The 71,597-nt window shown below is 46.8% G+C and overlaps 5 non-coding genes and 3 pseudogenes across 5 annotated transcripts; all 8 read left to right on the top strand.

Moving 5' to 3' along the window:
• The first annotated feature begins 3,015 nt into the window (after nucleotides 1-3,015).
• On the top strand, nucleotides 3,016-3,203 carry LOC136574029 (U2 spliceosomal RNA). The gene has a single exon (XR_010786202.1). It is a non-coding gene; the product is annotated as a U2 spliceosomal RNA (small nuclear RNA).
• An 8,254-nt stretch (nucleotides 3,204-11,457) lies between these two features.
• Nucleotides 11,458-11,655, top strand: LOC136574129 (U2 spliceosomal RNA). Its single transcript, XR_010786248.1, has one exon. It is a non-coding gene; the product is annotated as a U2 spliceosomal RNA (small nuclear RNA).
• A 7,644-nt stretch (nucleotides 11,656-19,299) lies between these two features.
• Nucleotides 19,300-19,508, top strand: LOC136574002 (U2 spliceosomal RNA; annotated as a pseudogene).
• An 8,005-nt stretch (nucleotides 19,509-27,513) lies between these two features.
• On the top strand, nucleotides 27,514-27,688 carry LOC136574084 (U2 spliceosomal RNA; annotated as a pseudogene).
• An 8,009-nt stretch (nucleotides 27,689-35,697) lies between these two features.
• Nucleotides 35,698-35,884, top strand: LOC136574044 (U2 spliceosomal RNA). The gene has a single exon (XR_010786208.1). It is a non-coding gene; the product is annotated as a U2 spliceosomal RNA (small nuclear RNA).
• Nucleotides 35,885-43,581: 7,697 nt separating this feature from the next.
• LOC136573979 (U2 spliceosomal RNA) lies at nucleotides 43,582-43,767 on the top strand. The gene has a single exon (XR_010786172.1). It is a non-coding gene; the product is annotated as a U2 spliceosomal RNA (small nuclear RNA).
• Nucleotides 43,768-51,639: 7,872 nt separating this feature from the next.
• Nucleotides 51,640-51,810, top strand: LOC136574122 (U2 spliceosomal RNA; annotated as a pseudogene).
• A 14,420-nt stretch (nucleotides 51,811-66,230) lies between these two features.
• On the top strand, nucleotides 66,231-66,421 carry LOC136573985 (U2 spliceosomal RNA). Its single transcript, XR_010786176.1, has one exon. It is a non-coding gene; the product is annotated as a U2 spliceosomal RNA (small nuclear RNA).
• Nucleotides 66,422-71,597: the final 5,176 nt, after the last annotated feature.

Below are 71,597 nucleotides of genomic sequence, written 5' to 3'. Positions count from 1 at the left end.
GAAATGCAATCCCAACGCATCAGAGGAAGCCGGCGTTACCTGGAGCAATAAGATCTGCAGCTCCAGGATAGATTTTATGTTCTGTTCTTATCAAGTACTGCCTTTTAGATGTGATTCTTTTACCAATGTTTTTTCTGACCATAAGCTTTTATATTTTAAAGTTGATACCGTTTTAAAGAGGAAATCCGGTAAAAATGCCTGGAAGTTTAACGTGTCCCTTTTAGAAGATCCGCAGGTTTTATCCGATTTTATCACTTTTTATAAAGATTGCAGGCGAGTGAAGGATCCCAACACTCCCACCAGCCAGTGGTGGGAGAAGATGAAGCTAAAAATCAAAACATTCTTCATCAAAGTTGGGATCACCAAAGCCAAAGAAAAACGCACATTTTATTCTAACCTGAATACTCGCCTGCAGACCCTGTATAAGTTCCGTGAACATGATATAGAGGTGGACCACGAGATCATCGAGGTGAAGAAAGAGATCGCCCGGTGCCTGGAGCAGAGGGGAAAAGAAATTATATTCCGCTCCAAAGTGCAACATCTGGAGGAAAATGAAACCTGCTCCAGGTACTTCTTCAAGAAGATAAGAGACAAGCGGACAGTCCTCGATGATCTCGGTGGCACCAAGGACATACAGGGTATTTTAAAGAAAGTGTGTGAGTTTTATGCGGATCTTTTTAATACTAAACCTGTTGACATTGATTTTATGAATGACTCGTTGAAGGAGATCACTGACGTTTTAGATCCTGGTTCTCGTGAGATTTTATCAAGGGACATCACAGAACAGGAGATTTTAGAGACTATTAAGAGTTTTAAACCAGGTAAGGTGCCTGGGCCCGATGGTATACCCATAGAGTTTTATGTCACCTTTTTTGGTATTTTAAAGGATGACCTCTTCTCCCTTTTAACGGAAGTTTTTATATCTAAAGCCCTCCCGGGGTCCTGGAGGAAGGGTGACGTGTCTCTTTTATACAAGAAAGGAGACAAAACCGACATCAAGAACTGGAGACCGATCACCCTTCTGAACAGCGACTACAAGATAATGGCAAAAATATGTGCAAATCGTTTAAAGACCGTAGCAAGCAAAATTGTACACCCCAACCAGGTCTGTGGGGTGCCCGGGAGGGCAATATGGGAGAATCTTAACCTCATAAAAGACTGCATAAGTGACACCAAGTCAAGGAAAGGTCAAATGGCTATTTTAACAATAGACTTCGAGAAAGCCTTTGACCGGGTGTCACATTTTTATCTTTTTAAGGTTTTAGAGAGAATGGGTATACCGGAAGGTTTCTTATTGTCTCTTAAAGCGTTTTACAATAATTGCACAAGCAGAATTTTAGTCAATGGTTTTAGGACACAGGAAGTGCTTTTAAATTCCGGGGTGAAGCAGGGGTGTCCCTTGTCCCCACTACTTTTTATCTGCGCCCTAGAGCCTCTTTTATGTACAATCCGACGGGACAAGCTGATCCGAGGGATCCCCCTGCCCGGCGGGGGGGGGGGATCGAGGCCAAAGTAGTGGGGTACATGGACGATGTGGCAATACTTGGAAGGGACACCCTGTCAATCCAGAGAGCATCAAGGCAAATTGAGTTTTATTGCTGCGCCTCGGGTTTTAAGGTAAATTTTAACAAGAGTAGTATTTTAAACATCGGGGACCTGCCATTGTCAGATGTCCCCATCCCTGTGTCCGACTCAGTGCAAATTTTAGGTGTCTCCTTCAACGAGGACAACAGAGGTCTTAATAGTTGGGACTTGGTGGCACAGAAAGTCAATAAGAAAATTTGTATGTGGAGCATGCGGCAGCTGACCATGGAGGGGAGGGTTTTAGTCACAAAAGCCGTGATTTTACCCATTCTACTGTATTTAAGCTTAGTGTTTCCCCCTCCTGGCAGAGTTTTTAATAAAATTGTAAAGGCATGCTTCACATTCTTATGGAGCTCCAAGATGGAAAAACTCAGCAGGGAAATCGTAATGAAGCCGAAGGAGATGGGAGGAAAAGATTTCCCTGATTTTAAAGCCTTTTTATATACGAAGTATTTTAGTTTGTGTATTGGTGCTCTTTTTAAAAATCACTATTGGTCTTATTTTTTACGATACAACACTGGCTATTTTATGAGGAGGAATGGATGGTTCCACACGGTTTTAAATTCCCCTTATTCTTTTAACTTGCCCCATGAGTATAAGATTTTAGAAAAAATAGTGATTTTATATAATTTTACTGGCAAAAGTGCGCAAATTTTAGTGAATAGTAAAGTCATTTTAAAAACCATAAAAGAAAGTGGTTTTTATGTACAAGTCAGTAATTTTAACGAAAAAAAGAGTAAAGAGACCTGGATGATGGTTAATCATTATCTTTTTAATTCACAGAAAGATCTGGCCTGGAGCTGCGTCCATGACTGTCTTCCATGCCGGGCATTCCAGCATCGTAGAGGTTTGACCAACACTGCCGCATGCCCAAGACCCGGATGCCCAGGAGAAGAGACAACACTACATCTTATATGGACTTGTTTTATCGCCAAGAAAGTATGGACTAAAATATTGCCGCTCATGATAAAGATTACCGGACTTAAGAGACTTACATTGGATGTCGTTTTATATGGATGCCTGGAATGCCCCACACAGACTCAAAGAATTATGGCATGGAAGATGGTCAATTCGGTCAAAGCAGCTCTATGGAAAACCAGAAATATTCTAGTTTTTAAACATGAAGTTTTATCTGTGAAGGACATTTTATCAATTACTCTTAATGAGATGCACCAGTACTTTTTAGTAGACAAGAAAAATTTTCCTGTTTTAGCGAGAAAATGGCTTTTAGCAGAATGGAGCTCCATAATCTGATGCCACCAGGTGCCCTTTTATGTGATTTTTATTTTGTTCTGTATTTTTTAATGTATATTATGTAGACGAATGTTTTAAATGGTATGTTTTAATGTGTTATTTAATATGTTTTAATGTACTATTGATAAGCATTTTTAAAGCGTCTATGTAAATATATGTTGTGCAAATAAAAACACCCCCCCTTGTGGAGGGTTTGTCAACTTAAAAAAAAATCTGTTCTTATCAGTTTAATATCTGATACGTCCCCTATCTGGGGACCATATATTAAATGGATTTTTAGAACAGGGAGCTGGAAAAAGAGCTTGCTCTGTCCATTCCACGCATTGACCTGGTATTGCAGTACCTCCAGGACCGATGCACCCCCTTTCCTACAGCAGTTTCCAAAAGCAGAAAAACAAAACCGACGAGCAAGAGGTGCAGCGCAGCTGTGGCGGCGGCTGCTGCTACCACCCAAGCACTTTGATTGACACTCAGCCCGTCTGCTCGCAACATTGTATCCACTGAGCAGCTGCGTCTGCCAGAGTGTGCACAGCACAGGTACAACTGGAAGCAAAACAACACACACACACACACACCAGTTCATATGGCAGCCGCACTCTATAGTTCGTACCTACCGCTGCGCTAATAGCCAAGTTGGAAACATCGGGCAGGCACAGCGTATCCTGGCAGCCTGCCTCTGTATGCTCCACGTATTCGGGTCATGGGTGTATGTGCAGGGGGCCCGGAGCCCCAGGGGGCCCATAAAGTCTCTCTTCCCCACATTGTAAACCAATGCTATCAATGAAGCTTTATAGTTTGGGGGCCCAGTTCCAGACTTTGTACTGGGGCCCCGCAGCTTCAAGTTACACCTCCGGATCAGGATAATGCTAGGCCATTCCAACCAGCCTGTGTGTGTGACCTGCAGTCGCTGGTAGTCGAAAAGCGGCCGGCCCCGGATGCGCGCTTCAGAGTGGACAGACAGCAGCGGACCCCCAATCACACAGGCCCAAGGCTTGCTATGTAGCACGGAATACCTCATTGGACTGCAGCACTCCACGCGGGCTGAGATACACGCTCCACGTGGGATGGGCAGTATTCGTCCATGAAGATCCAGGCCAACGTTTAGAGATGGAGCAACACTCGGGGAGCAAAGAACTCCAACGAACGGACGTCTACTTTACAAGGATGTATTGCTTTATTCAATGCATGGACACAGAAACAGTTCAACCGCTCGATTACAGACCGCAGTCAATACAGTAAAGAAAGAAATGTGTCTGTTTAATGTAAACTTGCATGGAGCTCGTTTGTCAGCCACTGACTGAATGCTGCTGCTGCTGCATGTCTAAAACGTGGTCTGACGTTACACGCACCACCAGGGATAAGGCCTTGCCTATAAGCATTCCCCAGCTGGCAAAAACGGAACCTCCCTGCCTATTCCTCACCATGGAAGAACGGAACCTACCTTTTTTTTTAAAAAAGAAAGCCACAGCAGCAGCCAACTAGATTTTGGTAGGCCGCTGTCTCCCCCTTGTGTGCTGCATAAAAAATGCACTCCACTAAAATTAACAATGATCCACGAAATAGAGCGTATGGAGAGAATGAGGCTTCCAGATGAGCCGTCAGGCTATGATAAATTGTATCACACCTGGGCGATATGGATAGATGCCCGGAGCTCACCCCTATTTACCAAGTGGTTACAGACAGGGACATGTGAGTAACACGTTTAAACCACAATCGTAAAGAGAAACAACAATTCCGGAGCCCGCCCCCCCCCCTTTTTGTTTTATTTTCTCTTTCTCCCGTGTCATAGATACCTACCCTCCCTTACCACCCCCCCCCCCTTACCCTCCCCTCATTCCCCTGTTTGTAGACCTTATAAAATATCACAGACAAACATGATATAGTTCAACTCGAAATTGATTTATTAAGTTTCATTGTCAAAGTTAATTTTACATTGCTTTGAGATAAGGCAAAAGTTTCCCCCCCTCCATGAAACCAATAAAACCTATATTGAATAAAATAAAAATGATGCAGTTACCGGTAGTTCTGCAGCTTCTTGGTGGAAATAAAGACCATCTCCCGTCTCCCAGCTGCAGCAGAGACTGACTGAAATGGCTGCCAAGCCCGGTATTAATGCTTCTAAATTGATGACATCACAAAGGAGTGACATCGTCAGCCTTCCAAACACCTGGCTCAATTGCATACAGTATGTATGTATGCATGTATGTGAGTCTATCTATCTATCTATCTATCTTTATTAATTATGTAGAATATAGATATGGATTATTTCTAAATTACAGATTTTGTAGATATAGATTTAAGATTGTATGTGTGTGTGTATATGTGTGTACGTGTGTGTGTGTGTGTGTGTGTGTGTGTGTGTGTATGTATATATAATGTATATATGTAAAAAAAATATAAAATCTGTAGTTATGTATGTATGTATGTATGTATGGCGGGCGGGCAAAAAAGGCCTGCTGTATGTTTTTAAGTTCTTCGGATGACCATGCCGCTCTAATATTCTCCTTACTAGGGTCTACTAATGCTGGCCCAGGGGAAGGCAATAAAGCCCTATGGGGCCGAAGCCAATTTCCCTTATTTTAGGTAAAAAGTTTCCATCCGTCCCCACTCGAAATGCGGCCGGCCGAAGAGATCCCTCCAACCGACCGACCGACCGACGCACCTTCAGAGACAAACTAGTGCTTGCTTCTAGTGTCATCGCCGGCTTAACCATCCTTTGTAGGGAGCTGACGAGTCCTGCAGCAGCAGCAGGCTCTGCAAGCCTAGGATGCGTGAGCACGGTGCAAGAGGAAGGACTGAGGGTGTGAGGCTGGGCGCGGTTGAGAAGGCGTGGGGCGGGGCTATGGAAAGTTTTACAAGCTCTCCCAGCTGCCTGGGTGCATTGTGGGTGCGCCCAGAGTGCTGGCTGAGCGTGTTGCCTCAAGCCTTGGAAGTGGAGTTGGGCGGACCGGGCTACAGGTGAAACCCGTTACGGGTTATCGCTTCTCGGCCTTTTGGCTCAGATCAAGTGTAAGGCTCGGTCTGTGTCGGAGGAGCGATCTGGGTGCGCCCAGTTTTTTGCTTGGAGCAGCATCCTACTTTCTGTGGTTTTGGACCGACAGCCTACCTTCGAAAATGTTTGGCATGAAAAATTCTATACGCTTTGAAGTTGCGCCAGGAGATTCCAACAAAAACAATGTCGTGTTCATCGTCAGAGACATCCTCCTGGAGAAAATGAAGGTTCCTAAACCAGCCATCTACAGCGTGCAGGACTTCCCACGGCAGGGTATGTACGACGTAACTTTTACGGAGGAATATATCTGCCTCAATGTATACGAATGGCTTAGAAAGAACAAAGACCTTGATTTGTTGGATGGAGTTAAGATTTCCCCACTGTTTGGCATCCATGAAAAACCAGTTCTGGTGCATGTCTATAACCCTTTTACCGAGGTTGAACTAATTAAGGTTTTCCTGAGGAGATACTGCGACCAGGTGAGAGGAGGAGACAAACAGACCAACATCCTAGGCATATTCAACTGTAAGTACAAGTTCTATTGCCGATTTAGACAGAGTGCCGACAGCATTGGAGGTGTGAAGCACCCACCGGCCAACTTTACAGTTGCAGGAAACCGAGGCTATTTAACTTACCCGGGGCAACCCACTTTTTGCCGAAATTGCTTTGAGTTCGGGCATGTAAAAACCGAATGTATGAAAGGGCAAGTATGTAGAAATTGTCAGGAAGCTGGTCACCACGCCGGAAACTGCCCGCAACCAAAGCGGTGTGACCTGTGTGGCTCCAGCGACCACATGTACAAAGACTGCACAGCGGGCATAAGGCCCAGAACAGGAGGAGAGAGGCAAGAGGCGCCAGAACAGGAGAGAGCTGGCAAATCCCCTGGCATACAGAGGAAGGTAGAAAACCTTAAAGGTGCACAGGCTGGGGTTGCAGAGGCCACTGAAGTGGCTGGAGTTGTAGAGACCCCAAAAGTGTCTGAGACTGTTAAAGGGTCCGAGGCCTCAAAAATCGAGGCTGCAAAATTGTCTTGGGCTGCAGTGGCTGCAAAAGTGCCTACTAAAACGTCGGAGGAGGCTGGAGCGTCCGGGACTGCTAAAGCACTGGTGGTTGCCAAGGTGTCTAAAACAGCCAAAGTGACTAGAACAGCTAAAACACCTGTAGTTGCTAAATTACCCGAGATTGTGCAAAAGCCAGAGGCTGCTGCAACATCTGAGGCTGCTGAGGTATCTGAGGCCCAGGTGTCTAAGATAATTAGACACCTGGAGGAAGTAATCGAAGGGGTGGAGAGCCCGGTACATCCCTCAGACCCGGAGAACATTGCAAGTTTCTCCTCGCCAGAGACTTCCCTGTGTAAGAGGGAGGGTGGTGGGGACTTCGAAAGCTCAAGCGACGAGGAGTTCGCAAAAGTGGTGGGGGACTCTGCAAAAAAACGGAAGTGTGAGAGGAGTAAGGAGAAGCCAATGGAAACCAGCGACCCGTTGGAAAAAGTGGCGCAAGACCTTATCCTTACTACTGATAGTGGTGAGGACTTATAAGTGAACTGTTGCATAGGGTACTCACCCTGATGTATTTAGGTAGTAGGTATATGGCATGAAATGTAATATGGGATTCATTATATGTTCACAAAATGTCCGGGTGTTTACCAGTAGGGCCAGGAGAACGGCCATACTGAGTTTTCTCAAACAAGAAAACGCGGATGTGTTTTGTCTACAAGAATGTGGCATCACTGGTGACATAAAACCTGATGAATGGCCTTGTGGGGCATGTATATGGTCTGGCAGTAAAACCAACAGAAATGATGGGGTAGGCATATTGCTAAAGTCGGGGGAGGTGCAGCTAGACAGCTATACAGTAATTGAGGTGGGGAGGTGTCTGTCAGCGGTACTGATATATAAAAACACTAAGTTTTTGTTAGTTAATATTTATGCTCCCAGCAGCAAAAATGAAAGAAAACTTTTATTTGAAAAAATTAAATTGTTTATCCAGGGCAGAATGCCAGTAATCGTAGTGGGTGATGTGAACTGCGACCTGGACAAGAAGGCTTTTGATTTGTCTGGGAAGTTTTTGTCCGAGATTATTTCTGATTTTAGGTTGCAAGATATGCAGATTTTATGTAAAGTTAATCCTAAATTATTTACGTACCATGCTGATAGAGGGGGCCTTCATTCCCGACTGGATTATTGTTTTGTTTCAGAAAATATTATACCGTTAAGTTACCAACAAAAACCAGTTATTTTTTCGGATCATGAGTGTTTACTGTGTGGTGTGGATGTGAATGTGAGAGGGGTACATGGGAGGGGGCTGTGGAAACTCAATATAAGTCATCTGGAGAGTGAGGATGTGAGAAAGGAGTATGAGTGTCTGTATAACAGGTGGTGTGAGAGGAAAGACAAGTTTGCTAATATTCTGCAGTGGTGGGATTGGGTAAAAAAGAAGACTAAGGCATATTTCAAGTCTTTGGGATATAAACTGGCAGCAAGAAGGCGGGAGGAGTACACAAAGCTAAACACACGTCTAAGTTTTTTGGAGAGAATGAGAGAGAATGGTGTGGATGTGCAGGATGAGTTGGTGAGTGTGAGGAGAGAAATCAATAGGTACATGACAGAAAAAGGCAGAAGTATCATATACAGGGCCAAACTGGAGAAGATGGAGTATGGAGAGAAATGCTCTAGGTTTTTCTTTAAAAAAGTCTTTGCAAAGAAACCAACAATAGAGGTGGTGATGAAAGAGGATGGATGTGAGGTGAGTGGGGATGGTGTGAGTGAGGAAGTGGCTGCGTTCTATGAGGATCTGTATGCGGTGAAAGAGAGGGATGAGAGCTTGGAGAGTGAGGTGTTGAGTGTGCTAGAGAGTAAGCTTGGAGAGGGAGAGAGAGCGTCTGTGATGAGAGACATATCTATGGATGAGGTGGAGAGAGTGGTACAAGGAATGGCTGTGAATAAGACGCCTGGTGAGGATGGGTTGCCTGTGGAATTCTATCGTCTGTTGTGGAAGGTGGTGGGAGTGGATGTGTGTGCGGTGTGTAAGTATATGTGGGAGAATGTGGAAGTGGCAGAGAGCATGCGTGGGGGTGTGATTGTGTTAATACCAAAAAAAGGAAGCTTGAAAAGTTTGAAAAATTGGAGGCCTATCACGTTACTTAACTGTGATTACAAGATTTATGCGAAGATAGTGGCCAACAGAATGAGAGACGTGGTTGAATGTGTGGTGAGTGAAGAGCAGTTCTGTGCGGTGCCTGGTAGAAGAGTGCAAGAGAGTCTGGTGTTGTTGAGAGATGTGTTGTGGGATTGTAAGAGTAGAGAGAAGAGTGTGTATGTTGTATCGATAGATTTTGAAAAGGCGTATGATAGATTGTCTCATAGTTTTTTGTTTAGAGTGTTGTTGCGAATGGGTTTCCCGAGTGATTTTGTGTGGAGAGTTCAGAGTTTGTATAATGGAATGTATAGCAGAGTGTTGGTAAATGGGTGTGTGGGGAGAAAGGTGAGTGGATGTTCAGGGGTGCGGCAGGGCTGTCCGCTGTCCGCAGTCGCTTTTATCTGTGCGATTGAGCCATTGTTGTGCCTGTTGAGAAAGGACAAAGTTGTGAGAGGGATCCATATTCCAGGAAGTGGTGGGAAAGAGTTAAAGGTGTGTGCGTATATGGATGATGTGTGTGCAGTGTGCGAGTCAGAGAGTGCTGTGCGTAGAGTCAAGTTGTTAGCGTCTATCTTTTGTGGTGCGTCTGCTTTTAGAGTGAATTGGTCAAAGAGTGAATGTAAGGTGTTTGGGGAGGTAGGCGGAGTGAGAGATTTAGGTTTGAATGTAGTATCTGGACCAATTAAAATTCTGGGGGTCATGTTTAATGACTCTGTGGATGGTAAAGAGAGTTGGGAGGCAGCAAAGGAAAGAGTGGAGAAACGGTTGACCTTCTGGAGGATGAGAGATCTTAGTCTCCTGGGAAAAATAATAGTAATCAAGAGTATTGTTCTGCCAATCTTCTTGTATGTGGCAATGATCTTCCCGCCTGACTATATGAGGCTCAGGAGTTTAAAGGAGATGTCCCGAGGCAGCAAGTGGGTCTATACACTTCTGTATGGCCATAATAATGCACTTTGTAATGTACATTGTGCATTAATTATGAGCCATACAGAAGTTATAAAAAGTTTTATACTTACCTGCTCCGTTGCTGGCGTCCTCGTCTCCATGGAGCCGACTAATTTTTGGCCTCCGATGGCCAAATTAGCCGCGCTTGCGCAGTCCGGGTCTTCAGCTTTCTTCTATGGAGCCGCTCGTGCCAGAGAGGGGCTCCGTGTAGCTCCGCCCCGTCACGTGCCGATTCCAGCCAATCAGGAGGCTGGAATCGGCAGTGGACCGCACAGAAGAGCTGCGGTCCACGAAGGTAGAAGATCCCGGCGGCCATCTTCAGCGGTAAGTATTGAAGTCACCGGACCGCCGGGATTCAGGTAAGCGCTGTGCGGGTGGTTTTTTTAACCCCTGCATCGGGGTTGTCTCGCGCCGAACGGGGGGGGGGGGGGTTAAAAAAAAAAAAAACCGTTTCGGCGCGGGACATCTCCTTTAAATAGGATCCTATTTGTTTTTTCTGGGGATCTAAGATGGAGCGCTTGAAAAGAGAGACTGTGGTGAAGAATTGGAGGAATGGTGGTATGAGTTTCCCGAACCTGGAAGTTTACTTTGGAGTGAATGGATTAGTTTTTTTGTTGGCTGTGATTGAGAGAGAGAGAAAGGTGTCGTGTATGATGAGATATTTGGCTGGGCGATTGTTTGTAAGGTTGAAGTGGTGTAAGAATGATTTGAGTAAGCCTGTTGCGTTCGTGGTTCCAAAGTGGTATGAGTGGATTGTAAAGTTTGTAGAGAAGTATGAGTTGAGTGAAGTGGAAGTGAGTATGCTCCGAAATAAACGTCTGCTTGTGAGAATGATTGAGAGTAGGGAAAGGGTGAGTGAGATAAATCTGGTTGGTGGAAGGAATGTGCAGAGAGTATGGGCGAAAGTGAGAATGGATGGAATGACTGGCAGACAGAAAGAAATTGTATGGCAGAGCTTGCATGGCGTACTACCTGTGAGAGAATTTCAGAGGAGCAGAGGTCTGATAACAAGAGAGACCTGTCCTAGAGTCCAGTGTGGAGGCAGCGAGAGCATAGTCCACTTATTCTGGAATTGTGCATATGCCCAGAAAGTGATGAAAAAATTAGGACCGCTCTGTAAAGAGTTAACAGGTATTCAGTTTCTATCCTTTGAGGTACTGATGTTTGGTTTAGGTGCGAGTGATGGAGTGAAAGAAAGATTGTTGTGGTTGTTTTTGTCATGTGTGAAAGAAGTGCTGTGGGATGTGAGGAATGTGTATGTGTACAAAAGAGAAGAGCTGAGTGTGAATGCGAGTGTAAGAATGGTACTGGGAAAGTTATTTATATGCTACCTATGGGATAAGAGGAGGAGGGGGGTGGATGCGGAGGGCGTATGGAAGGTGAAGAAGTGGATCCAACTTGTTGGATTGTAAATAGAATGCTTTTCTTTGTAATTTTGTTTTTGTTATTGTGAAAATTAAGAACAGTAATAAAGCCTGATAATGAAAGGGATGAACGTTGCAGTAAATATGCAATGACAGTTTACTTGAAAGTAAAGTAAAGTAAGTTTCAACCCAATCTGAGGGTAAAAAAAAATAAAAAAAAAATCTGTTCTTATCAGTTTAATATCTGATACGTCCCCTATCTGGGGACCATATATTAAATGGATTTTTAGAACAGGGAGCTGGAAAAAGAGCTTGCTCTGTCCACTCCACGCATTGACCTGGTATTGCAGTACCTCCAGGACCGGTGCACCCCCTTTCCTACAACAGTTTCCAAAAGCAGAAAAACAAAACCGACGAGCAAGAGGTGCAGCGCAGCTGTGGCGGCTGCTGCTACCACCGCCCAAGCACTTTGATTGACACTCAGCCCGTCTGCTCGCAACATTGTATCCACTGAGCAGCTGCGTCTGCCAGAGTGTGCACAGCACAGGTACAACTGGAAGCAAAACAACACACACACCAGTTCATATGGCAGCCGCACTCTATAGTCGTACCTACCGCTGCGCTAATAGCCAAGTTGGAAACATCGGGCAGGCACAGCGTATCCTGGCAGCCTGCGTCTGTATGCTCCACGTATTCGGGTCATGGGTGTATGTGCAGGGGGCCCATAAAGTCTCTCTTCCCCACATTGTAAACCAATGCTATCAATGAAGCTTTATAGTTTGGGGGCCCAGTTCCAGACTTTGTACTGGGGCCCCGCAGCTTCAAGTTACACCTCTGGATCAGGATAATGCTAGGCCATTCCAACCAGCCTGTGTGTGTGACCTGCAGTCGCTGGTAGTCGAAAAGCGGCCGACCCCGGATGCGCGCTTCAGAGTGGACAGACAGCAGCGGACCCCCAATCACACAGGCCCAAGGCTTGCTATGTAGCACGGAATACCTCATTGGACTGCAGCACTCCACGCGGGCTGAGATACACGCTCCACGTGGGATGGGCAGTATTCGTCCATGAAGATCCAGGCCAACGTTTAGAGATGGAGCAACACTCGGGGAGCAAAGAACTCCAACGAACGGACGTCTACTTTACAAGGATGTATTGCTTTATTCAATGCATGGACACAGAAACAGTTCAACCGCTCGATTACAGACCGCAGTCAATACAGTAAAGAAAGAAATGTGTCTGTTTAATGTAAACTTGCATGGAGCTCGTTTGTCAGCCACTAACTGAATGCTGCTGCTGCATGTCTAAAACGTGGTCTGACGTTACATGCACCACCAGGGATAAGGCCTTGCCTATAAGCATTCCCCAGCTGGCAAAAACGGAACCTCCCTGCCTATTCCTCACCATGGAAGAACGGAACCTACCTTTTTTTTAAAAAAAAGAAAGCCACAGCAGCAGCCAACTCGATTTTGGTAGGCCGCTGTCTCCCCCTTGTGTGCTGCATAAAAAATGCACTCCACTAAAAATAACAATGATCCACGAAATAGAGCGTATGGAGAGAATGAGGCTTCTAGATGAGCCGTCAGGCTATGATAAATTGTATCACACCTGGGCGATATGGATAGATGCCCGGAGCTCACCCCTATTTACCAAGTGGTTACAGACAGGGACATGTGAGTAACACGTTTAAACCACAATCGTAAAGAGAAACAACAATTCCGGAGCCCGCCCCCCCCCCCCCCTTTTTGTTTTATTTTCTCTTTCTCCCGTGTCATAGATACCTACCCTCCCTTACCACTCCCCCCCCCCTTACCCTCCCCTCATTCCCCTGTTTGTAGACCTTATAAAATATCACAGACAAACATGATATAGTTCAACTCGAAATTGATTTATTAAGTTTCATTGTCAAAGTTATTTTTACATTGCTTTGAGATAAGGCAAAAGTTTTCCCCCCTCCATGAAACCAATAAAACCTATATTGAATAAAATAAAAATGATGCAGTTACCGGTAGTTCTGCAGCTTCTTGGTGGAAATAAAGACCATCTCCCGTCTCCCAGCTGCAGCAGAGACTGACTAAAATGGCTGCCAAGCCCGGTATTAATGCTTCTAAATTGATGACATCACAATGGAGGGACATCAGCCTGCCATACACCTGGCTCATGACATCACAAAGGAGTGACATCGTCAGCCTTCCAAACACCTGGCTCAATTGCATACAGTATGTATGCATGTATGTATGTATGTGAGTCTATCTATCTATCTATCTTTATTAATTATGTAGAATATAGATATGGATTATTTCTAAATTACAGATTTTGTAGATATAGATTAAAGATAGATTTAAGTGTGTGTGTGTGTGTGTGTGTGTGTGTGTGTGTATATATATATAATGTGTATAATATATATAATGTGTGTGTGTGTGTGTGTGTGTATATATATATATATATAATGTGTGTATATATATATATATATATATATATATATATATATATAATGTGTGTATATATATAATGTGTATATATATATATAATGTATATATGTAAAAAAAATATATAAAATCTGTAGTTATGTATGTATGTATGGCGGGCAAAAAAGGCCTGCTGTATGTTTTTAAGTTCTTCGGATGACCATGCCGCTCTAATATTCTCCTTACTAGGGTCTACTAATGCTGGCCCAGGGAAAGGCAATAAAGCCCTATGGGGCCGAAGCCAATTTCCCTTATTTTAGGTAAAAAGTTTCCATCCGTCCCCACTGGAAATGCGGCCGGCCGAAGAGATCCCTCCAACCGACCGACCGACGCACCTTCAGAGACAAACTAGTGCTTGCTTCTAGTGTCATCGCCGGCTTAACCATCCTTTGTAGGGAGCTGACGAGTCCTGCAGCAGCAGCAGGCTCTGCAAGCCTAGGATGCGTGAGCACGGTGCAAGAGGAAGGACTGAGGGTGTGAGGCTGGGCGTGGTTGAGAAGGCATGGGGCGGGGCTATGGAAAGTTTTACAGGCTCTCCCAGCTGCCTGGGTGCATTGTGGGTGCGCCCAGAGTGCTGGCTGAGCGTGTTGCCTCAAGCCTTGGAAGTGGAGTTGGGCGGACCGGGCTACAGGTGAAACCCATTTCGGGTTATCGCTTCTCGGCCTTTTGGCTAAGATCTACGTGGTCTGGTCAGAGGTTTCTGAGCCTGTCGTACCCTCGGCCTTGGGGCATCGGTGCTTCGTGCATCTTAAGCCCTTCGCTGCTATTGGGGGCGGACTTGCGAAGATACTTGGGAAGGCGATCGCTATATTCCTTTGAAGATGTCGGAGAACGTGGCGGCTACCATCCGTTATGCGGAATCCGGTGATCTACGTCTGAAGAATTCTTTCAAGATTGAAATTGCTGATGAAATGCGGGATAAGGTCTCCCTAAGTTTCTTCGTACGGAGGATCCTGCTGGAAACATTGAAGATCAAGAGGGAGGATATTCTGGCCCTGCAAGACTCGCCTGGACGGTTTATTCTTACCTTGGAGTCTGAAGCAGCTTGCCAGAACTGCTTTCGTCAGATTAATGCGAACCTGCACGAGGAGAACCTAAAAGGACTATCTTTTGTGGTGCTTTATTCTGGAGGTGAGAAGCCTCTGGTAGTCCATATGAGCAACCCATATGTGGACTTTGATGATATCACCCGCTTTCTGTGGACCTACTGCTCTGAGGTACGTTTCTCTCATAAGGTGCTGAATTCAGAGCAGTTATGGACTGGCAAATATAAGTTCTTTGTCAAATTCCAGCAGAGCCCGGAGGGAATCGAGGGTTTAAGGCACCCCCCATCAAGCTTTATGATTGGAAGGGATCGGGGTCGTCTCTTTTACCCTGGAATGCCTTTATTCTGCAGAAAGTGCATGGAGTTCGGACATGTGTATGAAACCTGCAAGGAGGAGGTAGCGGTTTGTAAGAAATGCTACAGGAAAGGGCATGCTACCATGAGCTGTAAGAACACAATCGTCTGCAACATTTGCAAAGTGTCTGGGCATACTTTTAAAGACTGTCCATTGAAAAAAAGCAGCCGATCGTATGCGGATGTGCTCAAAAAACACCCTGCATTGGAGGGCACATCTAAAGCGCAAGCATCACCAGCTAGCGTTGTCCCTGAAGAACAGCCTGTAAAGGACCTAACTGATGATACCAAAATTCCTGTTGACTGGTCCAAGGTGTCCGATGATCCAGAGGGGGATGCGCCAGGGGCAGGGGGGTCTGAGGTTGAAGCCAAAGCTGAAAGCCCCTCTGCTGCTGCCGAGGGCCCCAACACCGAAGATACGGAGGGCGAGATGGAGTGGGAGGTACAGCGGAAAAGGGAAAAGGCGGCTGACAAAAGACAAGACACTGCAAAGAAGGTGCTGGTAAAATCCAGCTCTTTACAACCGGGGGAAACATCCACTGAGACTTCAGACACTCGCCTCTATAAACCGGTTCCTTCTAGGCTGCAACTACCTGAGCCCCCTGCGGAACCACCCCCTTCTGACCCAACTAACATCAGGTTTTCCGATTCGTCAGAGAACGTCTCGAGCCCTGGAACAGCTGGGATTATGACGGACTCGGACAGCAGTAGTGCCTGACCTCCTAAATGGCCCGCAACATTGGAATCGCCTCACTAAATGTGAGAAGCCTGAGGAGTCCTACAAGAAGGGCTGCCTTGTTTTCTTTTTTGTCCACCATGAACTGTGATATTATATGCCTACAAGAGTGTGGGATTGACTACAGCCCAAACTATGCGGATTTGAGAGAAAGCTGGACTTTGGGACCATCCATATGGTCTGGAGACAATGAGAACAGAGCAACAGGCATCGGAGTTCTGTTTAAGTCCCATGAATTTAAAGTCCATTCCTTTTTACAGGTCGTTCCTGGAAGAGCCCTTCTCCTAAATGTAAGCTTCCGGGGAGTAGAGTTCAGGCTGCTATCTATCTATGCCTCACCATTGAAGGAGGAGCGATCCCAGCTATTTGAGGATCTACAGTACTACCTGCCAGGCTCTTTGCCGTTGATAATCTGTGGCGATTTTAATTGTGTCCTGCCTGGGGAGCAGCGGTGGGGTGCTGAGGCGCCCAGAAAAGACAAGACAGAGAAACAACTTAAGGACCTGTTGGATGACTTCAGACTTAAAGACATTTGGAGAGTACTGCACAAGAGCGATCCAGGATATACCTGGGAGAGCGTGACTTCGAAATCTCGCATCGACTTAATCTGTGGGACAGAACAAGTTATCGCCAGGTCAATGGACTTGGTCTCCAACATATTCTCAGATCACAAGTTAGTACTTGCGCAACTAGAACTGCCTGGCCTCTGTAGAGACAGAGGTGTGTGGAGACTGAACACACAACTGCTAGAAGACCCCAGCATCAGAGAGGAGTTTATTGCTTTCTACAAGAAGCTGAAGAACAGACAAGACCGCTACACCTCCCTGCTGGACTGGTGGGAGCAAAGCAAAAAGGAGATTAAGCAGTTTTTTTGTAAAAGCCAGTATCACCAGGGCAAGAGAGAAAATCAGCTGGCATAGAAGGCTCTGCACCAAGCTGCAGACCTGCTACAAATTGAAGGCCAATGGAGTGGATATGGAAGATATTATTGCCAACACAAAGAGAGAGATCACTAAAGAAATTCACTCCAGAGGTAAAGAACTGATCTATAACTCTAAAGTTAAAACTATGGAGAGCGACGAGAAATGTTCTAGATTTTTTTTCAAGAAAGTTGTTTCCACCAAAGAAATGATTACCGAACTAGAAGGTGAGACATCGTCAGGAGGCATGCTCACCAAAGCAAAAGAGTTTTATCAAGAGCTTTTTGATGAAAAACGCATAGACTGGTCTTTCACTGAGGATGCTCTGGGTGCCTTGCAGGGCAAATTAGAGAAAGAAGACCAAGAGACACTTTGCACAGAAGTCACTTTGCCAGAGTTAGATGCTGCTATTAAGAGTCTCTCGTATGGGAAAACCCCAGGTATTGACGGTTTACCGGTTGAATTCTACAGAACATTTTGGGACTTTTTTAGCGTTGATCTGCATGCAGTTTTTAAAGAAGCCTTTAAACGTGAGGTGTTGCCCCTGTCTTGGAGGAGTGGAGTTGTTTCTATTTTGTTCAAGAAGGGAGACCGAACCCGTTTGGAGAATTGGAGACCCATCACACTGCTGAATGTGGACTATAAGCTAATGTCTAAAGTTTTAGTAAACCGTTTTAAAGGGGTTTTAAATAAAGTCATTAATGCGGACCAAGTGTGCGGAGTACCAGGAAGAGGAATACATGAGCACCTGAATCTCATCCGAGACATCATCTGGTACCAACAAGACAGGAAGCAAAGTGTAGCCCTTTTGTCACTTGATTTCCAGAAGGCTTTTGACCGTGTCTCACATAGGTTTTTATGGGCGGTTTTAAGAGCAATGCGTTTTCCTGAAAGTTTTATCAAACAGATTGCACTCTTATATAAGGACTCTTTTAGCAAAATTTTAATAAATGGCTCATTAACAGAAGAGATCCAGCTGCGTTCGGGGGTCAAGCAAGGCTGCCCCTTGTCACCGATTTTATTCATCTGTGCAATAGAACCCTTATTATCGATGATCCGGAGGGATAAAGTGATTAAAGGTGTGCCAATCCCTGGCGGCCAGGGGAAAGAAGTCAAAGTCCTAGGATACATGGATGACATCTCTATTTGTTGTACCACACCAGCGGCTTTGAGGCGAGCCATAAGAATAACTGGGTTTTTTTGTGAAGCCTCAGCTTTCAAGTTGAATGTCAATAAGAGCAGTTGCTTCACCATTGGAGACTGGTCGGATGTGGTCATCCCTAACCTGAAGATGCAGTCAGATGGAATCACGATCTTAGGTGTAGTATTTGACAAACAAAACGAAGGAGTCCAAAGCTGGGAAGCTGTCAGAGAGAAGATACAGAAAAAGATCGACTTCTGGAAGCTCAGGAAGCTGACCCTAGAAGGGAAAGTATTAATTATTAAGGCCCTCTTGCTCCCTATCATGCTGTACCTGAGTATTGTTTTCCCTCCAAATGAAGTCACCACAAAGAAGCTGCAGAGAATGCTATTCCAGTTTGTGTGGAGCTCAAAGTTTGAGAAGCTCAGTAGGCAAATTATGTACAAGTCGCATGGCCTCGGAGGTAAGAACGTTCCAGAGATTAAGTTATTTTTGCACTCAAAATTTTTTAGCCTCTGTTTTAAAACCATGTCCTTAGATAACACCTGGTCCTACTTTTTAAGGTACGCGGCCGGACATGTTTTTAGGAAGCGGAAATGGGTGTCATTTCCACTGACCTCTCCGGTTTTAATATTCTCGCCTAAACAATATGTCGTCTTAGAGAGGATAATAAGACTGTACTGCCTGGATTCTCTCCGATCAGAGATTTTAAAAGATGCAAGAAAGTTGGTTTTAGAAGTCAAAAGGCGAGAGATAATGACACCTGTTTTAAGTTTTTCTTACAGCAGATGCGCTTCCATCTGGAGGAGAGTGCACGCACCTTATCCAACCAACGACCACAAAGATATCGCCTGGATGACGGTCCACGAGTGTCTGCCGACAAGGGACTTCCAGCACAGAAGGAGGCTAAGTAACACAGCGGTATGTCCCCGACAACAATGTGGCGATGATGAGACTGTCTTGCACATAATGTGGAACTGCTTTTTTGCACAGGAGGTCTGGAGGGAGTGTTGCCAGTTTTTAAAGTTTTTAGCTGGCATTGATTTTTTGAGCCACGAAGTTATTTTTTACGGTGTATTTTCAAATATGACACCAGAAAAAGAAAGAGTCCTGTGGTGCACTTTAAGCTGCATAAAAAACGCACTATGGAAAACGAGGAACATTTTATTATTTAAAAGAGACAGCATAAATGTAAGAGACTGTTTGAAACTAGCAAAAAGTGAACTTTATATGTATTACCTGCTGGACAAGAAGAATCTGGGGAGAAGAAAAGCCCTCAGCTTGTGGAACATTCACCTGTGGAATATGTTGTTTTGAATGATTGCCTTTTTTTTTTCTGACCTTACCTATTGCAATTATTGATTTTTGTTGTTAATGATTTGATACGTAATAAATATATAAATGTAAAAAAAATCTGTTCTTATCAGTTTAATATCTGATACGTCCCCTATCTGGGGACCATATATTAAATGGATTTTTAGAACAGGGAGCTGGAAAAAGAGCTTGCTCTGTCCACTCCACGCATTGACCTGGTATTGCAGTACCTCCAGGACCGGTGCACCCCCTTTCCTACAACAGTTTCCAAAAGCAGAAAAAGAACACCGACGAGCAAGAGGTGCAGCGCAGCTGTGGCGGCGGCTGCTGCTACCACCACCCAAGCACTTTGATTGACACTCAGCCCGTCTGCTCGCAACATTGTATCCACTGAGCAGCTGCGTCTGCCAGAGTGTGCACAGCACAGGTACAACTGGAAGCAAAACAACACACACACACACACCAGTTCATATGGCAGCCGCACTCTATAGTTCGTACCTACCGCTGCGCTAAAAGCCAAGTTGGAAACATCGGGCAGGCACAGCGTATCCTGGCAGCCTGCGTCTGTATGCTCCACGTATTCGGGTCATGGGTGTATGTGCAGGGGGCCCATAAAGTCTCTCTTCCCCACATTGTAAACCAATGCTATCAATGAAGCTTTATAGTTTGGGGGCCCAGTTCCAGACTTTGTACTGGGGCCCCGCAGCTTCAAGTTACACCTCTGGATCAGGATAATGCTAGGCCATTCCAACCAGCCTGTGTGTGTGACCTGCAGTCGCTGGTAGTCGAAAAGCGGCCGGCCCCGGATGCGCGCTTCAGAGTGGACAGACAGCAGCGGACCCCCAATCACACAGGCCCAAGGCTTGCTATGTAGCACGGAATACCTCATTGGATGCAGCACTCCACGCGGGCTGAGATACACGCTCCACGTGGGATGGGCAGTATTCGTCCATGAAGATCCAGGCCAACGTTTAGAGATGGAGCAACACTCGGGGAGCAAAGAACTCCAACGAACGGACGTCTACTTTACAAGGATGTATTGCTTTATTCAATGCATGGACACAGAAACAGTTCAACCGCTCGATTACAGACCGCAGTCAATACAGTAAAGAAAGAAATGTGTCTGTTTAATGTAAACTTGCATGGAGCTCGTTTGTCAGCCACTGACTGACTGAATGCTGAAACGTGGTCTGACGTTACATGCACCACCAGGGATAAGGCCTTGCCTATAAGCATTCCCCAGCTGGCAAAAACGGAACCTCCCTGCCTATTCCTCACCATGGAAGAACGGAACCTACCTTTTTTTTAAAAAAAGAAAGCCACAGCAGCAGCCAACTCGATTTTGGTAGGCCGCTGTCTCCCCCTTGTGTGCTGCATAAAAAATGCACTCCACTAAAAATAACAATGATCCACGAAATAGAGCGTATGGAGAGAATGAGGCTTCCAGATGAGCCGTCAGGCTATGATAAATTGTATCACACCTGGGCGATATGGATAGATGCCCGGAGCTCACCCCTATTTACCAAGTGGCTACAGACAGGGACATGTGAGTAACACGTTTAAACCACAATTGTAAAGAGAAACAACAATCCCGGAGCCCGCCCCCCCCCCCCCCTTTTTGTTTTATTTTCTCTTTCTCCCGTGTCATAGATACCTACCCTCCCTTACCACTCCCCCCCCCTTACCCTCCCCTCATTCCCCTGTTTGTAGACCTTATAAAATATCACAGACAAACATGATATAGTTCAACTCGAAATTGATTTATTAAGTTTCATTGTCAAAGTTATTTTTACATTGCTTTGAGATAAGGCAAAAGTTTCCCCCCCCTCCATGAAACCAATAAAACCTATATTGAATAAAATAAAAATGATGCAGTTACCGGTAGTTCTGCAGCTTCTTGGTGGAAATAAAGACCATCTCCCGTCTCCCAGCTGCAGCAGAGACTGACTAAAATGGCTGCCAAGCCCGGTATTAATGCTTCTAAATTGATGACATCACAATGGAGGGACATCAGCCTGCCATACACCTGGCTCATGACATCACAAAGGAGTGACATCGTCAGCCTTCCAAACACCTGGCTCAATTGCATACAGTATGTATGCATGTATGTATGTATGTGAGTCTATCTATCTATCTTTATTAATTATGTAGAATATAGATATGGATTATTTCTAAATTACAGATTTTGTAGATATAGATTAAAGATAGATTTAAGAGTGTGTGTGTGTGTGTGTATATATATAATGTGTATATATATATATAATGTGTGTGTGTGTGTGTGTGTGTATATATATATAATGTGTGTGTATATATATATATATATATATATAATGTGTGTATATATATAATGTGTATATATATATATAATGTATATATGTAAAAAAAAATATAAAATCTGTAGTTATGTATGTATGTATGGCGGGCAAAAAAGGCCTGCTGTATGTTTTTAAGTTCTTCGGATGACCATGCCGCTCTAATATTCTCCTTACTAGGGTCTACTAATGCTGGCCCAGGGGAAGGCAATAAAGCCCTATGGGGCCGAAGCCAATTTCCCTTATTTTAGGTAAAAAGTTTCCATCCGTCCCCACTGGAAATGCGGCCGGCCGAAGAGATCCCTCCAACCGACCGACCGACGCACCTTCAGAGACAAACTAGTGCTTGCTTCTAGTGTCATCGCCGGCTTAACCATCCTTTGTAGGGAGCTGACGAGTCCTGCAGCAGCAGCAGGCTCTGCAAGCCTAGGATGCGTGAGCACGGTGCAAGAGGAAGGACTGAGGGTGTGAGGCTGGGCGTGGTTGAGAAGGCGTGGGGCGGGGCTATGGAAAGTTTTACAGGCTCTCCCAGCTGCCTGGGTGCATTGTGGGTGCGCCCAGAGTGCTGGCTGAGCGTGTTGCCTCAAGCCTTGGAAGTGGAGTTGGGCGGGCCGGGCTACAGGTGAAACCCATTTCGGGTTATCGCTTCTCGGCCTTTTGGCTAAGATCAAGTGTACTTGGTACAGGCGGTCTTAGTCAGAAGGTAACTCGGGTACCCCTCTCCTCTGCCTGGCGGGATCGCCCACTCCAGTGGGCTTCACCCGCCTGCTGCTATCGGGGAGAGGGATTAGTCCCAGGGTAAACGGGTTGCGATCCCCCTGCCTCTTCTGGTCTCCGGGCCAGAGGAGGGCGCTACTTTTGTTGAGTCACAAAGCGGTTTTGTGACTTCCCTTCTACAAACATGGGCGAAAGCCCACAAGAAATACCGGCATATGCGCGGATTAAGAACACAGTACGTGTCTCTTTTACGAATAGTGCGGATACACGTGGCCTGAGGTATGTGGTTGAGGACGTGCTACAAGGAGTATTTAATGTGCAAAAGAGAGAGATTCTAGCGATCCAAGACTACCCCAAGAGACGGATCTATGACGTTACCCTAACTGAAACTGGCATATTTCGAGATCTGGTGGCGGCCATCCCAGAGAAGAAAGATCCGAAGCTTGAGGGGGTCTTGCTGGTCGAGCACGTCCTCGACATAACTAAACTCGTGGTGATTAAGATGTATTCTCCTTACATTGACGTGAAAGAGGTTGAGGCTTTCCTATCACGATATTTTAAATCCGTCAGATGTATGGGAAAAATTATGAACGAGTTTGGCATTTGGACCTCGAAGTGGCGTTTCCAGGCCACGTGTATAAGTGACCCCAGTTGGCCGGGGGGAGTGATCTTACCGCCCGCGCGTTTTAAATTGGGCAAAGTGAATGGCGACCTGTACTTTGCGGGAATGCCCGACTTCTGCAGGGTTTGTTCAACATACGGTCACCAAAAAGAAAACTGTGCGAGTACTTGTAAGAAATGTGGGGGCACTGATCACGAGACAAGCGAGTGCAAAAAAGGCAAAGGTTGTTATTTCTGCGGCAGTGTTGGTCACCTCTACACGTTTTGCCCCCACAGAGCACAGAAGACGGAGCAGCAAGGGCGACCCGGACCGAAGGAGCAGCCAGGGCAGCCAGATGACCGGAATGCACCCCCCCAGGGAGAGGAACCTGAGGAGATGGAGGTCTCCAGTGGACCCCCCCAGACCGGTAAGGAACAGCGGAGCATAAAGAGGAGGGTGAGTGACCGGCGGACAGGCTCTCCCTCCCGGGAAACCGGTGGAGGTGGTAGAGCCGGGGAAGCCGGTCCAGGCCCTCCCAAGATGCCCGCTCAAGCGGTGCCTGAGGTGGAGGACCCAGGGGGCACGGCGGCAGCAACACAAAAAAGGCGGAAAGGCTCAGGAGGCAGGCTCTATTCGGAGGTGGTGCAGGGGGGAACCCCGGAGATCCCGACGAAGTCGGAGGACCCGGGGAAAGTACCCCCTGCGGAGTCATCGCAGAAGGCCCCTCCCCCTCCCTGCCAGGAGGGGGCGCGGGGTGCCACCTCCGAGAGCACAGAGACATGTGAGAGCCGAGTACCCACCCCGGCGGAGGGGTCAGATATGAGCATGGGAGCTGGCCTGCTAGCCCCCTTGGAGTTCCCAGCAGGAATAGAATCAGTATGGGACTTTACGCAAATCCCTCTCTCGGGCACCGTAGGGGGTCCACTAAGCGAGGTAGGTTCCTCTCCAGCATCGACATTCACGATGGACTCGGATGCGGGGGGGTGTGAGAGTGTCAGCGAGGTCTTTGGCTTGCCCGGGGACTTCTGAGCAGAGACCCACACATTTCCTAGTCCCCCATGGCTGCTCTATCGGGACTCACGTTCAACGTCAGAAGCATCGAGAGCCACGTGAGGAGGGTCGCCCTCTTCAACTACCTGACGATTTTCGCTGCCTCCGTCTTTTTCCTGCAGGAGTGCGGGATCCCGCATAGAGCCCAGTACAAAAAATACCAAGAGGACTGGGCACATGGACCGTCGGTCTGGTCCGGCTCTAACGAGACCAGATCGGCGGGGGTCGCCATTCTTTTTAAAGGAAACGTTTTAATTGACGTTATTAACGAAATTTTACCAGGCAGAATTTTATTGGTCAAAGCTTTTATTAACGGAGTAAAGTGGCAGTTTTTAAATTTTTATGGTGCAACAGATAAAAACACCCGAGCAGAAATGTTAGAGATTTTACCCCTTTTTTTAAACGATTCAGATCCTCTGATTTTAGCGGGAGATTTTAATTGTATTTTAAAGGGGGAACGCTGGCTTTCAAGCTCAGTGAGCAGAAATTATGACAAAACCTCAGCCTTGCTAAAAAACATCATCTCAGACGCCAAGCTCACTGATGCTTACAAAAAATGCAACCCCAACGCATCAGAGGAAGCCGGCGTTACCTGGAGCAACAGACTGTGCAGCTCCAGGATCGATTTTATGTTCTGCTCTTATCAAGTACTGCCTTTTAGATGTGACCTTTTTACCAATGTTTTCTCGGATCATAAGCTTTTATATTTTAAAGTTGATTCAGTTTTAAAGAGAAAATCCGGTAAGAATGCCTGGAAGTTTAACGTGTCCCTTTTAGAAGATCCGCAGGTTTTATCTGATTTTATCACTTTTTATAAAGACTGCAGGCGAGTAAAAGATCCCAACACTCCCACCAGCCAGTGGTGGGAGAAGATGAAACTGCAAATAAAAACATTTTTTATTAAGGTTGGGATCGCTAAAGCTAAAGCAAAACGTACATTTTATTCTAATCTGAATACTCGCCTGCGGACCCTGTATAAGTTCCGTGAACATGATATAGAGGTGGACCACGAGATCATCGAGGTGAAGAAGGAGATCGCCCGGTGCCTGGAGCAGAGGGGAAAAGAAATTATATTCCGATCGAAAGTGCAACACCTGGAGGAGAACGAGACCTGCTCCAGGTACTTCTTCAAGAAGATAAGAGACAAGCGGACAGTCCTCGATGATCTCGATGGCACCAAGGACATACAGGGTATTTTAAAGAAAGTGTATGGTTTTTATGCGGATCTTTTTAATACTAAACCTGTTGACAGTGATTTTATGAATGACTCGTTGAAGGAGATTACCGACGTTTTAGATCCTGGTTCTCGTCAGATTTTACTAAGGGACATCACAGAACAGGAGATTTTAGACACTATTAAAAGTTTTAAACCAGGTAAGGTGCCTGGGCCCGATGGTATACCCATAGAGTTTTATGTCACCTTTTTTGGTATTTTTAAGGATGACCTCTTCTCCCTTTTTACTGAGGTTTTTATGTCTAAAGCCCTCCCGGGGTCCTGGAAGAAGGGTGACGTGTCTCTTTTATACAAGAAAGGAGACAAGACGGACATCAAGAACTGGAGACCGATCACCCTTCTCAACAGCGACTACAAGATAATGGCAAAAATATGTGCAAACCGCCTCAAGACCGTAATAAGCAAAATTGTACACCCCAACCAGGTCTGTGGAGTGCCCGGGAGGGCAATATGGGAGAATCTTAACCTGATCAAAGATTGTATTAGTGACACAAAATCAAGAAGCGGAAAAATGGCAATTTTAACTATCGACTTTGAAAAAGCCTTTGACCGCGTGTCACATTTTTATCTTTTTAAGGTTTTAGAGAGAATGGGTATACCGGAAGGTTTTTTATTGTCTTTAAAAGCGTTTTACAACAACTGCACGAGTAGAATTTTAGTCAACGGTTTTAGGACACAGGAAGTGCTTTTAAACTCCGGGGTGAAGCAGGGGTGTCCCTTGTCCCCACTACTTTTTATATGCGCACTAGAGCCTCTTTTATGCACCATATGGCGGGACAAGCAGATCCGTGGGATCCCCCTGCCCGGCGGCGGGGGGATCGAGGCCAAAGTAGTGGGGTACATGGACGATGTGGCAATCCTCGGAAGGGACACCCTGTCGATCCAGAAGGCTATTAGACAAATTGAGTTTTATTGCTGCGCCTCGGGTTTTAAAGTCAATTTTAACAAAAGTAGTGTTTTAAACATCGGGGACCTGCCCTTGCCAGATGTCCCCATTCCTGTGTCCGACTCGGTGCAGATTTTAGGAGTCTCCTTCAACGAGGATAACAGAGGTCTTAACAGCTGGGACTTGGTGGCACAAAAAATCAATAAGAAAATCTGTATGTGGAGCATGCGGCAGCTGACCATGGAGGGGAAGGTTTTAATCACCAAAACTGTGATTTTACCTATTTTATTGTATCTGAGCTTAGTGTTTCCCCCTCCTGGCAGAGTTTTTAATAAAATTGTAAAAGCATGCTTCACATTTTTATGGAGCTCCAAGATGGAGAAACTAAGCAGGGAAATCGTGATGAAGCCGAAGGAGATGGGAGGAAAAGATTTCCCTGATTTTAAAGCCTTTTTATATACGAAGTATTTTAGTTTGTGTATTGGTGCTCTTTTTAAAAACCACTATTGGTCCTATTTTATCCGGTATAACACAGGCTATTTTATGAGGAGGAACAATTGGTTCAAGACGGTTTTAAATTCCCCTTACTCTTTTAATCTACCCGGAGAATACAAGATTTTAGAGAAAATAGCGATTTTATATGATTTTACTGGCAAAAGCCCACAAGTTTTAATGAATAGTAAAGTCATTTTAAAGGATATTAAGAAAAGTGGTTTTTATGTTCAAGTAAGTAATTTTAACGAAAGACAAAGCAAGGAAACTTGGACAATGGTTAATTATTATATTTTTAATTCACAGAAAGATCTGGCCTGGAGCTGCGTCCATGACTGTCTTCCATGCCGGGCATTCCAGCATCGTAGAGGTTTGACCAACACTGCTGCATGCCCAAGACCAGGATGTGCAGGAGAAGAGACGACGACCCACCTGATGTGGACCTGCTACATAACAAAGAGAATATGGACTAAGATATTGCCGCTACTGATTAAAATAACAGGACTTAAGAGACTAACATTGGATGCCGTCCTGTATGGATGCTTGGAATGCCCCACACGGACTCAGAAAATTATGGCATGGAAGATGGTCAATTCGGTCAAAGCAGCTCTATGGAAATCCAGAAACATTTTAGTTTTTAAACATGAAATTTTAACTGTGAAGGACATTTTAGCCATTACTCTTAATGAGATGCACCAATACTTTTTAGTGGATAAGAAAAATTTCCCAGTTTTAGCGAGAAAATGGCTTTTATCAGAATGGAGCTCCATAATATGATGCCACCAAGGGCCCTTTTATGTGATATTAACTTGTTCTGTATTTTTAACATGTATTTTATGTAGACGAATGTTTTAAATGGTATGTTTTAATGTGTTGTTTAATATGTTTTAATGTACTGTTTTTAACAATTGACAAAAACGTCTATGTAAATATGTGTTGGACAAATAAAAACGCCCCCCATATGGAGGGCTTGTCAACTTAAAAAAATCTGTTCTTATCAGTTTAATATCTGATACGTCCCCTATCTGGGGACCATATATTAAATGGATTTTTAGAACAGGGAGCTGGAAAAAGAGCTTGCTCTGTCCACTCCACGCATTGACCTGGTATTGCAGTACCTCCAGGACCGGTGCACCCCCTTTCCTACAACAGTTTCCAAAAGCAGAAAAACAACACCGACGAGCAAGAGGTGCAGCGCAGCTGTGGCGGCGGCTGCTGCTACCACCCAAGCACTTTGATTGACACTCAGCCCGTCTGCTCGCAACATTGTATCCACTGAGCAGCTGCGTCTGCCAGAGTGTGCACAGCACAGGTACAACTGGAAGCAAAACAACACACACACACACACACACACACACACACACACACACACACCAGTTCATATGGCAGCCGCACTCTATAGTTCGTACCTACCGCTGCGCTAATAGCCAAGTTGGAAACATCGGGCAGGCACAGCGTATCCTGGCAGCCTGCGTCTGTATGCTCCACGTATTCGGGTCATGGGTGTATGTGCAGGGGGCCCATAAAGTCTCTCTTCCCCACATTGTAAACCAATGCTATCAATGAAGCTTTATAGTTTGGGGGCCCAGTTCCAGACTTTGTACTGGGGCCCCGCAGCTTCAAGTTACACCTCTGGATCAGGATAATGCTAGGCCATTCCAACCAGCCTGTGTGTGTGACCTGCAGTCGCTGGTAGTCGAAAAGCGGCCGGCCCCGGATGCGCGCTTCAGAGTGGACAGACAGCAGCGGACCCCCAATCACACAGGCCCAAGGCTTGCTATGTAGCACGGAATACCTCATTGGACTGCAGCACTCCACGCGGGCTGAGATATACGCTCCACGTGGGATGGGCAGTATTCGTCCATGAAGATCCAGGCCAACGTTTAGAGATGGAGCAACACTCGGGGAGCAAAGAACTCCAACGAACGGACGTCTACTTTACAAGGATGTATTGCTTTATTCAATGCATGGACACAGAAACAGTTCAACCGCTCGATTACAGACCGCAGTCAATACAGTAAAGAAAGAAATGTGTCTGTTTAATGTAAACTTGCATGGAGCTCGTTTGTCAGCCACTAACTGAATGCTGCTGCTGCATGTCTAAAACGTGGTCTGACGTTACATGCACCACCAGGGATAAGGCCTTGCCTATAAGCATTCCCCAGCTGGCAAAAACGGAACCTCCCTGCCTATTCCTCACCATGGAAGAACGGAACCCACCTTTTTTTTAAAAAAAGAAAGCCACAGCAGCAGCCAACTAGATTTTGGTAGGCCGCTGTCTCCCCCTTGTGTGCTGCATAAAAAATGCACTCCACTAAAAATAACAATGATCCACGAAATAGAGCGTATGGAGAGAATGAGGCTTCTAGATGAGCCGTCAGGCTATGATAAATTGTATCACACCTGGGCGATATGGATAGATGCCCGGAGCTCACCCCTATTTACCAAGTGGTTACAGACAGGGACATGTGAGTAACACGTTTAAACCACAATCGTAAAGAGAAACAACAATCCCGGAGCCCCCCCCCCCCTTTTTGTTTTATTTTCTCTTTCTCCCGTGTCATAGATACCTACCCTCCCTTACCACTCCCCCCCTTACCCTCCCCTCATTCCCCTGTTTGTAGACCTTATAAAATATCACAGACAAACATGATATAGTTCAACTCGAAATTGATTTATTAAGTTTCATTGTCAAAGTTATTTTTACATTGCTTTGAGATAAGGCAAAAGTTTCCCCCCCTCCATGAAACCAATAAAACCTATATTGAATAAAATAAAAATGATGCAGTTACCGGTAGTTCTGCAGCTTCTTGGTGGAAATAAAGACCATCTCCCGTCTCCCAGCTGCAGCAGAGACTGACTGAAATGGCTGCCAAGCCCGGTATTAATGCTTCTAAATTGATGACATCACAATGGAGGGACATCAGCCTGCCATACACCTGGCTCATGACATCACAAAGGAGTGACATCGTCAGCCTTCCAAACACCTGGCTCAATTGCATACAGTATGTATGCATGTATGTATGTATGTGAGTCTATCTATCTATCTTTATTAATTATGTAGAATATAGATATGGATTATTTCTAAATTACAGATTTTGTAGATATAGATTAAAGATAGATTTAAGAGTGTGTGTGTGTGTGTGTATATATATAATGTGTATATATATATATAATGTGTGTGTGTGTGTGTATATATATATAATGTGTGTGTATATATATATATATATATATATATATATATATATATATATATATATATATAATGTGTGTATATATATAATGTGTATATATATATAATGTATATATGTAAAAAAAAATATAAAATCTGTAGTTATGTATGTATGTATGGCGGGCAAAAAAGGCCTGCTGTATGTTTTTAAGTTCTTCGGATGACCATGCCGCTCTAATATTCTCCTTACTAGGGTCTACTAATGCTGGCCCAGGGGAAGGCAATAAAGCCCTATGGGGCCGAAGCCAATTTCCCTTATTTTAGGTAAAAAGTTTCCATCCATCCCCACTGGAAATGCGGCCGGCCGAAGAGATCCCTCCAACCGACCGACCGACGCACCTTCAGAGACAAACTAGTGCTTGCTTCTAGTGTCATCGCCGGCTTAACCATCCTTTGTAGGGAGCTGACGAGTCCTGCAGCAGCAGCAGGCTCTGCAAGCCTAGGATGCGTGAGCACGGTGCAAGCGGAAGGACTGAGGGTGTGAGGCTGGGCGTGGTTGAGAAGGCGTGGGGCGGGGCTATGGAAAGTTTTACAGGCTCTCCCAGCTGCCTGGGTGCATTGTGGGTGCGCCCAGAGTGCTGGCTGAGCGTGTTGCCTCAAGCCTTGGAAGTGGAGTTGGGCGGACCGGGCTACAGGTGAAACCCATTTCGGGTTATCGCTTCTCGGCCTTTTGGCTAAGTTCAAGTGCACTTGTGCAGGAGAGCTTAGCCAGAGGGTATCTCAGGTACCCCTCTCCTCGGCCTGGCGGGATCGCCCACTTCGGTGGGCTAAACCCGCCTGCTGCTATTGGGGAGAGGGCCTAGTCCTAGAGATAACGAGTCGCGATCCCCCTTGCCCGCTTGGTCTTGTACCAAGTGAGGACAAAATTACAACAGCGGTGTTGTAAAGCGTTAGAAAACCCAAAGGAGTCACGGGCACGGACCCAGACTCCATACCGGCATACGCCCGGATTGCAAACACAATACGAGTGGTTTTTACTGAGGAAGCGGCGGGTACACGTGGCCTGCGTTATGTGGTGGAGGACGTGCTCATGGGAGTATTCAACATACAGAAACGAGAGATACTGGCGATACAGGACTACCCCAAGCGTAGGACTTATGACGTTACCTTTACCCAGAAAGGTATTTTCAGTGATTTGATTAATGCGATTTCTACAAAACAAGATGCACGGCTTGAGGGTGTCCAGCTGGTTGAGCACGTCCTAGATGTGACCAAGCTTGTGGTGATTAAAATGTATTCTCCCTACGCTGACTTGAAGGAAGTAGAAGCCTTCCTAAGTGGATACTTCAAATCAGTCAAGTGTATGGGAAAGATTATGAATGAGCTTGGTATTTGGACATCTAAATGGAGATTTCAGGTCACGTGTATTAAAGACCCTGGGTGCCCAGGGGGTCTGAAACTACCGCCTGCTCGTTTTAAACTGGGTAACGTGAGTGGCGACCTCTATTTTGCGGGAATGCCAGCATACTGCCGCAACTGTAGAAAATATGGACATGAGAAAGACAGTTGCGGCGTCACCTGCAGGAATTGTGGTGGCTCAGAGCATGAGACCAACCAGTGTCCTATGGCGAAAAAATGTGATACATGCGGCAGAGTTGGTCATCTTTCTCTTGAATGTCGTCATAGGGCACGAAATACGGAGCAGCGAGGGCAGCCAAGGAAGCCAGCAGACCAAACCGCGCCCCCCCAAGGAGAGGAACCGGAGGACATGGATACCACCAGCAGACCCCCCCAAAATGAGGAAGGTACAGCAAAAGAGCAGCGGCGTAGCAAGAGGAGGGCTGCGGATAGGCCGATGGACTCCCACCCCCAGGTCCCTGGGACAGAGGAGAGTCCAAATGAAGCCGGTCCCAGCCCGCGGGAGACGCCGGCTGCGAGGGTACCCGAGGCAGAAGACCCCGGGGGAAGCACGGCAGCCATGAAAAGGCGGAAAAGCTCGAAGGCCACCTTGTACTCGGAGGTGGTACGGGGGGGACCTAAGGAAGTACCTGCAGACGCAGCGAAACCGGACGGTCCCCCTAAGGTGCCAGCCACCAGTGCCCCTGCCCGCCAGGCGGGGGACGCGGGGGCAACCTCCGAGGCAGTGGCCAAGAGCGAAGTACCCACCCCTGCAGAGGGGAAAACCGAGCACCACGAAGCCGACTTGCCGACCCCTGGGGTGGGCACACTTCCTATGTCGTCCATATGGGACCTATCAGACATCCCTGCCTCGGGTGTCCTGGGGGGCCAGCTGAGTGATGGCAGTTCCTCTCCAGCATCATCCCTGTTCACAGTGGATTCGGATGCGGGGGGGTATGAGAGCTCCAGCGGGGTCTCTGGTATTGCCGGAGAGTGTGGTTTTTAAGTTGAGCACCGTGGGCATATACGATACCGTCCTTCTACCCACTCAATGATGGCGGATCTTTCCTGTCTCACTTTCAACGTAAGAAGCCTCGAGAGCAAAGTGAGACGGGCTGCCCTGTTCAACTACCTTACCATTTTTGCTGCTTCCGTGTTCTTCCTGCAGGAATGCGGCATCCCGCACAAATCCCAATATAAAAAGTATGAGAAGGATTGGGTACATGGTCCATCAGTCTGGTCTGGATCTAACGAGTCCAGATCAGCAGGGGTCGCCATTCTTTTTAAAGGGAACGTTTTTATTGAAAATTTTTATGAAATTTTACCAGGCAGAATTTTATTGGTCAGAGCTTTTATCAACGGTATTAAATGTCAGTTTTTAAATTTTTATGGTTCTCCAGAAAAGAAGGTGAGAGCAGAAATGTTGGAGATTTTACCCCTTTTTATTAACACTTCTTATCCCCTTATTTTAGCTGGTGATTTTAATTGTGTTTTAAGGGGGGAACGCCGGTTCTCTAACTCCGTAAGCAGGAACTATGACAAAACCGCAAACATGCTGAAGAACATCATATCAGATCACCTGCTTACGGATGTTTTTAAAACATGCAACCCGCTTTTACCAGAAGAGGCCGGCGTGACCTGGAGCAACACCACCTGCAGCTCCAGGATCGATTTTATCTTCTGCTCTCACCAGGTACAACCTTTTAGATCTGACGTTTTTAATAACACTTTCTCTGACCACAAGGTTTTATTTTTTAAAGCGAACCTTGGCGAAAGAAGGAGAACCAGTAAGAATGCCTGGAAGATGAACGTGTCCCTTCTACAAGATCCGCAGGTTTTATCGGATTTTATTACCTTTTTTAAAGAGTGCAGACGGGTAAGAGATCCCAACATTCCCACCAGCCAGTGGTGGGAAAAGATGAAAACTAAGATTAAGGACTATTTTATCAGGGTTGGGATCTCTAAAGCCAAAGAGAAACGGGCCTTTTATTCTAATTTAAACACCCGTCTGCAGACCCTGTACAAGATGAGAGAGCACGGCATAGATGTGACTAGAGAGATTTTAGACGTAAAAAAGGATATCGCCAAATGCCTGGAGCAGAGAGGTAAGGAAATTATATTTCGCTCTAGAGTCAAGCACCTTGAAAAAAATGAGACCTGCTCCAGGTATTTTTTTAAGAAAATCACCGATAAAAAATGTGTTTTAAATGAACTGGATGGAGTCACAGATGTACAGGGTCTTTTAGGAAAGGTACATGGTTTTTATGCGGATCTTTTTAACACTAAAAGTGTGGATATAAATTTTATGGAAGACTCATTAAAGGAGATCACGGATGTTTTAGACCCTGCCTCCCAGAGCCTTTTATTACGTAATATTTCGGAGCAGGAGATTTTAGACACCATACGTAGTTTTAAACCAGGCAAGGTGCCTGGTCCGGACGGTATACCCATCGAGTTTTATGTCACGTTTTATGGAATTTTAAAAGAGGATTTTTATTCTCTTTTTACAGAAGTTTTTAATTCCAAGAGCCTCCCAGGGTCATGGCGGAAGGGTGAGGTGTCTCTACTATACAAGAAAGGGGATAAGACAGACATAAAGAACTGGAGACCCATCACCCTTCTAAACGCCGATTACAAGATCATGGCTAAAATATGCGCCAACAGACTTAAAGAAATCATACATAAAATCATACATCAAAACCAAGTCTGTGGCGTCCCTGGGAGGGCCATACATGATAATTTAAACCTTTTAAAGGACTGCATTAGCGACACGAAGTCGAGGCATGGCAAAATTGCCATTTTATCTATAGACTTTGAGAAGGCCTTCGACAGAGTGTCGCATTTTTATCTTTTTAAGGTTTTAGAGAAGATGGGTATACCAGAAGGCTTTTTATTGTCTCTAAGAGCCTTTTATGATGACTGCACGAGCAAGATTTTAGTGAACGGTTTTAAGACGCAGGATGTCCTTTTAAAATCCGGGGTGAAGCAGGGGTGTCCCTTGTCCCCACTACTTTTTATATGTGCACTGGAGCCTCTTTTATGCGCATTACGAGCTGATAAGCAGATCAGAGGAACCCCCCTTCCGGGTGGGGGGGGTATTGAGGCTAAAGTAGTGGGGTACATGGATGATGTCGCGGTGCTCTGCAGGGACACCCTCTCAATTCAAAAAACCATGAAACAAATTCAGTATTTTTGCTGCTTCTCCGGTTTTAAAGTAAATTTTAGTAAAAGCAACATTTTAAACATTGGAAACATGCTTTTATCGGACATTCCTGTACCTGTTTCTGATTCCGTGCAGATTTTAGGGGTCTCCTTTAATGAGTCCAACAACGGTTTTACCAGTTGGGACTTGGTGGCACAAAAAATAAACAAAAAGTTATGTATGTGGAGCATGCGGCAGCTGACGCTGGAGGGGAAGGTTTTAATAACGAAAATGATTATTTTACCCATTTTATTGTATTTAAGTATGGTGTTTCCCCCTCCAGACCGGCTGCTAAAGAAGATAACAAAGGCATGCTTCACATTTTTATGGAACTCCAAAATGGAAAAGCTCAGAAGAGAAATAGTTTTAAAACCCAAAGCCATGGGGGGGAAGGATTTCCCTGATTTTAGAGCTTTTCTTTTAACGAAATATTTTAGCATGTGTCTTAGCGCTGTTTTTAAGAATCACTATTGGTCGTATTTTATTCGTTTTAACACAGGTTATTTTATGAGAAGACACGGGTGGTTCTCTACGGTTTTAAATTCCCCCTACTCTTTTAACCTGACGAGTGAGTACACGAATTTAGCCAAGATAGTGATTTTATATAATTTTAGTGGTAAGACGGTGCAATACCTTTTAAATAGTAAAAGAACTTATAAGGATATTAAGGAAAGTGGTTTTATGGCTCCTGCAAGCAATTTTAATGAACAGAAAACAAAAGAAATATGGAGAGCTGTTAACGATACTTCTCTTTTTAATGCACAGAAGGACCTTGCCTGGAGCTGCGTTCACGAGTGTCTTCCATGCCGGGCATTCCAGCATCGAAGAGGGCTGACCAACTCTGCCGCATGCCCAAGACCAGGATGTCAAGAAGAGGAGACCGTGCAACATCTTATGTGGACTTGTTTTTTTACTAAAATCATATGGACTAAAATAAGCCCTCTTCTACACAAAATCACCCGGAACAAAGGAATAAAGATGGAGACCGTGCTGTATGGATGTCTGGAGTGCCCCACGCGGACCGAGAAGATAATGGCATGGAAGATCATCAACTGCGTGAAGGCGGCTCTATGGAAGGCCCGAAACATTTTACTGTTTAAGCATGAGATTTTATCAGTGCAGGACGTTTTATCTATTTGTTTTAGCGAAATGTATGACTACTTTTTAATAGATAAGAAAAACTTTCCTATTTTATCTAGAAAATGGCTTTTAAGTGAGTGGAGTTCCATATTGTGATGCCACCAAGTGCCCATTTTATGTTTACGTAACATGTATTTTTATAAGAGTTTTCGTTTTAGAACATTTTTATGTTTTAAAATGTTCTTAATGCTTTCTTTTCTGATGAAATGTAAACTCTTGTTGTTAAAATAAAGTCACCCCACTAGTTGGGGATGTTAACTAAAAAAAAAAATCTGTTCTTATCAGTTTAATATCTGATACGTCCCCTATCTGGGGACCATATATTAAATGGATTTTTAGAACAGGGAGCTGGAAAAAGAGCTTGCTCTGTCCACTCCACGCATTGACCTGGTATTGCAGTACCTCCAGGACCGGTGCACCCCCTTTCCTACAACAGTTTCCAAAAGCAGAAAAACAACACCGACGAGCAAGAGGTGCAGCGCAGCTGTGGCGGCGGCTGCTGCTACCACCACCCAAGCACTTTGATTGACACTCAGCCCGTCTGCTCGCAACATTGTATCCACTGAGCAGCTGCGTCTGCCAGAGTGTGCACAGCACAGGTACAACTGGAAGCAAAACAACACACACACACACACCAGTTCATATGGCAGCCGCACTCTATAGTTCGTACCTACCGCTGCGCTAATAGCCAAGTTGGAAACATCGGGCAGGCACAGCGTATCCTGGCAGCCTGCGTCTGTATGCTCCACGTATTCGGGTCATGGGTGTATGTGCAGGGGGCCCGGAGCCCAAGGGGGCCCATAAAGTCTCTCTTCCCCACATTGTAAACCAATGCTATCAATGAAGCTTTATAGTTTGGGGGCCCAGTTCCAGACTTTGTACTGGGGCCCCGCAGCTTCAAGTTACACCTCCGGATCAGGATAATGCTAGGCCATTCCAACCAGCCTGTGTGTGTGACCTGCAGTCGCTGGTAGTCGAAAAGCGGCCGGCCCCGGATGCACGCTTCAGAGTGGACAGACAGCAGCGGACCCCCAATCACACAGGCCCAAGGCTTGCTATGTAGCACGGAATACCTCATTGGACTGCAGCACTCCACGCGGGCTGAGATACACGCTCCACGTGGGATGGGCAGTATTCGTCCATGAAGATCCAGGCCAACGTTTAGAGATGGAGCAACACTCGGGGAGCAAAGAACTCCAACGAACGGACGTCTACTTTACAAGGATGTATTGCTTTATTCAATGCATGGACACAGAAACAGTTCAACCGCTTGATTACAGACCGCAGTCAATACAGTAAAGAAAGAAATGTGTCTGTTTAATGTAAACTTGCATGGAGCTCGTTTGTCAGCCACTAACTGACTGAATGCTGAAACGTGGTCTGACGTTACATGCACCACCAGGGATAAGGCCTTGCCTATAAGCATTCCCCAGCTGGCAAAAACGGAACCTCCCTGCCTATTCCTCACCATGGAAGAACGGAACCTACCTTTTTTTTAAAAAAAGAAAGCCACAGCAGCAGCCAACTAGATTTTGGTAGGCCGCTGTCTCCCCCTTGTGTGCTGCATAAAAAATGCACTCCACTAAAAATAACAATGATCCACGAAATAGAGCGTATGGAGAGAATGAGGCTTCCAGATGAGCCGTCAGGCTATGATAAATTGTATCACACCTGGGCGATATGGATAGATGCCCGGAGCTCACCCCTATTTACCAAGTGGTTACAGACAGGGACATGTGAGTAACACGTTTAAACCACAATCGTAAAGAGAAACAACAATTCCGGAGCCCGCCCCCCCCCCCCTTTTTGTTTTATTTTCTCTTTCTCCCGTGTCATAGATACCTACCCTCCCTTACCACTCCCCCCCCTTACCCTCCCCTCATTCCCCTGTTTGTAGACCTTATAAAATATCACAGACAAACATGATATAGTTCAACTCGAAATTGATTTATTAAGTTTCATTGTCAAAGTTATTTTTACATTGCTTTGAGATAAGGCAAAAGTTTCCCCCCCTCCATGAAACCAATAAAACCTATATTGAATAAAATAAAAATGATGCAGTTACCGGTAGTTCTGCAGCTTCTTGGTGGAAATAAAGACCATCTCCCGTCTCCCAGCTGCAGCAGAGACTGACTGAAATGGCTGCCAAGCCCGGTATTAATGCTTCTAAATTGATGACATCACAAAGGAGTGACATCGTCAGCCTTCCAAACACCTGGCTCAATTGCATACAGTATGTATGTATGTATGCATGTATGTGAGTGAGTCTATCTATCTATCTATCTATCTTTATTAATTATGTAGAATATAGATATGGATTATTTCTAAATTACAGATTTTGTAGATATAGATTAAAGATAGATTTAAGATTGTATGTGTGTGTGTATATGTGTGTATATGTGTGTGTGTGTGTGTATGTATGTATGTATAATGTATATATGTAAAAAAAATATAAAATCTGTAGTTATGTATGTATGTATGTATGGCGGGCGGGCAAAAAAGGCCTGCTGTATGTTTTTAAGTTCTTCGGATGACCATGCCGCTCTAATATTCTCCTTACTAGGGTCTACTAATGCTGGCCCAGGGGAAGGCAATAAAGCCCTATGGGGCCGAAGCCAATTTCCCTTATTTTAGGTAAAAAGTTTCCATCCGTCCCCACTCGAAATGCGGCGGGCCGAAGAGATCCCTCCAACCGACCGACCGACGCACCTTCAGAGACAAACTAGTGCTTGCTTCTAGTGTCATCGCCGGCTTAACCATCCTTTGTAGGGAGCTGACGAGTCCTGCAGCAGCAGCAGGCTCTGCAAGCCTAGGATGCGTGAGCACGGTGCAAGAGGAAGGACTGAGGGTGTGAGGCTGGGCGCGGTTGAGAAGGCGTGGGGCGGGGCTATGGAAAGTTTTACAAGCTCTCCCAGCTGCCTGGGTGCATTGTGGGTGTGCCCAGAGTGCTGGCTGAGCGTGTTGCCTCAAGCCTTGGAAGTGGAGTTGGGCGGACCGGGCTACAGGTGAAACCCGTTACGGGTTATCGCTTCTCGGCCTTTTGGCTAGATCAAGTGCAGTTTGTCTGGTCAGGGGCTTGAGTGATCTGGGTTAGCCCAGCGATCACCGTACTGCTTGGCAGTAGTCACACTGTGATTTTTCAGAAATCGACAGACTTATTGAAGATGTCTGGGATCCAGAATACCATACGCTTCATGGTGGACAGTAAAGATAGGACCAAGAATACCGTCGTGTATGTTGTCCGGGACATTATTATGGTGGAAATCGGAGTGCCCAAGGATGAGATCTTTTGCGTCCAGGATTTTCCGAGACTCGGCCAATACGACGTCACTTTCTGCGGAGGAGTTTGTCTGAACGTGTACGAGTGGTTGAGGAGCCATAAAGACATTCCGCTACTACGGGGTGTAAAGGTAATCCCTTTATTTGGCATACAAGAGAAACCATTAATCTTGCATGTATACAACCCGTACACAGATAAAGACATGATAGTGAACTTTCTCAAGCGTTACTGTGACGTGGTTAAAGGTGGCGAAAAAATGACTAATATACTTGGCATTTTTAACTCCAAGTACAAGTTTTGGGTTAGGCTGAGAATGGACGCTACCAAAATTGGGGGAGTGACGCATCCGCCTGCGAATTTTACCATAGCAGGTAACCGGGGATATCTTTACTACCCGGGGCAACCGACCTTCTGCAGGAATTGCAACCAGTTTGGGCACACTAAGGAAGACTGTTCCAGTGGTCTAGTCTGCAGAAACTGCCAGGAGACCGGGCATCACGCTGGCAGTTGTCCAAAGCCGAAATGCTGCGACCTGTGTGGCGATAATGACCATATGTGCAGGGACTGTCCTTTAAACCTACCGTCCAGGGGCGCCTGGAAGACTAAATCCTACGCGGCGGCTACTAGTCGTGAGGCTACTACCATTCATGTGGCTCCTACTAGTAATGTGGCTTCTACTAGCAGTGCAACACCTGTTGCTATAAGTGAGGTTGCTACTGTGACTAAGCCTGTGGTGACTGCGGCGGAGAACACTGCAAGACCTCCCCAGACTACTGAGAAGGATAAGCCTGCGGGGTCAAAAAATCCTAAAACTGCAGAGGTAGAAGAGAACATCAGGAGGAAGATTGGGAGTCATAAGCCCAATGTTGGGAGTGCTACTCCTGAAGACCAGGTGGCGGGAGTAATTAGGCAGTTGGAAGAGATAATTGAAGAGGTGGACAGCCCCATTAACCCCTCGGGAAAGATTGAGGAGTTTTCGTCTCCTGAAGCAGTCCTGTGCAAGAGGGAGGGGGGAGGTGGACTTGATGTCTCCAGCGAGGAGGAATTTGTGCAGGTTGCGGACCAAAACACAGCGAAAAAGAGAAAGTGCACAAAGAGTAGAGAGACGCTTATGGAGGTCAGTAACCCCTTTGAGACTCTGGCACAGGACCTCGAGTGCTCAGGTGAGAGTGGTGAGGAGGTATAAACTGAGCCACTATGAGTGCATATATCCTGTAATTCTGTGGTTTAGCCACTTCAAAGGTGGAGAGTTATAGTGCATGACATACATTTTGTTGATGCCAGTGATAGTGGAATGGAGTTTCATGCCAGTGGCAAGCAAAAAGTTTGAAATATCATGTGGTTTAGCCACCTTAAGTGGAAGGTAAATAATGCATAAATGTTTCATTATGCGTCCTGTTGCATAATATCAGGATCATGTTGCTATAAGCTGCCATTTATATCATGATTTCTGTATGTTCCCAGAACGTACGGGTTTTTAAGTCGAAGGCCAGGAGAGCAGCGATTTTTAGTTTATTACGGCAAGAAAAGGCCGACATATTTTGTTTGCAGGAGTGCGGCACAGACGCTGATATTAAGTCTTTTGAATGGCCTTACGGTGACGCGGTATGGTCTGGGAGCATGCAAAACAAGAATGATGGGGTCGGTATTTTAATAAACTCCAAAGAATTAACACTACATAGTAGTGAAGTAATAGAAGCGGGGAGATGTGTCTCCGCAGTAGTATTATACAGAGATATACCGCTCCGGGTTGTTAATATATATGCACCAGTGGAGAAGCAAGAAAGGTGCGCTTTATTCGAAAAAATAATGTTTTTTTTACAGGGCAGGTCACCTACTATTCTGGTGGGTGACATGAATTGCGATATGTCAAGGAGAGCATTTGACGTATCCGCAAAACGGCTATATGAAATGGTCAGCGACTTTCATTTGACGGATGTGCAGCAAGCGTGCGGCATATCCCCTCGTTTGAACACCTACCACGCAGACAGGGGAGGGGTTCACTCCTGTCTGGACTATTGTTTTATTTCATATGAGTTTTCTGCTATTAGTTATACACAAAAACCGGTGTTATTTTCTGACCATGAGGGCGTGTTGTGTGAGATTGCTGTTAGGGAGAGTGCAGTGTGTGGGAGGGGTGTATGGAAGCTGAATGTGAGGATGTGAGAGTGCAGTATGAATGTGAGTATAAAATATGGAGTAGGAGGAAGGCGGAGTTTGATAACATCCTGGCCTGGTGGGAGTGGGTAAAGAAAAAAACAAAATCCTTTTTCAAGTCCATAGGATATAAAAAATCAAGTGAAAGAAGAAAGGAGTATGCAAGATTTAATGCTCGGTTATGCTTCCTTGCAAAGCTGCGTGAAAGCGGCATGGAGGTCCAGCAGGACATAATACAAGTCAAAAGAGAGATTAATAACTATCTAAACCAGAAAGGCAAGAGTATTGTGTATAGAGCGAAGGTAGAAAAGCTGGAGCAGGATGAAAAGTGTACACGCTTCTTTTTTAAAAAAGCCTTCGCTAAGAGACCTACTTTTGAGTGTGTGGTGAATGAGGATGAGTGTGAGGTGAGGGGGGAGGGGGTGCATGAGGTGATTGCGGGGTTCTATGAGGAGCTGTATGTGGATAAATGGAGGGATGAATGTTTGGAGCATGAGGTTTTGAGTGAGGTTGAGAGTAAGCTTGGGGATGTGGAGCGAGTGTCTATTATGAGAGAGGTGTCTACAACAGAAGTCTTCTATGTGATACAGAGCTTGGCTCTGAACAAGACACCGGGTGCGGATGGGTTGTCTGCAGAATTTTATCGGATGTTGTGGAATGTGGTGGGGAAGGATGTGTGTGAGGTATGTAAGTATATGTGGGTGAATGCGGAGATGGCTGATAGTATGCGTGAGGGTGTGGTTGTGCTGATCCCAAAGAAAGGAGACCTGAAGAGGTTAAAGAACTGGCGACCCATCACGTTACTTAATTGTGATTATAAAATCTACGCTAAGTTGATCGCCAACCGTATGCGTGATGTGATTGAGTGTGTTGTGAATGAAGATCAGTACTGTGCGGTGCCTGGGAGTTTGTGTCTGATGAGGGATGTGTTGTGGGATTGTAAGAAGAGGAAGAAGAGTGTGTATGTGGTGAGTGTGGATTTTGAGAAAGCGTATGATAGGTTGTCGCATGGGTTTCTGTTTAGTGTTTTGTTACGTATGGGATTTCCGGCTGAGTTTGTGTGCAGAGTGAGGAGTTTGTATGAAAGTATTTTTAGTAGAATGTTGGTGAATGGGAAGGTTGGAAGGAGTGTGAATGTGATGTCTGGTGTGCGTCAGGGATGTCCGTTGTCTCCGATTGTGTTTATTTGTGCCATGGAGCCATTACTCTGTATGCTTAGAAAAGATAAAGTGGTGCGGGGCATTCATATCCCCGGTAGTAATGGGCGAGAATGGAAGGTGAGTGCATATATGGATGATGTGTGTGTGATGTGTGAGTCTGAGTGTGCTGTGAGGAGGGTGAAACTGTTGGTGTCCGTGTTCTGTGGTGCGTCTGCTTTTCGTGTGAATTGGGAGAAGAGTGAATGTAAGGTGTTTGGTGAGGCTGTGTTGAGTGCGGATGTGGGATTGAATAGAGTGAGAGGCCCTATTAAAATCCTGGGGACCAAGTTTAATGACAGCCTGGATGGGAAAGAGAGTTGGAAGGATGTGAGGCAGAAGGTGGAGACTCGGTTAAAGTTTTGGAGGCTGCGGAGCCTTACCTACATAGGTAAGACCCTGGTAATAAAAAGTGTGGTCTTACCAATCTTTTTATATGTAGCGATGGTCTTTCCGCCAGATTACATGACCCTCAGGGGTCTAAACAGGATCCTTTTCACCTTTTTCTGGAGGTCGCGGATGGAACGGCTGAGGAGAGAAGTGGTCATGAAAAACTGGAGAAAGGGGGGAGCGGGTTTCCCCAACCTTGAAATTTATTTTGGTTGTAATATTATAGTTTTTTTACTAACATCACTCCAGAAAGATTCGAAAGGTGTGTGCATGATGAGATACTTGGCTGGGAGACTGTGTGTGCGGATGAAGTGGTGTGAGTATGATTTACGTAAGCCTGTGTCGTTTGAAAGTCCAAAGTGGTATGAATGGGTTGTCAGTTTTGTAGCGAAGTATGATTTGAGTGAGTGTGAGGCGAGCGTGCTGAGGAATAAGCGGATGGTCCAGAGAATGATTGAGAGTAAGGATGTGGTGTGTGATATCAGTTCTGTGAGGGGAGCTGATGTGGAGAGCGTGTGGAAGAAAGTGCGGATGGATGGGATGAGTAATAGGCAGAGTGAGATTGTATGGCAGAGTTTGCATGGAGTATTACCGGTGAGAGAGTTCCAGCGTGTGAGAGGTTTGGTGAGGAGTGAAAGGTGTCCAAGAGAGAGGTGCGGTGGATGTGAGAATGTGATACATATCTTTTGGAATTGTAGTCACGCGCAGAACGTACTGCGGAGGTTGGGCCCCTTGTGTAAGGAGATCACAGGAGCCACGTTTATTAATTATAGTTTAGTTATGTTCGGGTTTGGTGTGAGTGATTGTGTGAGACAGAGGTTGTTGTGGCTGTTTATGGCGTGTGTGAAGGAAGTGTTGTGGGATGTGAGGAATGTGTATGTGTTTAAGCGGAAGGAACTAAGTGAGAGGGACAGTGTGAGAATGGTGCTGGGGAAATTATACTTTATTTATTCGTGGGATAAAAGCAAGAGGGGGGTGGATGCGGAGGGTTTGTGGAAAGTAAAAAAATGGATTGAGCTAGTTGATTTATCATGAGTGTAATGTATTTATGTTGTGGTTATGTGATGAATGTATTATGTAAAAATTAAATAAAAACCTTTGGTTTTTCAAAAAAAAAAAAAAAAAAAAAAATCTGTTCTTATCAGTTTAATATCTGATACGTCCCCTATCTGGGGACCATATATTAAATGGATTTTTAGAACAGGGAGCTGGAAAAAGAGCTTGCTCTGTCCACTCCACGCATTGACCTGGTATTGCAGTACCTCCAGGACCGGTGCACCCCCTTTCCTACAACAGTTTCCAAAAGCAGAAAAACAAAACCGACGAGCAAGAGGTGCAGCGCAGCTGTGGCGGCGGCTGCTGCTACCACCACCCAAGCACTTTGATTGACACTCAGCCCGTCTGCTCGCAACATTGTATCCACTGAGCAGCTGCGTCTGCCAGAGTGTGCACAGCACAGGTACAACTGGAAGCAAAACAACACACACACACACCAGTTCATATGGCAGCCGCACTCTATAGTTCGTACCTACCGCTGCGCTAATAGCCAAGTTGGAAACATCGGGCAGGCACAGCGTATCCTGGCAGCCTGCCTCTGTATGCTCCACGTATTCGGGTCATGGGTGTATGTGCAGGGGGCCCATAAAGTCTCTCTTCCCCACATTGTAAACCAATGCTATCAATGAAGCTTTATAGTTTGGGGGCCCAGTTCCAGACTTTGTACTGGGGCCCCGCAGCTTCAAGTTACACCTCCGGATCAGGATAATGCTAGGCCATTCCAACCAGCCTGTGTGTGTGACCTGCAGTCGCTGGTAGTCGAAAAGCGGCCGGCCCCGGATGCGCGCTTCAGAGTGGACAGACAGCAGCGGACCCCCAATCACACAGGCCCAAGGCTTGCTATGTAGCACGGAATACCTCATTGGACTGCAGCACTCCACGCGGGCTGAGATACACGCTCCACGTGGGATGGGCAGTAGTCGTCCATGAAGATCCAGGCCAACGTTTAGAGATGGAGCAACACTCGGGGAGCAAAGAACTCCAACGAACGGACGTCTACTTTACAAGGATGTATTGCTTTATTCAATGCATGGACACAGAAACAGTTCAACCGCTCGATTACAGACCGCAGTCAATACAGTAAAGAAAGAAATGTGTCTGTTTAATGTAAACTTGCATGGAGCTCGTTTGTCAGCCACTGACTGAATGCTGCTGCTGCATGTCTAAAACGTGGTCTGACGTTACACGCACCACCAGGGATAAGGCCTTGCCTATAAGCATTCCCCAGCTGGCAAAAACGGAACCTCCCTGCCTATTCCTCACCATGGAAGAACGGAACCTACCTTTTTTTTAAAAAAAGAAAGCCACAGCAGCAGCCAACTAGATTTTGGTAGGCCGCTGTCTCCCCCTTGTGTGCTGCATAAAAAATGCACTCCACTAAAAATAGCAATGATCCACGAAATAGAGCGTATGGAGAGAATGAGGCTTCCAGATGAGCCGTCAGGCTATGATAAATTGTATCACACCTGGGCGATATGGATAGATGCCCGGAGCTCACCCCTATTTACCAAGTGGTTACAGACAGGGACATGTGAGTAACACGTTTAAACCACAATCGTAAAGAGAAACAACAATTCCGGAGCCCGCCCCCCCCCCCCCCTTTTTGTTTTATTTTCTCTTTCTCCCGTGTCATAGATACCTACCCTCCCTTACCACTCCCCCCCCTTACCCTCCCCTCATTCCCCTGTTTGTAGACCTTATAAAATATCACAGACAAACATGATATAGTTCAACTCGAAATTGATTTATTAAGTTTCATTGTCAAAGTTATTTTTACATTGCTTTGAGATAAGGCAAAAGTTTCCCCCCCTCCATGAAACCAATAAAACCTATATTGAATAAAATAAAAATGATGCAGTTACCGGTAGTTCTGCAGCTTCTTGGTGGAAATAAAGACCATCTCCCGTCTCCCAGCTGCAGCAGAGACTGACTGAAATGGCTGCCAAGCCCGGTATTAATGCTTCTAAATTGATGACATCACAAAGGAGTGACATCGTCAGCCTTCCAAACACCTGGCTCAATTGCATACAGTATGTATGTATGTATGCATGTATGTGAGTGAGTCTATCTATCTATCTATCTATCTTTATTAATTATGTAGAATATAGATATGGATTATTTCTAAATTACAGATTTTGTAGATATAGATTAAAGATAGATTTAAGATTGTGTGTGTGTGTGTGTGTATGTATGTATGTATGTATGTATGTATGTATGTATAATGTATATATGTAAAAAAAATATAAAAAATTTATAGTTATGTATGTATGTATGTATGTATGTGTGGCGGGCGGGCAAAAAAGGCCTGCTGTATGTTTTTAAGTTCTTCGGATGACCATGCCGCTCTAATATTCTCCTTACTAGGGTCTACTAATGCTGGCCCAGGGGAAGGCAATAAAGCCCTATGGGGCCGAAGCCAATTTCCCTTATTTTAGGTAAAAAGTTTCCATCCGTCCCCACTCGAAATGCGGCCGGCCGAAGAGATCCCTCCAACCGACCGACCGACGCACCTTCAGAGACAAACTAGTGCTTGCTTCTAGTGTCATCGCCGGCTTAACCATCCTTTGTAGGGAGCTGACGAGTCCTGCAGCAGCAGCAGGCTCTGCAAGCCTAGGATGCGTGAGCACGGTGCAAGAGGAAGGACTGAGGGTGTGAGGCTGGGCGCGGTTGAGAAGGCGTGGGGCGGGGCTATGGAAAGTTTTACAAGCTCTCCCAGCTGCCTGGGTGCATTGTGGGTGCGCCCAGAGTGCTGGCTGAGCGTGTTGCCTCAAGCCTTGGAAGTGGAGTTGGGCGGACCGGGCTACAGGTGAAACCCGTTACGGGTTATCGCTTCTCGGCCTTTTGGCTAAGTTCAAGTGCACTTGTGCAGGAGAGCTTAGCCGGATGGTATCCCAGGTACCCCTCTCCTCGGCCTGGTGGGATCGCCCACTTCGGTGGGCTAAACCCGCCTGCTGCTATTGGGGAGAGGGCCTAGTCCTAGGGATAACGAGTTGCGATCCCCCTTGCCCTCTTGGACTTGTGCCAAGTGTGGAGTTTAAAATTACAACTGCGGAGTTGTAAAGCGCTACGCATACGGAGTCATGGGTGCGGACCCAGACTCCATACCGGCATACGCCCGGATCCAAAACACAATTCGTGTTGTTTTTACCGATGAAGCGGCGGGTACACGTGGCCTGCGTTATGTGGTGGAGGACGTGCTCATGGGCGTATTCAATATACAAAAGAGAGAGATACTGGCGATACAGGACTACCCCAAGCGTAGGACTTATGATGTTACCTTTACCCAGAAAGGTATTTTCCATGATTTGATCAATGCGATTCCTACCAAACAAGATCCACGGCTTGAGGGTGTCCAGTTGGTTGAGCACGTCCTAGATGTGACCAAGCTCATAGTGATTAAGATGTATTCTCCCTACGCTGACCAAAAAGAAGTGGAAGCCTTTCTCAGTGGCTATTTCAAATCGGTCAAGTGTATGGGAAAGATTATGAATGAGCTTGGTATTTGGACATCTAAATGGAGATTTCAGGTCACGTGTATTAAGGACCCTGGGTGCCCAGGGGGTCTGAAACTACCGCCTGCTCGTTTTAAACTGGGTAACGTGAGTGGCGACCTCTATTTTGCGGGAATGCCAGCCTACTGCCGCAACTGTAGAAAATATGGCCATGAGAAAGACAGTTGCGGCGTCACCTGCAGGAATTGTGGTGGCTCAGAGCACGAGACCAACCAGTGTCCTATGGCAAAAAAATGCGATCTATGCGGCAGAGTTGGTCATCTTTCTTTTGAGTGTCGCCATAGGGCACGAAATACGGAGCAGCGAGGGCAGCCAAGGAAACCAGAAGACCAAACCGCACCCCCCCAAGGAGAGGAACCGGAGGATATGGATACCACCAGCAGACCCCCCCAAAATGAGGAAGGTAAAGCAAAAGAGCAGCGGCGTAGCAAGAGGAGGGCTGCCGAACGGCCGATGGACTCCCATCCCCAGGAGCCTGGGTCAGAGGGGAGGCCAAATGAAGCCGGTCCTGGCCCGCAGGAGACGCCGGCTGCGGAGGTACCCGAGGCAGAAGACCCCGGGGGAGACGCAGCGGCAACAAAAAGGCGGAAAGGCTCAAAGGCCACCCTGTACTCGGAGGTGGTACGGGGGGGACCTAAGGAAGTAACTGCTGACGCAGTGAAACCGGACGGTCCCCCTAAGGTGCCATCCACCAGTGCCCCTCCCCCTCCCAGCCAGGTGGGGGACCCAAGGGCAACCTCCGAGGTGGTGGCCAGGAGCCAAGTACCCACCCCTGCACAGGGGAAACGAGAGCAGCAGAAGGCCGACTTGCCGACCCCCGGGGTTGAGACGCTACCCATGTCGTCCATCTGGGACTTATCAGACATTCCTGCCTCGGGTGCCCTGGGGGGTCAGCTGAGTGATGGGAGTTCCTCTCCAGCATCATCGTTGTTCACCGTGGATTCGGATGCGGGGGGGTATGAGAGCTCCAGCGGGGTCTCTGGTTTAGCCGGAGAGTGTGGGTTTTAAGTTGAACACCGCGGGTGTGTACACCACCATCCCTTCACACACTCAATGATGGCGGACCTTTCATGTCTCACTTTTAATGTAAGAAGCCTCGAGAGTAAAGTGAGACGGGCTGCCCTGTTTAACTACCTCACCATTTTTGCTGCTTCCGTTTTTTTCCTGCAGGAATGCGGCATCCCGCACAAATCCCAATATAAAAAGTATGAGAAGGATTGGGTACATGGGCCATCAGTCTGGTCTGGATCTAACGAGTCCAGATCAGCAGGGGTCGCCATTCTTTTTAAAGGGAACGTTTTTATTGAAAATTTTTATGAAATTTTACCAGGCAGAATTTTATTGGTCAGAGCTTTTATCAACGGTATTAAATGTCAGTTTTTAAATTTTTATGGTTCTCCAGAAAAGAAGGTGAGAGCAGAAATGTTGGAGATTTTACCCCTTTTTATTAACGATTCTTATCCCCTTATTTTAGCTGGTGATTTTAATTGTGTTTTAAGGGGGGAACGCCGGTTCTCTAACTCCGTAAGCAGGAACTATGACAAAACCTCAAACATGCTGAAGAACATCGTAACAGATCACCTGCTTACGGATGTTTTTAAAACATGCAACCCGCTTTTACCTGAAGAGGCCGGCGTGACCTGGAGCAACACCACCTGCAGCTCCAGGATCGATTTTATCTTCTGCTCTCACCAGGTACAACCTTTTAGATCTGATGTTTTTAATAATACCTTCTCTGACCACAAGGTTTTATTTTTTAAAGCAAACCTTGGAGCAAGAAGGAGAACCAGAAATGCCTGGAAGATGAACGTGTCCCTTCTACAAGATCCGCAGGTTTTATCGGATTTTATTACCTTTTTTAAAGAGTGCAGACGGGTAAGAGATCCCAACATTCCCACCAGCCAGTGGTGGGAAAAAATGAAAATCAAGATTAAGGACTATTTTATCAGGGTTGGGATCTCCAAAGCCAAAGAGAAACGGGCCTTTTATTCTGATTTAAACACCCGTCTGCAGACCCTGTACAAGATGAGAGAGCATGATATTGATGTGACGAAAGAAGTTTTAGATATAAAAAAAGATATCGCCAAATGCCTGGAGCAGAAGGGCAAAGAAATTATTTTCCGTTCCCGAGTTAAACACCTTGAGGAGAACGAGACCTGCTCCAGGTATTTTTTTTAAGAAAGTTACTGACAAAAAATGCGTTTTAAATAACCTTGATGGAGTCACAGATGTACAGGGTCTTTTAGGAAAGGTACATGGTTTTTATGCGGATCTTTTTAACACTAAAAGTGTGGATATAAGTTTTATGGAGGACTCATTAGAGGAGATCACGGATGTTTTAGATCCTGTCTCACAGAGTTTTTTATTGCGGGATATCTCGGAGCAGGAAATTTTAGATACCATCCGTAGTTTTAAACCAGGCAAGGTGCCTGGTCCGGACGGTATACCCATCGAGTTTTATATCACGTTTTATGGAATTTTAAAAGAGGATTTTTATTCTCTTTTTACAGAAGTTTTTAATTCCAAGAGCCTCCCAGGGTCATGGCGGAAGGGTGAGGTGTCTCTATTATACAAAAAAGGTGACAAGACAGATATCAGGAACTGGAGACCCATCACCCTTCTAAATGCCGATTACAAGATCATGGCTAAAATATGCGCCAACAGACTCAAAAATATAATACACAAGATCATACATCCAAATCAAGTCTGTGGCGTCCCTGGGAGGGCCATACATGATAATTTAAACCTTTTAAAAGACTGTATTAGCGACACAAAGTCAAGGCATGGTAAAATTGCCATTTTATCTATAGACTTTGAGAAGGCCTTTGACAGAGTGTCGCATTTTTATCTTTTTAAGGTTTTAGAGAAGATGGGTATACCAGAAGGCTTTTTACTGTCTCTAAGAGCCTTTTATGAAAACTGCACGAGTAAGATTTTAGTGAACTGTTTTAAGACGCAGGATGTCCTTTTAAAATCCGGGGTGAAGCAGGGGTGTCCCTTGTCCCCACTACTTTTTATCTGTGCACTGGAGCCTCTTTTATGTGTATTACGAGCTGATAAACAGATCCGAGGAACCCCCCTTCCGGGTGGGGGGGGTATTGAGGCTAAAGTAGTGGGGTACATGGATGATGTCGCGGTGCTCTGCAGGGACACCCTCTCAATTCAAAAAACAATGAAACAAATTCAGTATTTTTGCTGCTCCTCCGGTTTTAAAGTGAATTTTAGTAAAAGCAACATTTTAAATATTGGAGACATGCTTTTATCGGACATTCCTGTACCGGTTTCTGATTCCGTGCAGATTTTAGGGGTCTCCTTTAATGAGTCCAACAACGGTTTTACCAGTTGGGACTTGGTGGCACAAAAAATAAACAAAAAGCTATGTATGTGGAGCATGCGGCAGCTGACGCTGGAGGGGAAGGTTTTAATTACAAAGATGATTATCTTACCCATTTTATTGTATCTTAGTCTGGTGTTTCCCCCTCCAGACCGGCTGCTAAAGAAGATAACAAAGGCATGCTTCACCTTCTTATGGAACTCCAAAATGGAAAAGCTTAGGAGAGAGATAGTTTTAAAACCCAAACCTATGGGGGGAAAGGATTTCCCTGATTTTAAGGCTTTTCTTTTAACTAAGTTTTTTAGCATGTGTCTTAACGCTGTTTTTAAAAATCACTATTGGTCATATTTTATCCGCTACAACACAGGTTATTTTATGCGCAGAAATGGGTGGTTTTCCACAGTCTTAAATTCCCCCTATTCTTTTAACCTGCCGGATGAATATCGAATTTTAGAGAAAATTGTGATTTTATATAATTTTAGCGGGAAGACGGTGCAATACCTTTTAAATAGTAAGAAAGCATACAAAGATTTTAAGGAAAGTGGTTTTATGGCTCCTGCAAGTAATTTTAACGAAGAGAGAACAAAAGAAATATGGAAAATGGTAAATGACAACTCTCTTTTTAACCCACAGAAGGACCTTGCCTGGAGCTGCGTTCACGAGTGTCTTCCATGCCGGGCATTCCAGCATCGAAGAGGGCTGACCAACTCTGCCGCCTGCCCAAGACCAGGATGCCAAGAAGAAGAGACCATGCAACATCTAATGTGGACTTGTTTTTTTACTAAAATCATATGGACTAAAATAAGCCCTCTTCTACACAAAATCACCCGGAACAAAGGAATAAAGATGGAGACCGTGCTGTATGGATGTCTGGAGTGCCCCACACGGACCGAGAAGATAATGGCATGGAAGATCATCAACTGTGTGAAGGCAGCTCTGTGGAAGGCCCGGAATATTTTATTATTCAAACATGAGGTTTTATCGGTGCAGGATGTTTTATCTATTTGTCTTAGCGAGATGTACGATTATTTTATAATAGATAAGAAAAACTTTCCTATTTTATCCAGAAAATGGCTTTTAAGGGAATGGAGTTCCATATTGTGATGCCACCAAGTGCCCATTTTATATGTATGTATTTGTATTTTTAAAGAGTTTTTGTTTTTTAGAACATTTTAGGTTTTAAAATGTTCTTAATATGTTACCAAATTGTAAAACTCTTTTTGTGTTAATAAAGTCACCCCAGCAATGGGGATGTTAACTTAAAAAAAAAAATCTGTTCTTATCAGTTTAATATCTGATACGTCCCCTATCTGGGGACCATATATTAAATGGATTTTTAGAACAGGGAGCTGGAAAAAGAGCTTGCTCTGTCCACTCCACGCATTGACCTGGTATTGCAGTACCTCCAGGACCGGCGCACCCCCTTTCCTACAGCAGTTTCCAAAAGCAGAAAAACAAAACCGACGAGGAAGAGGTGCAGCACAGCTGTGGCGGCGGCTGCTGCTACCACCCAAGCACTTTGATTGACACTCAGCCCGTCTGCTCGCAACATTGTATCCACTGAGCAGCTGCGTCTGCCAGAGTGTGCACAGCACAGGTACAACTGGAAGCAAAACAACACACACACACAGACACACCAGTTCATATGGCAGCCGCACTCTATAGTTCGTACCTACCGCTGCGCTAATAGCCAAGTTGGAAACATCGGGCAGGCACAGCGTATCTTGGCAGCCTGCCTCTGTATGCTCCACGTATTCGGGTCATGGGTGTATGTGCAGGGGGCCCGGAGCCCCAGGGGGCCCATAAAGTCTCTCTTCCCCACATTGTAAACCAATGCTATCAATGAAGCTTTATAGTTTGGGGGCCCAGTTCCAGACTTTGTACTGGGGCCCCGCAGCTTCAAGTTACACCTCCGGATCAGGATAATGCTAGGCCATTCCAACCAGCCTGTGTGTGTGACCTGCGGTCGCTGGTAGTCGAAAAGCGGCCGGCCCCGGATGCGCGCTTCAGAGTGGACACAGCAGCGGACCCCCAATCACACAGGCCCAAGGCTTGCTATGTAGCACGGAATACCTCATTGGACTGCAGCACTCCACGCGGGCTGAGATACACGCTCCACGTGGGATGGGCAGTATTCGTCCATGAAGATCCAGGCCAACGTTTAGAGATGGAGCAACACTCGGGGAGCAAAGAACTCCAACGAACGGACGTCTACTTTACAAGGATGTATTGCTTTATTCAATGCATGGACACAGAAACAGTTCAACCGCTCGATTACAGACCGCAGTCAATACAGTAAAGAAAGAAATGTGTCTGTTTAATGTAAACTTGCATGGAGCTCGTTTGTCAGCCACTGACTGAATGCTGCTGCTGCATGTCTAAAACGTGGTCTGACGTTACATGCACCACCAGGGATAAGGCCTTGCCTATAAGCATTCCCCAGCTGGCAAAAACGGAACCTCCCTGCCTATTCCTCACCATGGAAGAACGGAACCTACCTTTTTTTTAAAAAAAGAAAGCCACAGCAGCAGCCAACTAGATTTTGGTAGGCCGCTGTCTCCCCCTTGTGTGCTGCATAAAAAATGCACTCCACTAAAAATAACAATGATCCACGAAATAGAGCGTATGGAGAGAATGAGGCTTCCAGATGAGCCGTCAGGCTATGATAAATTGTATCACACCTGGGCGATATGGATAGATGCCCGGAGCTCACCCCTATTTACCAAGTGGTTACAGACAGGGACATGTGAGTAACACGTTTAAACCACAATCGTAAAGAGAAACAACAATTCCGGAGCCCGCCCCCCCCCCCCTTTTTGTTTTATTTTATCTTTCTCCCGTGTCATAGATACCTACCCTCCCTTACCACTCCCCCCCCCCCCTTACCCTCCCCTCATTCCCCTGTTTTGTAGACCTTATAAAATATCACAGACAAACATGATATAGTTCAACTCGAAATTGATTTATTAAGTTTCATTGTCAAAGTTATTTTTACATTGCTTTGAGATAAGGCAAAATTTCCCCCCCTCCATGAAACCAATAAAACCTATATTGAATAAAATAAAAATGATGCAGTTACCGGTAGTTCTGCAGCTTCTTGGTGGAAATAAAGACCATCTCCCGTCTCCCAGCTGCAGCAGAGACTGACTGAAATGGCTGCCAAGCCCGTTATTAATGCTTCTAAATTGATGACATCACAAAGGAGTGACATCGTCAGCCTTCCAAACACCTGGCTCAATTGCATACAGTATGTATGTATGCATGTATGTGAGTGAGTCTATCTATCTATCTATCTTTATTAATTATGTAGAATATAGATATGGATTATTTCTAAATTACAGATTTTGTAGATATAGATTAAAGATAGATTTAAGATTGTATGTGTGTGTGTATATGTGTGTGTGTGTGTATGTATGTATATATATATAATGTATATATGTAAAAAAAATATAAAATCTGTAGTTATGTATGTATGTATGTATGTATGTATGGCGGGCGAGCAAAAAAGGCCTGCTGTATGTTTTTAAGTTCTTCGGATGACCATGCCGCTCTAATATTCTCCTAACTAGGGTCTACTAATGCTGGCCCAGGGGAAGGCAATAAAGCCCTATGGGGCCGAAGCCAATTTCCCTTATTTTAGGTAAAAAGTTTCCATCCGTCCCCACTCGAAGTGCGGCCGGCCGAAGAGATCCCTCCAACCGACCGACCGACGCACCTTCAGAGACAAACTAGTGCTTGCTTCTAGTGTCATCGCCGGCTTAACCATCCTTTGTAGGGAGCTGACGAGTCCTGCAGCAGCAGCAGGCTCTGCAAGCCTAGGATGCGTGAGCACGGTGCAAGAGGAAGGACTGAGGGTGTGAGGCTGGGCGCGGTTGAGAAGGCGTGGGGCGGGGCTATGGAAAGTTTTACAAGCTCTCCCAGCTGCCTGGGTGCATTGTGGGTGCGCCCAGAGTGCTGGCTGAGCGTGTTGCCTCAAGTCTTGGAAGTGGAGTTGGGCGGACCGGGCTACAGGTGAAACCCATTACGGGTTATCGCTTCTCGGCCTTTTGGCTCAGATCAAGTGTAGTGCTTGGTCTGGCTGGAGGGTTGTGAGTGAGCTGGGTTTGGCCCAGGCCCTACTGCGTAAGCAGAATCTTCTCTGTGGTTTCTGACCGACAGATCTACTTGCCGAAAATGACTGGAATGAGGAACACCATCCGGTTTGACATGGACCTTACCGACAGGACGAGGAACAACCTGGTGTATATTGTGCGGGACGTCATCATGAACAAATGCGGTGTGATGAAGGATGAAATCTACAGCGTCCAGGACTTCGCAAGACAAGGCCAGTACGACATTACATTTTGTGAGGAATACGCTTGTTTAAACGTGTACGAATGGCAGCGTTCCCACAAGGACAGTGACCTCCTGAAGGGGGTGAGGATAATTCCCTTGTTTGGGGTACAAGAGAAACCCGTTATGGTGCACGTGTATAACCCATACACCGATGTGGCGCTAATAGAAAGTTTTTTAAGGCGTTACTGCGAAAATGTGCGCGGTGGAGAAAACCAAAAAAACATTCTAGACATTTTCAATTGCAAATATAAATTTTTTGTCCGGTTCAGAATGGACCCAAATCGGTTGGGAGGGGTGATGCACCCACCAGCAAACTTTTCTATAGCTGGAAACCGAGGGTATATGACGTACCCTGGACAACCCCTGTATTGCAGGAACTGCAGCCAATTTGGCCATGTAAAGGACGCATGCACAAAGGGGCAAGTTTGCCGTAATTGCCAGGGCGAGGGGCACCATGCAGGCAATTGCCCAAAGCCCAAACGGTGCAACCTGTGCGGGTCTGAGGAGCACGTTTGTAAGGACTGCCCGGGGGCTGAACGCCCTAGAGACTTTTGGAGGAGGACGTATGCAGAGACTGCTGCAGGCAAAAGGGATACTACTGCTTCGGGTGTGGCTGCTGGGGGCGCGGCAGCTGCAGTTGCTGCTAAGGCTCGTTACCCACCTGCTGCAAGTGCTGCTGCTACCCCTGAGTCAGCCTCTGCAAAGGCTAACGTTGTGTCTGTGACCCCTACTGCAAGTGCCCTCGCTTCTAACCCACCAGCTGTTGCCCCTGATTCATCTGCTGTGAGTACCAGGCCTGTTGTTGGGCCACCTGCCGCGACTGCTGTTTCTGTGCCGTCGGCTGCAGTTGCAGCTACTGTTAAAGTACTGTCTGCTGCTGTTGTGATACCTGCTGCAGTTGCTGTTGCCACATCGTCTGCTGCTGCTATTGCTGCTCCTGTTCCCGTGCAGCCTGCTGCGGCTGCTGCTGTTTCTGCACCACCTACTACCACAAAGAGCGTGACTGGCCAGAACATAAAAAGAAAAGTGGAAAGCCAGAAAGTTGTGGGTGTGGATATGAGTGCGGCAGCAGACGCTCAGGTGTCTGAAGTTATCCGCCATCTGGAGGAAATAATAGAGGAGGTGGACAGCCCCATCCGTCCGTCTGGCATCATTGGCAGCTTTTCCTCGTCAGAGACGGTTTTGTGTCACAGGGAGGGTGGTGGGTACAAAATTAGTGACAGCGAGGAGGATTTCACCGAGGTGGCTGATAGCAAAGCTGCAAAAAAAAGAAGGAATGAGGAGAGTGGAAATGAGGCGATGGAAACCAGCAACCCCTTTGAAGCGCTGGCGCCAGATGAAGGCGACCATATGGGGCTATGTTAGGCGCTTTGATGCCATGAACCCTATGCCTTGACTCTATGTTTGTGTATGTTTATATAAAGCCATGCCCCTACTGATCCACTCCCAGAACGTGCGTGTTTTTCAAAATTAGAGCAGGAGAGCGGCCATATTGAGCCTACTAAGGCAAGAAGGCGCATCCGTAATATGCCTACAAGAATGTGGTATTAGCGGTGAGGTTGGCCCTGGAGAGTGGCCCCACGGAGGAGCCATATGGTCTGGGAGTGGATCTAACAAAAACGATGGGGTAGCGATCCTCATAAACACTGGGGACATAGAGCTACTCAGTTATGAGGTTATAGAGGTGGGGAGATGCGTCTCGGCCACATTATTGTATAGGAATATAAAGTTTCGTATTGTTAACGTGTATGCGCCCACAGGTAAGAATGAGCGCAAGATATTATTTGACAAATTGAAATTTTTTATGCAGGGCAGGTTGCCCGTTATCTTAGTTGGGGATATGAATTGTGACATAAACAAGACTCCCCTGGACATATCTGGGAAAGCCTTGGTTGAAATTATAACGGATTTTCATTTGCAGGACATACAGACCTTATGTAACATATCACCATTTATGCCTACTTATCATGCAGACAGGGGGGGGGGTTCACTCCCGCCTGGATTTTTGTTTCGTTTCACATGATTTTACTGCCATTAAGTACAAGCAAAAACCGGTTTTGTTTTCTGATCACGAGAGTGTGTTATGTGAGCTTGTGGTTAGGGAGAGTGCTGTGTGTGGGAGGGGAGTATGGAAGTTAAATGTAAGTCATCTGGAGTGTCTTATGCAGCACAGTGAGTAACGCGGCTGCAGGGGACTGGGGGCGGAGCTTAGGGTAATAGCGAGATAGAAAGGGGGAGGAGCTTAGAACGGAAGGGGGGAAGAAGAAAGGAGGAGGAACAGAAGTGAGAAGCAAGTGAAGAAAGAAGACGGAGCCGTGCAAGACAGAAGACACGTGGATTACAATTGGCCTGGATTAAAAGAGTTTTGGCAAGCCAGCGAAGAAGAAAAGTGGACTACAAAACTTTGGATTACAAATTTAGAAAGCAGAGCAAGCGGAGCAGAGGAGTAGTTTAAAGAAGAAGAGCAAGAAACTTACTACTGAGGACCGGAGACGTCGGGAGAAGAAGAGAAGAGGAGTCCGGTGAGAAGACAAGAAGGAAAGAAAATGGAGGACCTGCGGGCGCAAATCAAGGAGGCGGTTAGCCAGGACGGCACCGGCTGGCTGGAGGAATTGCTGCTGAGCTGCAGGACGGCCGCGGGAGCGGCGGAGCCGGAGGGATCCGGGACGCAACAGAGTGGAGCCAGCGAGGCGCCGCCGGAAGGAGAGGAGCAGCTGCGGGGAAGACCGCAGCGAAGAAAGCAGCCGCCAGCGAGGCTCAGCCCGAGCCCGGCGAACAAGCGACGCGGACTGAGGAACAGCAGGGGAGAAGACGAAGCGGCGGCCGCCGCAAAAACCGGAAGCAAGATGGCGCCGGGTTCAAACCGTTTGGCGGGAAAACGGCCCGCCACGAGGCAGCGCTCACCCCCGGCGAGCGGGAGCAGAAGAGGAGAAGCTCAGCCATCTGCTACAGCAGCGGCAGCAGCACCCAGCGCAACAGGGCAGCGCGCGCTGGCGCGCAAAACAGCGCAGACGAGGAGTGGTGCGGCCAGGATCCAGACGGAGGAGAGAGGGAAGGGCGCGTACCCCGCCAGCACCACAGAGCATCGCAGCCAGAGCGCAGCGCGGCAGAAGGTAGGCAACAGAAAGGCAGGGGGCCAAGTAAGAGGGGAAACATCACGAGAGCAGCAGCCACCTGTAGCACCCCCACCAGCAGCCCCGCTAGCAGCCCCGTTAGCAGCCCAAGCCCTGCCATTTTAAGCCCAGGAAGGGCACAACGAGGGAGGGGTAGCCGGTTTGAGGGGTCACGTAGCCCGACCCCGAGCCCACATGCAGCTATCCAACCGGGTCATAGCCACAGTATGCCATCTTACTATGGCGGTAATAGACCGGAGGCTTCTCTATATACGGGACAGCAAAGGGGGGTATATACCACCCAGAGGCCAAGCAGACACACTTCATTAGTGCAGCCACCCGCTACGGGAATGCAGCATCGGTGTTTCGTTAACCCGAGATACCTCGACCCAAGGCTGCAAGAAACGTTGGGTTATTCATCCCAAGTATCAGGCAATTACGCTAGCAGTGGCCGCCAAGGGCAGGGCGCTAGGCGTAGGCGCAGGGACAGAGCCAGGGCGATAAGACAAGAAGCCAGGCGTTCGGGCCAGCTAGAGCAGGCGAGCAGCGCTTCAAGTAGCAGCAGCGGCAGGGCAAGAGGAGTCAGCAGAATAGATAGGAGCAGCTCAGAAGAAGATAGACGGGACTCAGAAGAACATCGGCATCTGCTCAATGTACAAGCTAAACAAAGTGCAAGAGGCTACAGGAGTTACAGAAGTCAAGGCCACTCGCATGGACGGTCGTGCGGACACCAGCCTGGTTTGGCCCATCGGCAGAGGGCGCAGGAGGCTACGCAAAAGGACAGTCGTCAGCCCACGCCAGACCACAGGATACGGAGGAGGGATACAGCTGGGACATCACCCTTGGCGTTGCCGGAGGTCGGTCGAGCTGGTGAGTTATCATTACAAAATGCTTGGTGTAATGTGATGGATCCCGCGAAGGGCGCGGAAAAACAAGATTTGGTTACGGTGTTGAAGTCATTGTTGAGCAAGGTGGATCCGCAAGAAGGGCTTGCAGGATCCGGTGGTTCACCGGGGGGCAGAGGCCCGCCTGTGAGTAATGTGTCTGGAAGCTCAACGTTGTGTACAGATGGTGACCCAACGGAGGGTTTAAAATATGCAGATTCGATGTTCTGCGGTGTTGCCCCGCTAGGGGTAGGTTTGGCTGAGGATGTTACGGAAAGGATCAAAAAAGGTTTATATGTGGATATTTGGTCCTTATTGTCGGTGGACCACGTTATGGTGGACAAGGAACGGTTGTCCGAACGTGGAACAGAAAAGAAGCCAAAGATTGCCAAGACGTTCGGCAATTGGCTTCAAGCGTATATGGTTTTGGCTCATGTGGTGTGTCAGCATCAGCCGAGTAAAGGACCAGAGTTGATGGTCTATTTAAATACTATATACAGCGCCTACAAGCTGCATGGTGGGTCAGCTTGGTGGCGCTATGATGAGGATTTCCGCAGGCGCGTATCCGGAACGAGTCACATAAGCTGGGCCACAAAAGCGACTGACGTGTGGATCCAGCTGATCCTAGCACAACGGCCCGCCAGAGCGTCCTTTCCGACGGGAGCCGTGGGAGGCGGGCAACAGCCACCCGCGGCATCACAGAGACCTAACGGCACATGTTGGCTCTATAACGAGGGCCATTGCCGATTTCACGCCACCTGCAAATTCCGACATGAATGCTCGGTTTGCGGTGGCCAGCACGCAGAAGTTCGCTGCTTTAAAAAACAAAGAGCGTCTGCCACAGTGGGTGGTGCCGGTGGAGCACCGAACACCAGTGAAAAGTCGGGTCCTGCTTCCGTGGTTAGACATTTACCACAGGAAACAGGCGGCAAAAATGCTTAAAGACGGTTTTTCCGAGGGTTTCGTGATTCCGTTTGTGTTTTCTCCCGCATCTATGTTTTCCCCGAATTTAAAATCGGCGTTAGATAATATTAGCTTGGTCAAAGAAAAATTGATAAAAGTGGAGCTGGGCCGCATGGCCGGCCCTTTCGGAACACCGCCCTTTACCAATTTGCGGGTTTCCCCCTTGGGTTTAGTACCTAAGAAGGAAACCGGTAAGTTCCGTTTAATTCATCACCTTTCTTTCCCCGCTGGTGACTCGGTTAACGACGGCATATCGAAAGATCAGGCGGCGGTGACGTATACGTCTTTTGATTGCGCGGTGCGTTTGGTTAGGGCGGCGGGCAAGCGAGCTCGGTTGGCGAAGACGGACATTGAGTCCGCTTTCCGGTTGTTACCGGTACATCCCGAATGTTTTCACCTTCTGGGGTGCCGTGTCGAGAATCAATTTTTTATAGACATGTGTCTGCCGATGGGATGCTCGATTTCGTGTTATTATTTCAAATTGTTTAGTTCTTTCCTGGAGTGGTTACTCAAGCATGAGACGGGCATCTCATCGGTGATACATTATTTAGATGATTTTTTGTTTGTGGGCCCGGAAAAATCAGCCGATTGCGCAATTTTGCTAAAAACCTTCCAGTCTCTCATGCGTCGGGTGGGGGTCCCGTTATCAGAAGAAAAAACGGTGGGCCCATTAACACGGATCACCTTCCTCGGGATCGAGATCGACTCCGAGGATATGGTTTTCAGGCTACCAGTGGAGAAAGTAGCAAGGCTGACCCAGGTGGTCAATGAAGTGTCCAGCTGCAGGAAGGTCATCCTGCGCCAGATACAGAGGCTGGCAGGCCTGCTTAACTTTGCCTGTAAAGTTATCCCCATGGGGCGGGTCTTCTCGAGAAGGCTAACTTTAGCCATGACGGGAATTCGGGAGCCTCACCATTTCGTGCGGGTGACTCAGGGGATGAGAGCTGATTTACATATCTGGAAGGTGTTTTTGCAATCCTTCAACGGGCAGGTGATATGCCCTAAGGAGGAGGTGACCGGCAGCGACATATGCCTGTTTGCTAGCGCTGCGGGATCAGGAGGTTTTGGGGTCATTTTCAATAACCATTGGTGCCGGGAACCCTGGCCCCAGAGTTGGTTGCTTAGAAAGTGGACCAAAAACGTGACACTGTTGGAGTTTTTTCCCGTGGTGGTAGCTTTGGAATTATGGATCTCGGAGTTTCAGAACCGCAAGGTCTGTTTCTGGTCAGATAATGCGGCAGTGGTACATGTTATCAATAAGCAGACATCGGCTTCCCCACCCGTGTTGGCGTTGTTGAGATACGTGCTTTTGAAATGCCTACAAAGCAATATCTACTTGCGAGCCAGGCATGTTCCGGGTCGTGACAATGGGGCGGCTGACGCACTCTCTCGTTTTCAGATGGAGGCGTTCAGGGACCGTCATCCCCAGGCGGAGGCCGAGGGGGCACGATGCCCTCCTCACTTATGGAAGCTGGTAGAGCAGAATTACTGAAGCTGGTGGAGTCATCGGTCACGCGTGCGACGTGGAACAGTTATAATTCTATTTGGTTACATTGGCTTTCATTGTCAGGCGGTTCCGTCGCCGATGGCGAGAAGGCGCGGGCGGCGACGCTGGATATGCTGGCAGCTTTGCGGGAAAAACGGCGGTCCGTCGGTGTAGCAAAAAAGCACTTAGCCGGCGTAGCGTTTTTATTAAAACTACACGGCAAGGCGGATCTCACGAAGGATTTTGTGTTCCGCCAAGTAATTCGCGGCTGGAAAAAGGAGAAGACGCGCGTTGACAAGCGACGGCCGATTACGTTTTCCTTGTTAGTAAGGCTTTTAGAACTTTTAGAAAGTGTTTGCGACAATAGCTCGGAAGCGTTGCTATTCAGGGCAGCTTTTTCGATGGCGTTTTTCGCGGCATTGCGCATCGGTGAGTTGGTCCCGGCTAGTAAAAACAAGCCGGGCGGCCTTCGCCACAACGACGTTATCCCATCGGGAGAGTCTTTGCGGGTATGCATTAGAAAATCCAAAACAGACATGTATGGCAGAGGCGAGTGGTTAGCGATTAACAGCCTTGGCTCCAAGTGGTGCCCGGTAGCCACGGTACGTGAGTATATGAGCTCGCGTACCACCTGTGACCAATTTTTTGTTCATGCGTCGGGCACACCCCTCACCCGGTTCCAATTTTCAGCGGTTTTTCGTTCAGCCCTACGCGCGGCAGGTCTGAATGCGTCCGAATTCGGTACGCATTCTTTTAGAATAGGGGCGGCAACCATGGCAGACGCACATGGTATGAAGGAGGAGGACGTGAAACGTCTGGGCAGATGGAAGTCGCATGCCTATAAATCATACATCAGACCAGACCTAGTATTATAAGAATTTGGAGTTGCGAGGTTTTCTGTCTTTTTGGTTAATTCGTTTCGGTTGGCCGGTATGGGTTCTGTTTTCTTTGTTTCTGTTTTTCAGCTGCGGAACCGTGGAAAATATGGATTGTCGGTCACTCATTTGTGTATTGGGCCGAAAAGAGGGCAGCAACTCGGCCACTAGGAAGGAGCCTGGGATTGACGGACACGGTGGTCAACTGGTATGGAGTTCGAGGCCTGCAGTGGCCCAGTTTGCTGAAAATTATTACGGAAATCAGCAGGTGGACCCCCCGGCGAGTCATTCTGGTCGTGCACGCCGGGGGGAACGACCTAGGAAAAGTAAAGTTGGGCGATTTACTCGTCCTAATAAAACAGGACATGCTCCGTTTTAGGGAGTGCTTTCAAGAGTCCGTGCTGGTCTGGTCGGATATTATCGGCAGGAGACGTTGGAGGGGGGCAAAAAGCCCCGAAGCAATTGAGAATGTCCGGAAGGTGATCAACCAAAGGGTTTCGAAATTTGTGCATTCCCTGGGGGGGATTGCTATACGACATTGGGAGTTGGAGGACAGAGAGAGAGGTGCACTGAGGAGTGACGGGGTACACCTGAACGAAGTCGGTTTGGACACTTTCTTGTCAGGACTGCAGGATGGAGTCGAGGCTGCGCTAGCTATGGTTCGTGGGCTGGGGCGGAATGCGCCGTGAAGGATACGACGCATGCCGCGTGGCCGGAACTTTCCATGCTGGTTTGAAGGAAGGTTTACAAGCCCAAGGAAAGCGGGCTTACAAACGTCCAGTGGAACTGTTAAAGTTGAATTCAGTTAAGTTAAGCGGGTTGGAGCATGGGAAGGGTTAGCGAGTTAGAAATAATAGGTAATAAAGGTTAAATATTTAATAAAGCTGTGGCCTACCCCACATTTGACACTAAAGAAGTTGTCGGTAAGTTTGTTGTTATTAGTTGGTAAGGGAGCGTCAGTCAGGCTGATGCCCCCAGTCTCTTATGCAGCACAGTGAGTAACGCGGCTGCAGGGGACTGGGGGCGGAGCTTAGGGTAATAGCGAGATAGAAAGGGGGAGGAGCTTAGAACGGAAGGGGGGAAGAAGAAAGGAGGAGGAACAGAAGTGAGAAGCAAGTGAAGAAAGAAGACGGAGCCGTGCAAGACACCCACCCACCCGCCCGGGGGATTGGGCGAGGAGAGACTTTATAAGACTTTAGTTGTTGGAAGTCGTCACAGCTGGTTTTGCCGGAACTTTCCATGCTGGTTTGAAGGAAGGTTTACAAGCCCAAGGAAAGCGGGCTTACAAACGTCCAGTGGAACTGTTAAAGTTGAATTCAGTTAAGTTAAGCGGGTTGGAGCATGGGAAGGGTTAGCGAGTTAGAAATAATAGGTAGTAAAGGTTAAATATTTAATAAAGCTGTGGCCTACCCCACATTTGACACTAAAGAAGTTGTCGGTAAGTTTGTTGTTATTAGTTGGTAAGGGAGCGTCAGTCAGGCTGATGCCCCCAGTCTGAGGATGTGAGAGTGCAGTATGAATGTGAATACAAAAAGTGGAGTAGGAGAAAGGTGGAGTTCCCTAACATCTTGGCATGGTGGGAATGGGTTAAAAGAAAAACAAAAGTTTTTTTTAAGTCTGCAGGTTACAAAAGAGCAAGAGAGAAAAGGAAGGAGTACATAAGGCTCAGTGCCCGTCTGTGCTTCCTTTTAAAGCTCCGTGAGAACGGTATGGAGGTCCAGCAGGACATAATACAGACTAAGAGGGACATAAATAACTACCTGACTCAGAAAGGCAGGAGCATTATATATAGAGCTAAAGCAGACAAGATGGAGCATGACGAAAAATGCACACGTTTCTTTTTTAAGAAAGCTTTTGCCAAGAAACCAACTTTTGAGTGTGTGATGAATGAGGATGAGTGTGAGGTGAGGGGGGAGGGGGTGCATGAGGTGATTGTCGGGTTCTATGAGGAGTTGTATGCGGATAAGTGGAGGGATGAATGTCTTGAGAATGAGGTTCTGAGTGAGGTAGAGGGTAGGCTCGGGGAGGTGGAGCGGGCATCCATTATGCGGGAGGTGACCATAAATGAAGTGTTTGAGGTGATGCAAAGTCTAGCATTAAACAAGACACCCGGGGCAGATGGGCTACCGGTGGAGTTCTACAGAATGTTGTGGAATGTGGTGGGCAAGGATTTGTGTGAGGTGTGCAAGTACATGTGGATGAATGCGGAGATGGCTGATAGTATGCGTGAGGGTGTGGTTGTGCTGATCCCAAAGAAAGGTAACCTGAAACATCTAAAGAACTGGCGTCCTATTACACTACTGAATAGTGATTATAAAATCTATGCCAAGATAATCGCCAACCGTATGCGTGACGTGGTGGAGTGTGTGGTGGGTGAGGATCAGTATTGTGCGGTGCCTGGGAGACGTGTGCATGAGAGTTTGTGTCTGATGAGAGATGTGTTGTGGGACTGCAAGAAGCGAAAGAAGAATGTGTATGTGGTGAGTGTGGATTTTGAGAAGGCGTATGACAGGTTGTCGCATGGGTTTTTGTTTCGTGTGTTGTTGCGAATGGGATTTCTGGCTGAGTTTGTGTGCAGAGTGAGGAGTTTGTATGAAAGTATCTTTAGCAGAATGTTGGTGAATGGGAAGGTTGGAAGGAGAGTGAATGTGAAGTCTGGAGTGCGGCAGGGGTGCCCGTTGTCACCAGTGGCATTTATTTGTGCCATGGAGCCTTTGCTCTGCATGATTAGGAAAGACAAAGTGGTGCGAGGGATCCATATTCCTGGCAGCAATGGGAGAGAATGGAAGGTGAGTGCTTATATGGATGATGTGTGTATGATGTGTGAGTCTGAGTGTGCTGTGAGGAGGGTGAAACTGTTGGTGTCCGTGTTTTGTGGTGCGTCTGCGTTCAGAGGGAATTGGGACAAGAGTGAATGTAAGGTGTTTGGTGAGGCTGTGCTGAGTGCGGATGTAGGTATAAATGGAGTGAATAGTGCCATTAAGATTTTGGGGATCAGCTTTGATAGCAACCTGGATGGAAAAGAGAGCTGGCAGGAGGCAAAGCGAAAGGTGGAAAGCCGCTTGAATTTTTGGAGGCTGCGGAGTCTTACCTTTATAGGCAAGACCCTGGTAATAAAGAGCGTGATCTTGCCAATTTTTCTATATATAGCCATGGTGTTTCCACCAGACTACATGACCCTCAGGGGTCTGAATAGGATCATTTTCACCTTTTTCTGGAGGTCTAGGATGGAGCGGCTGAGGAGAGAGGAGGTTATAAAGAGCTGGAGGAAGGGGGGAGTGGGCTTCCCCAACCTAGAAGTCTATTTTGGGTGTAACATCATAGTTTACTTATTGCGCTGGTCCAGAAAGATTCGAAAGGTGCGTGTATGATGAGGTACTTGGCTGGGAGACTGTGCGTGCGGATGAAGTGGTGTGAGTATGATTTACGTAAGCCAGTGGCGTTTGAGAGTCCCAAGTGGTATGAATGGGTTGTCAGTTTTGTAGCGAAGTATGATTTGAGTGAGTGTGAGGTGAGCATGTTGAAGAATAAGCGGATGGTCCAGAGAATGATTGAGAGTAAGGATGTGGTGTGTGATATCAATTCTGTGCGAGGAGCGGATGTGGAGAGCGTGTGGAAGAAGGTGCAAATGGATGGGATGAGTAACAAGCAGAGTGAGGTTGTATGGCAGAGTCTGCATGGAGTGTTACCGGTGCGAGAGTTTCAGCGTGTGAGAGGTCTGGTGAGGGATGAAAGGTGTCCGAGAGAGGGGTGCGGTGGATGTGAGAGTGTGATGCATGTTTTTTGGAACTGCGGCTATGCACAGAATGTATTACGGAGGCTCGGCCCTCTGTGCAAGGAAATAACAGGGGCCACGTTCATTAATTATGGGTTAGTTATGTTCGGGTTTGGTGTGAGTGATTGTGTGAAGCAGAGATTGTTGTGGCTGTTTATGGCGTGTGTGAAGGAAGTGTTGTGGGATGTAAGGAATGTGTATGTGTTTAAGCGGAAGGATCTGAGTGTTAGGGACAGCGTGCGAATGGTGTTGGGGAAATTGTATTTTATTTATTTGTGGGACAAAAGCAAAGGGGGGTGGATGCGGAGGGGATGTGGAAAGTCAAAAAATGGATTGAGTTAGTTAATTTGTCAGGAGTTTGACATGTCTTTAAGTTGTATTTGATGTGATGAACTGTTTTTGTGTTGTGTAAATAAAACCTTTCAGGTTAATAAAAAAAAAAAAAAAAAAAATCTGTTCTTATCAGTTTAATATCTGATACGTCCCCTATCTGGGGACCATATATTAAATGGATTTTTAGAACAGGGAGCTGGAAAAAGAGCTTGCTCTGTCCACTCCACGCATTGACCTGGTATTGCAGTACCTCCAGGACCGGTGCACCCCCTTTCCTACAACAGTTTCCAAAAGCAGAAAAACAAAACCGACGAGCAAGAGGTGCAGCGCAGCTGTGGCGGCGGCGGCTGCTGCTACCACCACCCAAGCACTTTGATTGACACTCAGCCCGTCTGCTCGCAACATTGTATCCACTGAGCAGCTGCGTCTGCCAGAGTGTGCACAGCACAGGTACAACTGGAAGCAAAACAACACACACACACCAGTTCATATGGCAGCCGCACTCTATAGTTCGTACCTACCGCTGCGCTAATAGCCAAGTTGGAAACATCGGGCAGGCACAGCGTATCCTGGCAGCCTGCGTCTGTATGCTCCACCTATTCGGGTCATGGGTGTATGTGCAGGGGGCCCGGAGCCCCAGGGGGCCCATAAAGTCTCTCTTCCCCACATTGTAAACCAATGCTATCAATGAAGCTTTATAGTTTGGGGGCCCAGTTCCAGACTTTGTACTGGGGCCCCGCAGCTTCAAGTTACATCTCCGAATCAGGATAATGCTAGGCCATTCCAACCAGCCTGTGTGTGTGACCTGCAGTCGCTGGTAGTCGAAAAGCGGCCGGCCCCGGATGCGCGCTTCAGAGTGGACAGACAGCAGCGGACCCCCAATCACACAGGCCCAAGGCTTGCTATGTAGCACGGAATACCTCATTGGACTGCAGCACTCCACGCGGGCTGAGATACACGCTCCACGTGGGATGGGCAGTATTCGTCCATGAAGATCCAGGCCAACGTTTAGAGATGGAGCAACACTCGGGGAGCAAAGAACTCCAACGAACGGACGTCTACTTTACAAGGATGTATTGCTTTATTCAATGCATGGACACAGAAACAGTTCAACCGCTCGATTACAGACCGCAGTCAATACAGTAAAGAAAGAAATGTGTCTGTTTAATGTAAACTTGCATGGAGCTCGTTTGTCAGCCACTGACTGAATGCTGCTGCTGCATGTCTAAAACGTGGTCTGACGTTACACGCACCACCAGGGATAAGGCCTTGCCTATAAGCATTCCCCAGCTGGCAAAAACGGAACCTCCCTGCCTATTCCTCACCATGGAAGAACGGAACCTACCTTTTTTTTAAAAAAAGAAAGCCACAGCAGCAGCCAACTAGATTTTGGTAGGCCGCTGTCTCCCCCTTGTGTGCTGCATAAAAAATGCACTCCACTAAAAATAACAATGATCCACGAAATAGAGCGTATGGAGAGAATGAGGCTTCCAGATGAGCCGTCAGGCTATGATAAATTGTATCACACCTGGGCGATATGGATAGATGCCCGGAGCTCACCCCTATTTACCAAGTGGTTACAGACAGGGACATGTGAGTAACACGTTTAAACCACAATCGTAAAGAGAAACAACAATTCCGGAGCCCGCCCCCCCCCCCTTTGTTTTATTTTCTCTTTCTCCCGTGCCATAGATACCTACCCTCCCTTACCACTCCCCCCCCCTTACCCTCCCCTCATTCCCCTGTTTGTAGACCTTATAAAATATCACAGACAAACATGATATAGTTCAACTCGAAATTGATTTATTAAGTTTCATTGTCAAAGTTATTTTTACATTGCTTTGAGATAAGGCAAAAGTTTCCCCCCCTCCATGAAACCAATAAAACCTATATTGAATAAAATAAAAATGATGCAGTTACCGGTAGTTCTGCAGCTTCTTGGTGGAAATAAAGACCATCTCCCGTCTCCCAGCTGCAGCAGAGACTGACTGAAATGGCTGCCAAGCCCGTTATTAATGCTTCTAAATTGATGACATCACAAAGGAGTGACATCGTCAGCCTTCCAAACACCTGGCTCAATTACATACAGTATGTATGTATGCATGTATGTGAGTCTATCTATCTATCTATCTATCTATCTTTATTAATTATGTAGAATATAGATATGGATTATTTCTAAATTACAGATTTTGTAGATATAGATTAAAGATAGATTTAAGATTGTATGTGTGTGTGTATATGTGTGTGTGTGTATGTATGTATATATATATAATGTATATATGTAAAAAAAATATAAAATCTGTAGTGTATGTATGTATGTATGTATGTATGTATGTATGGCGGGCGAGCAAAAAAGGCCTGCTGTATGTTTTTAAGTTCTTCGGATGACCATGCCGCTCTAATATTCTCCTTACTAGGGTCTACTAATGCTGGCCCAGGGGAAGGCAATAAAGCCCTATGGGGCCGAAGCCAATTTCCCTTATTTTAGGTAAAAAGTTTCCATCCGTCCCCACTCGAAATGCGGCCGGCCGAAGAGATCCCTCCAACCGACCGACCGACGCACCTTCAGAGACAAACTAGTGCTTGCTTCTAGTGTCATCGCCGGCTTAACCATCCTTTGTAGGGAGCTGACGAGTTCTGCAGCAGCAGCAGGCTCTGCAAACCTAGGATGCGTGAGCACGGTGCAAGAGGAAGGACTGAGGGTGTGAGGCTGGGCGCGGTTGAGAAGGCGTGGGGCGGGGCTATGGAAAGTTTTACAAGCTCTCCCAGCTGCCTGGGTGCATTGTGGGTGCGCCCAGAGTGCTGGCTGAGCGTGTTGCCTCAAGCCTTGGAAGTGGAGTTGGGCGGACCGGGCTACAGGTGAAACCCGTTACGGGTTATCGCTTCTCGGCCTTTTGGCTAAGTTCAAGTGCACTTGTGCAGGAGAGCTTAGCCAGAGGGTATCCCTGGTACCCCTCTCCTCGGCCTGGCGGGATCGCCCACTTCGGTGGGCTAAACCCGCCTGCTGCTATTGGGGAGAGGGCCTAGTCCTAGGGATAACGAGTTGCGATCCCCCTTGCCCTCTTGGACTTGTGCCAAGTGTGGAGTACAAAATTACAACTGCGGAGTTGTAAAGCGCTACGCATACGGAGTCGTGGGTGCGGACCCAGACTCCATACGGGCATACGCCCGGATCCAAAATACAATTCGTGTTGTTTTTACCGATGAAGCGGCGGGTACACGTGGCCTGCGTTATGTGGTGGAGGACTTGCTCATGGGCGTATTCAATATACAAAAGAGAGAGATACTGGCGATACAGGACTACCCCAAGCGTAGGACTTATGATGTTACCTTTACCCAGAAAGGTATTTTCCATGATTTGATCAATGCGATTCCTACCAAACAAGATCCACGGCTTGAGGGTGTCCAGTTGGTTGAGCACGTCCTAGATGTGACCAAGCTCATAGTGATTAAGATGTATTCTCCCTACGCTGACCAAAAAGAAGTGGAAGCTTTCCTGAGTGGCTATTTCAAATCGGTCAAGTGTATGGGAAAGATTATGAATGAGCTTGGTATTTGGACATCTAAGTGGAGATTTCAGGTCACGTGTATTAAGGACCCTGGGTGCCCAGGGGGTCTGAAACTACCGCCTGCTCGTTTTAAACTGGGTAACGTGAGTGGCGACCTCTATTTTGCGGGAATGCCAGCCTACTGCCGCAACTGTAGAAAATATGGCCATGAGAAAGACAGTTGCGGCGTCACCTGCAGGAATTGTGGTGGCTCAGAGCATGAGACCAACCAGTGTCCTATGGCAAAAAAATGCGATCTATGCGGCAGAGTTGGTCATCTTTCTTTTGAGTGTCGCCATAGGGCACGAAATACGGAGCAGCGAGGGCAGCCAAGGAAACCAGAAGACCAAACCGCACCCCCCCAAGGAGAGGAACCGGAGGATATGGATACCACCAGCAGACCCCCCCAAAATGAGGAAGGTAAAGCAAAAGAGCAGCGGCGTAGCAAGAGGAGGGCTGCCGAACGGCCGATGGACTCCCATCCCCAGGAGCCTGGGTCAGAGGGGAGGCCAAATGAAGCCGTTCCTGGCCCGCAGGAGACGCCGGCTGCGGAGGTACCCGAGGCAGAAGACCCCGGGGGAGACGCAGCGGCAACAAAAAGGCGGAAAGGCTCAAAGGCCACCCTGTACTCGGAGGTGGTACGGGGGGGACCTAAGGAAGTAACTGCTGACGCAGTGAAACCGGACGGTCCCCCTAAGGTGCCATCCACCAGTGCCCCTCCCCCTCCCAGCCAGGTGGGGGACCCAAGGGCAACCTCCGAGGTGGTGGCCAGGAGCCAAGTACCCACCCCTGCACAGGGGAAACGAGAGCAGCAGAAGGCCGACTTGCCGACCCCCGGGGTTGAGACGCTACCCATGTCGTCCATCTGGGACTTATCAGACATTCCTGCCTCGGGTGCCCTGGGGGGTCAGCTGAGTGATGGGAGTTCCTCTCCAGCATCATCGTTGTTCACCGTGGATTCGGATGCGGGGGGGTATGAGAGCTCCAGCGGGGTCTCTGGTTTAGCCGGAGAGTGTGGGTTTTAAGTTGAACACCGCGGGTGTGTACACCACCATCCCTTCACACACTCAATGATGGCAGACCTTTCATGTCTCACTTTTAATGTAAGAAGCCTCGAGAGTAAAGTGAGACGGGCTGCCCTGTTTAACTACCTCACCATTTTTGCTGCTTCCGTTTTCTTCCTGCAGGAATGCGGCATCCCGCACAAATCCCAATATAAAAAGTATTAGAAGGATTGGGTACATGGGCCATCAGTCTGGTCTGGATCTAACGAGTCCAGATCAGCAGGGGTCGCCATTCTTTTTAAAGGGAACGTTTTTATTGAAAATTTTTATGAAATTTTACCAGGCAGAATTTTATTGGTCAGAGCTTTTATCAACGGTATTAAATGTCAGTTTTTAAATTTTTATGGTTCTCCAGAAAAGAAGGTGAGAGCAGAAATGTTGGAGATTTTACCCCTTTTTATTAACGATTCTTATCCCCTTATTTTAGCTGGTGATTTTAATTGTGTTTTAAGGGGGGAACGCCGGTTCTCTAACTCCGTAAGCAGGAACTATGACAAAACCTCAAACATGCTGAAGAACATCGTAACAGATCACCTGCTTACGGATGTTTTTAAAACATGCAACCCGCTTTTACCTGAAGAGGCCGGCGTGACCTGGAGCAACACCACCTGCAGCTCCAGGATTGATTTTATCTTCTGCTCTCACCAGGTACAACCTTTTAGATCTGATGTTTTTACCAATACATTCTCTGACCACAAGGTTTTATTTTTTAAAGCAAACCTTGGAGCAAGAAGGAGAACCAGAAATGCCTGGAAGATGAACGTGTCCCTTCTACAAGATCCGCAGGTTTTATCGGATTTTATTGCCTTTTTTAAAGAGTGCAGACGGGTAAGAGA

Source organism: Eleutherodactylus coqui, chromosome 7 (genome assembly GCF_035609145.1).
Source record: "Eleutherodactylus coqui strain aEleCoq1 chromosome 7, aEleCoq1.hap1, whole genome shotgun sequence".
Lineage (NCBI taxonomy): Eukaryota > Metazoa > Chordata > Amphibia > Anura > Eleutherodactylidae > Eleutherodactylus > Eleutherodactylus coqui.
The sequence above is the reverse complement of the archived record's forward strand: the minus strand, read 5'-3'. Positions and strand labels throughout refer to the sequence as shown.